The sequence below is a fragment of the Hyperoodon ampullatus genome (genome assembly GCF_949752795.1).
Source record: "Hyperoodon ampullatus genome assembly, chromosome: 6".
Lineage (NCBI taxonomy): Eukaryota > Metazoa > Chordata > Mammalia > Artiodactyla > Ziphiidae > Hyperoodon > Hyperoodon ampullatus.
The window spans coordinates 85,545,369-85,617,457 of record NC_136919.1 but is presented as its reverse complement, the minus strand read 5'-3'; positions in this window follow the sequence as shown (position 1 = coordinate 85,617,457).

Here is a 72,089-nt window from a genome sequence, read left to right as displayed (position 1 = left end):
GCAAACTTCAGCTCTCCACCTTACAATGACATAAGAGATGCACTCATTCAGCCAAGAAAATTTGGGAAATACAGTAAAATTATAACATCCTTTGTCACTGGGAAGCTCTTACCACTGGGAAAACAAATTGGTTTTGCCACTAGGTTTGGCCTGGAAAAGGAAAAGAAAGACTCCTGGACTTCCCCTCCCTGACTGTTCACGCCTCCTGTCAGAGAACACTAAATGTTTTCATTCCATAACTCAGTGGCCAAGGCATTCGTGGTGCCTGTCTCACTTATATTCTCTGATCTTGATGGCCACTTTCACAGTCTGAAAGACTGAAGACTGAGAAGGTAATCAGGAGATGCGACACCACCAGACAAGGATAGTACGCTGGCAGGGCGAAGCCCCATCAAGTCACATAATCCCTCCCTTGTTTAGGAGGCAATTACTGCTCATGGTTTCCCAAATCCAGGCTTGCTCCCTTTGTGGGGAGGCCAGCATGCCTCATGTTTTCTGTCCAGGTCTTCTGAGTACCAGAAACTTTTCTATCATTAATGCACACACACGTTTTCAGTGTATCAAAGGGGGCCATAATTATCTGACCAGGATCTGTCCCATTTGGGGACTCTACCAGCCCTTTTTGAAGGCTCTGAACTTGTTTCTAAGTCTTCTTTGCCTTTCCATAAACTTCTGTTCTTGGTTAAATATCCAGATTTCACCCATCTAGCAAATGTGCACTGAACTCCTACTACGTATAAGTCATATGCCAGTTATTATATATTCTTCATTGGACCCTGCAATTAGCGACAGCCGCACTAGCACAGCTGCCCGCTCCACCCTGCCACGGTCAACAACAAAGGCTTAAATACATAAAGAAAATTTCTGAAACTCTGTCCTGAAGCCTAGTTTTTAATTTTCTGCAAGCACTACAGAGAAAATTGAATTGAGCTGTTAAATCACATTTCTATATCCAGCCATTCACTTCCTAGAACCTCCTTTTTCTCCCAAAGACACAACTGACAATCAGAAATGAAAACACCATTTCTGCCCCCAAGCTGGTCAGTGTTCTTCCTTGAACTTCAGCAACAAGAGATCCATTTGCATCCAGAATGGGAGTATCTTTCATTCTCCCATTAATCGGGACTGAGCCATTCCAAAGGCTGCTTAAACCTTGGCAGATTTCCCACACAGCAGCCCTGGGGATCTGTGTAAAGTGTAAATTACAAGATCATGTCACTGGTCCCTCTCTCTTAGAAAAAATCCATATTTCTTACGTGGAATGATAAAGCCTTTACCCTCTCGAAAACTACCTCTCCTATTTAGTCTCATCCACATCTCTATCACATAGTTTTCTACCACTATCACTATCTGAAGTGACTTTATTAATTTGTGTAATTGGCTCCCCTTAGGATGGGCAAGCTCCTTGAGGGCAGTGAGCACGTCTGCCTCATTGTCATTTGTTTAATGCCTAGCAGAGCGCCAGGCTCACGGTAGGCACTCAGTAAGTACTCTTTATGAGTTACTTTATTAAAGAACAGATGCCTGGCTCTCCTTCATGTTTTATCCACACACTTGGGGGAGGGAGACAGCATCCTCCATTTCAGGGATTCCTGTTCTTTCCATTGGCGAGGCCCCAATAACCACTTTCTTGGTCACCCTCCTGGAACTGGTCATGGCCATCATTATCCCTGTATGTCCTTTTAGAAACCAACGTGCTCATCGAACTCGTGTGCATCAAAGAGCTTTGTGAATCACCACAAAAGTGTGGCCAGGTTCGACCCAAGTTATGGCTGCTGCAATATATCTGGTTTACTGTGTGGGGTTTTTTTTCCTTTCAAGACACAAGATCCTCCATCTAAATACAAGCCAAGAAAACACCTCCACCTTCCTTTTCTCCAATAACCACAAAATACAGAACTGAACTTTTATGGATTTTTTTTAATGTCACCAGATCTGAGGTCTTTCCCAGTTCTTACCTAATAGCTCAATGTGTGACCAATAACTAAGAATTCTTTAATGCATTCTTTTCATCTATGAATTCCTTAAGGATTAACTTGTAACTATGGTTTAATTAACTTTAAAGTCAAAAGAACTTATTTTCTGGGGAAAGAGCAGAGTTAAATTTCCCAGGTAGGCTTGCCTGAAAGATGGGGTCAAAAAGGCGACATAAAGAATGAACTAGAGTGAGGGGTGGTAGCAGCTGTCATTACAGTCCGAGTTGCTCCTCTAAGTGTGGGGCAGCTTGGCATCCCGTTCTTCCAATCAAGAGTGACAAACAGATGGGGACACAACGACTCATAGTACCCGCAAATGTACAAGCCCTAAGACATTAGCTTGTCCACACCTCCACTATAAACTGGCCTGAAATTTTTTGGCCAGGGAGGAAAATGCCCTTGGAAGGGGAAGTAACCGCAAAAAGACAGATTTCTCTTGTCACTGCCCCTGTCACGGCTGGACCTGGCAGTCTGCTTCATTTCACGGAACTGCCGAGGACTCACAGACTCTCAAAGACATGTTTGCTCTTGTTCCGTTCACTAGAAGTCATGGTGAGGTCTCAATCCAGCAAATAAACAGAAGTACAAATCCAGTTTGTCACGGGGGATGGGAGGGCATGAGTGTGAGATAAAAGCTCTGGAATCTGTCACTGAGATGAGGAAAAAAAAAACAATGGCAGCTGTAGAACACATGTGCCGATCCAGATCCATGTTTTCTTCTTACTGATACCCCAGGATGTTCAATTCATTACCATTGTGAACTAAAGGGCAAGGCGAACTGGCTGAAAACACCAGTACATCTTGTGCCCGGGAGAAGACACAGGCAGTGCGATTTCAGCGCCTTTTCAGAGGCACGGATGGAATATTTCAGAAGGCTGTGTTGCCTTTGTTATTAAGAAGCTGTAGACCATCAAAGGAGGCAGTGAAAGGCTGTATTCCCGCAGGGTCTCACCCTCCTTTCTATGCAATGCCTCAACAGGCTCGTTTATTCCCATCTTCTTCATTTCCCTCTAGCTGATACCAAGGACCCCAAAATGTTCGGCTCCCAAGTTAATACACATTTACAGCCAGGGAGTATCTTCCTTGCACTGAATTGGGAATGAGGAGTGGGGAGAGAGGAAGGAGGTGATTTAAGTTGCTCTTTTGCTGGGAGGGAGGGAGGGGAGTAATTCTTGCTTCTGTCAGCAGCTTGCTGAGTCCCACCATCATTCCTACCCCCCTTTATTTTATTTATTTCTTTACGGCCTATCTGATAATGCTATAACCATTTCCTGTTGTATCCTGGCTGAGGACGCTTTCTCCAGGCCCAAGAGCAAATCAATAAAAGTAAGCCATAGCGATTCATAAAAATAAAATTGTCATCATTATTGTTCAATTATTGCTGTGTCTGTGGAAAGAATCTCAAGAACTGAAGGTTTCTCGGCTAATATTTATAATCTGCGATGAATGGTGCTAATGAATGAGTGGGTGTGCATCAGACTGAAATGCAATGGTGTTTGATTTATACCGAGTCCAGGTCTGATTGCTAATGTTAAATCCATTAAAGTGTCTCTTAGATCTGCCTTAATGTACTCCCCTGCATATAATAGAGCTTAAACATACCCGTTTACTTAGCTTTTCATTATTGGTTGAATATTTGTCTTTATTACATTATCCCCATGATAAATTTGACTTATGGTAGTTTAAAAAACAGCACTTCGGCAAAGCTGGGCTTTTAAGAAGCTACAGAAGTAACTCCAGATTCCCCAGCCTTCCCACAGATAAAAAAGCAGAATATCCCGAAACAATTATTTTTAAACGTTCAAACTGTGAAATCCGAGCATGTCCCAGATCACAAAATCCAGACACTCGCGGGGTGGCGGGCGGTGGTGGGGCGGGGGGGAGAAGAAATATTTTATCCTGGAAAGAAAATAACAAACAGAGGCATGAAAGCTATCTGCCTAAGCTGCCACCTTTGGAGGGTCTCCGGGGTGCAAAGCTTTTTGTATTTCTTTAAAACGCCTCTCCCCGAAGGAATCCATAAAGCATGAGTGTGAATAGGAGCAACAGGTTGAAAACACTTAGGCATAATCATCAAGAGTCCTCTCTAAGGTCAACCATTTCACAAGGATTCTGTAAAGGACGGTGAGGATGAAATACATCTGCTGCCTACACCCCCCTGCTTTCATCTACAAGAGTTTTCCATTCACAGCCAAGGCAGTCCCAGGTGGCAAGCGCCAAGTCAATTTGGGGTGTATTTCTGATGCCTCCTCCCCATTCAGTGGTTTACTGGCTTTATTTGAAAAGCTTGGCTTCCTGCTGAGTCTGTGTTTGGTGATGTGTGTCTGGATTAGGACGAGGCACAGACTTCCTGTTTATTTCTGACAACGCTGCCGCTACATCCACCCTCAGTACTCTAATCCACCCTCTTACAGCAGACCCAAGACAGAGGTGGGACACACGGCATGGAGAACAAACCCTGAGGCTCTGGATTAGATGAGGCAAATAAATAGGTGAAATAAATAAATCCCATCAATAAAGCAGCTAAACATGAACTGCAAAGTAATAGGAAGATGATTCCCTAAACACCTCCATGGTTATTTAGTTCCCACCCAGGGTGTGGACAAGATGCACCAAACAACAGGTACTGAGTACACTCATGCTGGGCAGAATGGGAAATATAGACAATAGGCCATATAGCTCCTTCCCTCAGACAGTTTATAGTTCTGTTTTACTTTGTTGAAGAAAATGAAAAACATATTTACTAACTTGAATGACCAGGAAAAAATAAGCAATATAAAATCTCAACTACTGCAATCCTTGTGCAATGGCTGGGTATACAACTGGCTGGTCCTTGCAGGGGTCTTTAGAGAGCAAGATGGACTCAAAACGGACTGTGAGGGAGAGGCTTTGTGGGAGACGTAGTGAGTGAGCTATAGCGTAGAGAGACATGTGCACGGGAGCAGCAAAGCATAACATATTTCCACCTAAATTAGGCAGAATCATATTTTAAAACTGAAACACAAATAGATGCATGGACAAATGAAATTACTAAAATCCAAGTATTTATCACACATTTTCATTGAACCTGTACCTTTAGTACCACTAATTCTAAATACTGACATATTTTGGGTTTACATAAACAAACCTAATCCTGGCTTGGATCTACAGTCATCTCTATTTTTGATGGCTTCAGATTTCATGATGAAATTTTTATACTACTTACTCTAAGACAAATGCTAAAATTAAGCTTTATTAAAGTGCAAAGGTAGGATTTATAGAGATGTAGATATAAATTTAAGGTCCCTAGCTTCATTTGTTTAGCATTGTTTCATGAGGTACTAGGTAAGAACAGAAAAAGAGTAACTTGAAGCTTACAATATGTGTTGCCAAGGAGTTGCCACGTTATCTATCTGGCAGCTGAAACTCAAGAAAGAAACACTTTCCCCATCATAAAACTTAGCTATAGAACAGAAAGGTCCTTCTTAGAAGGAGGTATAGCCAAAAGGATTGTTTTAAAAACTTTGCACTGTCATCTGAAATAATGCTACGGACCCTCTTCCCATAGAAGATCCATGTGGAGGGTTCTCCTCAGTAACAGGAATAAATTCATTTGATGCTTCCACCACCTTTCATTCCCATTTTTCTTGGGTCTAATGGCGGCAAAGATTTGGAAGTCGATTGACTGGATTAATGATGCAATGAATGTCCAAACAAATACAGGACAAAGTATACACAAAACAAGTACACATCTTGAATTAGAAATGCACACAGGCAGAAAAGGAAGCAAGCAACAATGGTCTGACTTACAGTCAAAACTTTTACCAATGAAACAGATCCCTGAGCTTAAAGGACTATTGGACATAATGACCCTAGCATTCCCTCCAATCTCTGAGGTCCTGTGATTCTCTGACTACTGGGATAAGGAAGGACAGGGATTCTTGGCAAGGTCAGGAAAACAGAGGGAATGGTAGACAGGGACTAATATTCATTAAGCACCTACTATTTATCAGAGAAGATGGTAAGCATTTACACACAATAACTAATTGCATCTTTCCAACATTCCTATTATGCCCATTTTACTGATGAGTAAAACAAGGCTCAGAGAGGTTACCTAACAAACATGTGGTTACACAGCTAAGAGGTGGCCAAGCAAGGATTTTAGCCTAGGTCAGTATAACCAGTGTTGATATGCACAATATTTACCAGTCAGTATGGCATGGATGTGGGTGAATCAGAGCAGATGCAGCAACCAGTCAGAAGAGATGCCATTTATGAACAACCAGCACAGGACCCGCAGGAATCAACACAGGTTTAACTCCGCACCCAGGTTCTTCCTCTTAAACAAAGACAAACTTGAATTCAGTCCTGAAACTGTTGTTTGCCTCTAAATGAGTCTTCTCATTTATTTATTCAGGTATGTTTTTGGTAATTTAAACACTTTAGGCAGACATCCATCAATCCACTTAAGTACCTCTTATTTTAAGAGAAGGTGGTTTTCCTCTTAATACAGTAAAGCAAAAAAAAAAAAAGTCCCTATAACATTTTATCTGCACTGGAGTACACAGGATATGTTTCAGTTATCACTGGCAAATAGTCAAATCATCATTCATTTTCTCCCAGCGCTAATACAATCCGAAAAACATCTAAATAAATGATTTGTTTTAAAATGTAGGGTATGTATATGCCTTGCAAAAGTGAAACCTGCATTTTCCTCTAAATTATAAGGTAATATCAAATCAAGATAAATCTACTAAGTTAGTTTAAACTTATCTCAATGGAATGTGATACTGAAAATATTACTTACCACTCAAAAATACAGCAACATGGAGAGAACCTACAGAGACTGGCCTTTTCAGAGTCAGAATTCACCTATAACGTCAAAGATATTAATAGACACATGATAGATAGACAGAAAAACATTTTATTTATCATGTGAAGACATCATTGCTATCACCAGACCTTTCCAAAAACTATACAGTGAACTTGCATTCACTATGTAACTCAAGTTAATCCTTGACATTGAAATTTACCACCTCAGAATGGATGTTGGCATGGAACGTAGCTGTGGAAAAATAAATAAATAAAAGTTTTCTTTTCAGAAGATGCATGCCTTAGGACATAAATGCTTTGTAGGGAGGAAATGAAAAACTGGCAGACAAAACCATTTTTTTTTTTAAATTATAGCAATTGCAATAACCCCTGTGTTCTCCAGCAAAATCTGAAAAAGAGATTCTTCTTAATCAAGAGTTCTGGACTTCCTATGTAATCTACATCATTCTCCAAAGATAAATGGATTCTTGACTGAATAGGCCATAAACAAATCCTCTAGAGAAGTGTTCAGTATTCCAGAAGTTTCTTCAAAGGGCATTATTACAAATGTCCTGTCCTTCATGCCAGTGGGCTTCAGTGGCCATATGAGTTTGGTCAAGACACTTCCTGTGTGTCTCAATTTTCATCTAAAACAGGAGTGTTATCTCCTGCTACCAGTATCTAGTGCTCACTGTAAGGATGAAAGGAACACATTTGTTTACCTATCTCCAGCTGTGATGCTCAAAATATTTAGCATCTGGTGTGACTTGGGCACTGAATACCAACGCTACTTATCCTCTACCTCACTCAAGGCAATTGACAAAAGAAACACAATGCTCTCCCCCCAAAAAGTCATTTGTGAGTTAAAGAATTTAGGGCAAAGAGAACGTAAAGGTCAACCCTAAAATGAAGAGCACCAAATCTGGGGAGACGCTGCACACAACAGCCCTAACAAGGGGGCCTCTGAGAGACAGTAAGTTGACCCTCAACACAGTAGATTCTCGATTTCTCAGTTATACAATCTGTCAGCCTCTACTACTGTGATATTTGGGTTTTTCTCCAAGTATTTTGTGAGTCTCTGTGAGAAGGAAGAAAAGTAAAGAAACATTTATGTCTACGGTTCCCAGTACAACCATCATCCCTATATAAACGTTATCTCATATAATCCTCCCCCCAATGCCAATGTAGATGAATCATTATCTGCATTTTACAGATCACCAGAAACAGAGGTTCCACGGGGATAATTCTTAGAGCAACCCAAGTTGAAGCCTCAAAGGTTTATCTGGTTTACTGCCATAGCCACGAATTCAGATGAATGAAATGGGAACAAATACCCTTAAATTATTATTTAACAAAGAAGCCTGGACCCTGCTACAGAAATACGTCAGTGTCCCCAGCAGACACAGATGTGGGGGGCCATCTTTATGGTGATAATACAGTAAGCCATCAAAGAAAGCTGGATATGGACACAAGAGATATTTCTACTGTAAAAGCTGTATTATTGACCCCAGAGAAATATTTTCAATTAAAAAAATTGTCAGATATTTTAATTCATTTAAAATTCATGTTATACCTTGCACCATACAATAGTTCATTCACCACAAGTTTATGGAATGCTGATAATGCATTGAGCATCATGAGAGATATTGAGAAATATAAAGGCAAACAAAATGTAGTCTCTACCCTGAAGGACCCTGCATCGTTTTAATAATTATATATCTAGGTCTAACAGATAATATGTTAATCGCTATATTTTTAGTTTGCATTTGGGCCATGATTTGTAATTAAAAATAGGCTTTTGATTAGTCTATAAAGACTGTAGAATCAGGTCTCTGAAAAACATGAGAAATAGATATTTGCTGAAAACTATTACATTCCTAGCCCTGGGTTAGGCATTATGGAGCTTATAAACCACTGAACAAATGCAGAATATAAGCCTCCCACCATCTCCCTTTATAATTAGGCTGAGTCAGCTACTAGGACAGTTGAGTTAGCTACACTAAACTACTTGGCACCGACACGCAAATCGGAACACCATGGGTGGTTATATTTTGACATCACAGCTAACTCTATCTAACCAACAGAGCCACTCCCCGACTACAGACAAAACCTCTCAGTCTGACTCCCATAGAGCTTCCCTCCTCAACTCTCCCTCTGTCCATTCCTAAGCCTCAGCATCCTCCCGACTATCCTGTTACCTCCAACTTGACTCAACAACCTCTCCTTTTTGAAAATTCATGGCATCCACCCATTCTACCACCCCCTTCCTTTTTACAGTTAGTTGCTTCCTGCTTCCTGGCCATCCTTCCTTCCCCACATCAGCATCTGGATCAGAGTTTGGTTTGTGTCTCACTCCATCTCCTGCCATCATCATGATCAAATTCATCATCTAAGTTCAAGCTACTTTGTCACTCCATAGTAGCCACACTTACCCTTGACCCTTGACCATCCTGCCTTTCTTCTTCTTCTCTCTGTAATCTCCTCCTAGGAACTCATTCATTTCCATGGCTTCGCTTATTACAACTAAAGATACCCAAATCTCTACCTTTACCCTCAGATAGTCCCCAGAGCCCTAGATACACATTTCCATCTGTTGGACAGGTATGTTGGTAGATGACTTGCTATGTGCAAGTTAGTTCATCATCCTTCCTCAACAAACACCCCAGCACAGTTCTTTCCCACCTTCTATCTCTCACAGCCCCAGTATTCTCTCCTTCTCAGGAGTTCAGATGACTGGCTTCACTTCAGCTCCTTGTGCCCTGTCACATCCAGTATGTTTCCAGGTCCTACAGACTCACCCCCAAGAAATGTTTGTCTTTACTTCCTTGCTGCTGTCATTCATTGATGTCTTCTTAACAGCAGTGATAATATCATGTCATCTTTGTGTTTGTCTCAAGACATAAAACACTGCGGATGATTAACATCCATCATTTAAATTCAATTCTACAATACACTTTTTCACTTATTGTCAGGTATGGACCCAAGTTCAGGGTCTTGATGCTTACAAAATTGAAAGAAAATTCTTTTAATATTATGGGTACAAATTTAGATACAGCAGGACCTTGGAAGGAGCCTATACAATGAAGGACCCTGAACATTAAGATTCACTGGCTTCCCTGTAATGCATACTTTACTTTGTAAATACAGATACAACTTCTAATGGAGGCATATTGTGATTTTTAACTCTAAAATTTTCTATTAAAGTGATATATTGTGTAATCAATGGCATTTTAGAATCAAATTTTCTATCTCTTGCTGGGCTTTTGTAATAGTCTTCTAAAGCTTTAATCTCATACTGCTCCAAACTTAACTCCATACAACTTTGGGGCTTACCTTCCTAGTTCAGAGCTTCTAGCATGTCACGCTCCATTCAAAAACTTCCCACAACCTATGGATCTGACTACAAATCTCACCATCTGGCCTTCAAAGCCCATTATTATTAAAAACCGGAAGGATGGTAGTTTTGAGATGTTAGCTTTGAGATGTTAGCTTTGAGATGTTTCCTCTCTCCCTCTCTCCCGTGAGTCAAATCAATGTTTATTACTTTAGGAGAAGATGTGGCAGATATAAAGCAGAAAGAGCATAACAGTACACTCCTGGCCATACCTTCCAAAAGCTTGAGTTCTCAGACAAATGCGGAGGATTCTGGGTGTAGTAAAAATATTGGGAAGAAATAGAATTTGAAAAGAGAAGTCTTTCCCCAGCTTTGAGGAAAATAGAGGAGAAAGAGATTTGGGTGCTAGAGAGAAATATTCTGAGTTCTGTTTTCCATACAGAGAGACCTCCACATCTCCAAAAACGTTTGAGAGGCCCAAGAACAGAGAGGATCTGCACTCTATCTCAGAACCCTAAGGAAAGAGGAAAATCGCAAAAACGTCCTGCTAAACTGAGACATGCAGCAGCCTTGTTGAGATCCCCATGGCGTGCAGAGGCACAGAAGTAGCAAGTGGACCACGGGCTCTAAAGCAACAGCCTGTATGAATGGCTAATGGAAGACCAAGATGGGCCCTGCAAAGTCTTAACCACAACCAACCTCTGGGGCTTTGCCACAATTCTGGGCAAAAGTGGTGGGGGGCTGGGAGGACACTGGGAATTGACTGAGATAAGTTTTTTGCCATGCCAGAGTAATACCAATTACATTGAACTTCAGAAAAATGAAGAACTGTATGTTTCTTACACTTGAGTATGCACTGAGATTCATAGCCATTCAAGTACTGATCCAGCCCTAAGATTCTAGCTACTCCTTTGCTGGAATTAAGGCCTTAATTCCAGCAAAGTCATTTCAGAGCTGGCCTCCCTAGATGCCTCCATGTTCAACCTGCACAGGCACCCAGTTGCTTTCCTTTCAAAATACCTACATCTGAAAACACGGTCTGGTTAGCCTCTCTTTACTGGGAGGATGTACATCAGAGCAGTCCAGCACCTTGCCAAGAGGGCTCTTCTTTGCAAAATTCAGAGATTTGTGGGTCTCTCCCCCTAAACCACAAATCTGAAAAGCAGGAAAGGCTGACCAGCAAATAATTCCGCTAAGAAAACAGCAGCCCATTCTAGGTCAGATTTAGGTGACAGATGTGCTTACTTTCATTGCATAACCACCAATAAATAATCCTTGTGGTAATGCCCAGAAATGACTACCTTGTATAAATGTCACCCTCCTAGATTTGTGTGGCACAAAAGGGGAGATCCATTAATAAGGGCAAATTAGACACAGAGGACAACCCAACAGAGAGAGATAAATGAGATAGCAATGCCATCCGATCTACCGCACATAAGTTACAAAGAAGCATAGGCACTTGGTTTTGAAAATATAATTTCCCTACTTATTTTTTCTCTGTTTTACAAAATGTACCAAAGCACACTTCAGCCATATTCCCATGTCACTAACAGAAGAAAGAAGAATATACGAAAGTGATAATAATCAGGCCGGACTTTGCTTTTATCTTCATGCCTTTCATCTAAGGATCTTTCTGCCCTTAAATAATAATTGATTAAATTTCACAACATCCCTACTGAAGGTATCTTATGATGGGCCAAGATAGAAGCAGAGAGAAGTGGAGTGGATCGGATCACCCAGGGTCAGGCCACGGGGCTCTAACAGAGTCAGAAAAAAACCAAGAGAATCATCTCCCCCATCACCACTTATCATCACCGGGAAATAGCCTGTCTCCTTATGATTTTTGGCCAGCTGACCCCCATTTTTGGAGTTAGCTATGTTTTTCATTTAATTATCCTCAGGACATCCGCCTTTGACAGCTGTTCTTCTGAGGTGGTGACTAGAGAACTGTCAAAACGCTTGCCTGTGGCCTCCAAAGCGTGTCACCTCCTGGGATCACTGTGGAGAGCCTCCAGGTAGAACATATCAAGTACAGTTTAGTAAACAGGGGGCTGCTGCCGAAGTACCTTCATGCTGACTAATTAATCTCTAATAATTAGCACTCAGATGTAACAAGTGTAGCATTTAAGGGCCATACCAAGGGAAAGAAAATCTGCTCTTCAGAAATGTGCTCAAGAGTTTGACTGCCTTTTTGAAGATAAATAATGGCACCCATCCATCCAGGCACAAAAACTGGAGTAAGTAATTTACTTCACAGGCCCATGCTAAGCATTGCGCAAACATCCCTCAAATAATACCAGTAGGTCTAATTTCTTTAAAACCACTGAAAAGTCATAGAATCCTAAACTTATTAGAACTGGAGGCTCACTCCCTCTTGCGAGAGCACCAGAATCACAACTAACTGCTAAACAACCATCTACAGGAAGACACTGGAACTCACCAAAAAAGATACCCACATCCAAAGAAGAAGCCACAATGAGACGGTAGTAGGGGTGCAATCACAATAAAATCAAATCCCATAACTGCTGGGTGGGTGACTCATGAAATGGAGAACACTTATACCACAGAAGTCCACCCACTGGAGTGAAGGTTCTGAGCCCCATGTCAAGCTTCCCAACCTGGGGGTCTGGCAATGGGAGAAGGAATTCCTAGAGAATCAGATTTTGAAGGCTAGCAGGATTTGATTGCAGGACTTCGACAGGACTGGGGGAAACAGAGACTCTACTCTTCTAGTGCACAAAGTAGTGTACGCATCGGGACCCAGGGGAAGGAGCACTGACCCCATAGGAGACTGAACCAGAACTACCTGCTAGTGTTGGAGGGTCACCTGCAGAGGCAGGAGGTGGCTCTGTCTCACCATGAGGACAAGGACACTGGCAGCAGAAGTTCGAGGAAGTACTCCTTGGCCTGAGCCCTCCCAGAGTCCGCCATCAGCCCCACCAAAGAGCCTGTAGCCTCCAGTGTTGGGTCGCCTCAGGCCAAACAAACAACAGGGAGGGAACCCAGCCCCATCCATCAGCAGACAAGTGGATTAAAGCTTTACTGAGCTCTGCCCACCAGAACAACACCCAGCTCTACCCACCACCAGGCCCTCCCATCAGGAAACTTGCACAAGCCTCTTAGATAGCCTCATCCACCAGAAGGCAGACAGCAGAAGCAAGAAGAACTACAATCCTGCAGCCTGTGAAACAAAAACCACATTCACAGAAAGACAGACAAGATGAAAAGGCAGACGGCTATGTACCAGATGAAGGAACAAGATAAAACCCCAGAAAAACAACTAAATATAGCAGAGATAGTCAACCTTCAGAAAAAGAATTCAGAATAATGATAGTGAAGATGATCCAGGACCTTGGAAAAAGAATGGAGGCAAAGATTGAGAATATGCAAGAAATGTTTAACAAAGACCTAGAAGAATTAAAGAACAAACACCTAGAAGAATTAAAGAACAAACAGAGATGAACAATACAATAAGTGAAATGAAAAATACACTAGAAGGAATCAATAGCAGAATAACTGAGGCAGAAGTTATTCCAGGTCACGGATAAGTGACCTGGAAGACAGAATGGTGGAATTCACTGCTGCGGAACAGAATAAAGAAAAAAGAATGACAAGAAATGAAGACACACTAAGAGACCTCTGGGACAACATTAAACACAACAACATTCACATTATAGGGGTCCCACAAGGAGAAGAGAGAGAGAGAAAGGACCCAAGAAAATATTTGAAGAGATTATGGTCGAAAACTTACCTAACTTGGGAAAGGAAATGGCCACCCAAGTCCAGGAGGCACAGAGAGTCCCAGGCAGGATAAACCCAAGGAGGAACATGCCAAGACACATAGTAATCAAACTGACAAAAATTAAAGACAAAGAAAAATTATTGAAAGCAACAAGGGGAAAATGACAAATAACATACAAGGGAACTCCCATAAGATTAACAGCTGATTTTTCAGCAGAAACTCTACAAGCCAGAAGGGAGTGGTATGATATATTTAAAGTGATGAAAGGGAAGAACCTACAACCAAGATTACTCTATCTGGCAAAGATCTCATTCAGATTCGATGGAGAAATCAAAAGCTTTACAGACAAGCAAAAGCTAAGAGAATTTAGCACCAACAAACCAGCTCTACAACAAATGCTAAAGGAACTTCTCTAAGTGGGAAACACAAGAGAAGAAAAGGACCTACAAAAGCAAACCTGTAACAATTTAAAAAATGGTAACAGGAACATACATATCGATAATTACCTTAAACATGAATGGATTAAATGCTCCAACCAAAAGACACAGGCTCGCTGAATGGCTACAAAAACAAGGTCCATATATATGCTGTCTACAAGAGACCCACTTCAGACCTAGGGACACATACAGACTGGAAGTCAGGGTATGGAAAAAGATATTCCATGCAAATGGAAATCAAAAGAAAGCTGGAGTAGCAATACTCATATTAGAGAAAATAGACTTTAAAATAAAGAATGTTACAAGAGACAAGGAAGGACACTCCATAATGATCAATGGATCAATCCAAGAAGAAGATATAATAATTATAAATATATATGCACCCAACATAGGAGCACCTCAATACATAAGGCAACTGCTAACAGCTCTAAAAGAGGAAATTGACAGTAACACAATAATAGTGGGGGACTTTAACACCTCACTTACACCAATGGACAGGTCATCCAAACAAAAAATTAATAAGGAAACAGAAGCTTTAAATGACACAATAGACCAGATAGATTTAATTGATATTTATAGGACATTCCAACCAAAACAGCAGATTACACTTTCTTCTCAAGTGCACATGGAACACTCTCCAGGACAGATCACATCTTGAGTCACAAATCAAGCCTCAGTAAATTTAAGAAAACTGAAACCATATCAAGCACCTTTTCTGACTGCAACACTATGAGATTAGAAATCAATTACAGGGAAAAAAACATAAAAAACACAAACACATGGAGGCTAAAAAATACGTTACTAAATAACCAAGAGATCACTGAGGAAATCAAAAAATACCTAGAGACAAATTACAACGAAAACACGATGATTCATAACCTACGGGATGCAGCAAAAGCAGTTCTAAGAGGGAAGTTTATAGCTATACAATCTTATCTCAGGAAACAAGAAAAATCTCAATCTAAACTTATACCCAAAGAACCGAGAGAAAGAAGAACAAAGAAAACCCAAAGTTAGCAGAAGGAAAGAGATCATAAAGATCAGAGCAGAAATAAATGCAATAGAAACAAAGAAAACAATAGCAAAGATCAATAAAACTAAATGCTGGTTCTTTGAGAAGATAAACAAAATTGATAAACCATTAGCCAGACTCATCAAGAGGGAGAGGGCTCAAATCAATAAAATTAGAAATGAAAAAGAAGTTACAACAGACAGCGCAGAAATACAAAGCATTCTAAGAGACGACTACAAGCAACTCTATGCCAATAAAATGGACAACCTGGAAGAAATGGACAAATTCTTAGAAAGGTATAACCTTCCAAGACTGAACCACGAAGAAATAGAAAATATGAACAGACCAATCACAAGCACTGCAATTGAAACTGTGATTAAAAATCTTCCAAGACACAAAAGTCCAGGACCAGATGGCTTCACAGGCAAATTCTATCAAACATTTAAAGAAGAGCTAACACCCATCCTTCTCAAACTTTTTCAAAAAATTGCAGAGGAAGGAACACTCCCAAACTCATTCTATGAGGCCACCATCACCCTGATACCTAAACCAGACAGAGATACTACAAAAAAAGAAAATTATAGAGCAATATCACTGATGAATATAGATGCAAAAACCCTCAACAAAATACTAGCAAACAGAATCCAACAACACGTTAAAAGGATCATACACCATGATCAAGATACACCATATTAACAAACTGTAGAACAAAAACCATACGATCATCTCAATAGATGCAGAAAAAGCTTTCAACAAAATTCAAAACCCATTTGTGATAAAAACTCTCCAGAAAGTGGGCATAGAGGGAAACTACCTCAACATAATAAAGGCCATATACAACAAACTCACAGCAAACATCATTCTCAATGTGAAAAACTAAAAGCACTTCCTCTAAGATCAGGAAAAAGACAAGGATGTCCACTCTCACCACTATTATTCAACATAGTTTTGGAAGTCCTAGCCATGGCAATCAGAGAAGAAAAAGAAATAAAAGAATACAAACTGGAAAAGAAGAAATAAAACTGTCACTGTTTGCAGATGACATGATACTATACATAAAGAATCCTAAAGATGGCACCAGAAAACTATTAGAGCTAATCAATGAATGTGGTAAAGTAGCAGGATACAAAATTAATGCATAGAAATCTCTTGCATTCCTATAAACTAATGATGAAGAATCTGAAAGAGAAATTAAGAAAACACTCCCATTTACCACTGCAACAAAAAGAATAAAATATCTAGGAATAAACCTACCTAAGGAGACAAAAGACTTGTATGCAGAAAACTATGACACTGATGAAAGAAATTAAAGATGATACCAACAGATGGAGAGACATACCATGTTCTTGGATTGGAAGACTCAATATTGTGAAAATGACTATACTACCCAAAGCAATCTACAGATTCAGTGCAATCCCTATCAAATTACCAATAGCATTTTTTTTTTTTTTTACAGAACTAGAACAAAAAATCTTAAAATTTGTATGGAGACACAAAAGCCCCCCAATAGCCAAAGCAGTCTTGAGGGGAAAAAAAACGGAGCTGAAGGAATCAGGCTCCCAGACTTCAGACTATACTACAAAGCTACAGTAATCAAGACAATTTGGTACTGGCACAAAAACAGAAATACAGATCAATGGAACAAGGTAGAAAGCCCCGAGATAAACCCATGCACCTATGGTCAACTAATCTATGACAAAGGAGGCAAGGATATACAATGGAGAAAAGACAGTCTCTTCAGTAAGTGGTGCTGGGAAAACTGGACAGCTACATGTAAAAGAATGAAATTAGAACACTCCCTAACACCATACACAAAAATAAACTCAAAATGGATTAGAGACCTAAATGTAAGACTGGACACTCTAAAACTCTTAGAGGAAAACATAGGAAGAACACTCTTTGACATAAATCACAGCAAGATCTTTTTGATCCACCTCCTAGAGTAATGGAAATAAAAACAAAAATAAACAAAGGGGACCTAATGAAACTTAAAAGCTTTTGCACAGCAAATGAAACCACCAAGAAGATGAAAAGACAACCCTCAGAATGGGCAAAAATATTTGCAAATGAATTAATGGACAAAGGATTAATCTCCAAAATATATAAACAGCTCATGCAGCTCAATATTAAAAAAACAAACAACCCAATCCAAAAATGGGCAGAAGACCTAAATAGACATTTCTCCGAAGAAGACATACAGATGGCCAAGAAGTACATGAAAAGCTGCTCAACATCACTAATTATTAGAGAAATACAAATCAAAACTACATTGGGGTATCACCTCACACCAGTTAGAACGGGCTTCATCAGAAAATCTGCAAACAACAAATGCTAGAGAGGGTGTGTGGAGAAAAGGGAATCCTCTTGCACTGTTGGTGGGAATGTAAATTGATACAGCCACTATGGAGAACAGTATGAAGGTCCCTTAAAAAACTAAAAATAGGGGCTTCCCTGGTGGCGCAGTGGTTGAGAGTCCGCCTGCCGATGCAGGGGACACGGGTACGTGCCCTGCTCTGGGAAGATCCCACACGCCGCGGAGCGGCTGGGCCCGTGAGCCATGGCCGCTGAGCCTGCGCGTCCGGAGCCTGTGCTCCACAGCGGGAGAGGCCACAACAGTGAGAGGCCCGCGTACTGCAAAAAAAAAAAAAAAAAAAAAAAACTAAAAATAGAATTACCATATGACCCAGCAATCCCACTACTGGGCATATACCCAGAGAAAACCATAATTCAAAAAGACACATGGACCCCAGTGTTCACTGCAGCACTATTTACAATAGCCAGGTCATGGAAGCAACCTACATGCCCATCGACAGACGAATGGATTAAGAAGATGTGGTACATATATACAATGGAACATTACTCAGCCATAAAAAGGAACGTAATTGGGTCATTCGTAGAGATGTGGATGGATCTAGAGACTGTCATACAGAGTGAAGTCAGAAAAACAAATATCGTATATTAACATATATATGTGGAACCTAGAAAAATGGTACAGATGAACCAGTTTGCAGGGCAGAAATAGAGACACAGATGTAGAGAACAAACATATGGACACCAAGGGGAGAAAGTGGTGGGGTGGGGTGGGGGGATGAATTGGGAGATTGGGATTGACATGTATACACTAATACGTATAAAATGGATAACTAATAAAAACCTGCTGTATAAAAAATAAATAAAATAAAATTCAAAAATTCAAAAAAAATAATGTATAATCCCACCATCAGTCCAAAAAAAGAACTGGAAAGAACTTTAGAAATCATCTAGCCCAACTTTTTCTTCCTACAGATAAGGAAATTGAGGCCCAGAGAGGTGAAGTGACCTGCCCAGGACCCTGCAGCTAGTTGGGAAAAAGCTGGGAATAGAAAGTGGGTTCATCACTGAGCCTCGTGTTTCGCCTTGTGTTTCACCATGTCCCCTGTTTTCTTACACGAACAGGTTTGGACCCTGCCTGTCATTGGGCATCCTCAAGAACAGCCTGTGAAAAGCAGCCCCAGCAGTAGAGTTGGGGGCCGGATGCCATGAGACAGGGATGCAGTCTTTCTTTGGTGCCTCCTTCATCTCCCTCACATTGAACCACCATCTTTGCCTTGCTGTGCTTCCACTCTCACCATCAAGCTCTTACCCTATGTCTCGTTCCTGGAGAACCCACTCCCAGATTGAAGGGTTATGTGATCCCCGCAATTAAAAGGCACACCCAGCTCAGGGCTATGTGTTTTCTTCTATAGAGCCCTGAGTCCAGAGGTTTTTACCTGCCAAAGGGACAGAGCTATGTTACACACACGTGCACATGCGGGGAGAGAGAAGGAGAGAGGGCGTGCACTTCCTCTGAATATCCGTACAACCATTCTAGACGGAGACAAAGATCTCTCTCCTATTAACCTCGGGAAATGATGGCGCCCACGGTGAATCATCTCCATTTATGCCTGCCACTCCCTCTCCCTTTGCTCCTTTGTCCATGCCTCTGCGTTCTTTTCCCCTCCCCGGCCCCAGATCTGATTCTCTTCCATCTCCTCATCTGAGCCAAATGATAAACCAAAGGCAGGCACTAGTCAATGAAGTTTCTCTGAAAGGGAGAACACTAGGGGCCCTGGTGTCTTCTTGCCATGGAAAGCCTTGCCCTACCCAGTATTTGAGAATGAGGAAAGGGAGTAGACAGGATTTTGACCTCTCACAGCCTCACCTCTGAGTGGTGCTGTGCTAACTGTCCATCAACTAGGGAAATTCAACCCCTCCTGGGCTGGCGTCGGGCAGGAAGGCTTACCACCAGTACATTGTTGTCCTTTATTTCTTTGTTTTGCTTTAGCTTTTCCTTTCTGTGAGTAGAAGGGGTGAAGGCAAATAATAAACCCTTCCAGAGCTTTCCCCTCCTGTTCTCATGTCTTGCAGCCAGCTCTGCAGAAGCCAGCCCCAGCCCTGGAGACAACAGCATGCATTGGCTGAAGCCCTGGATGGGTCCAAAAGGAGTACACCACTTCAACAACTCTTAATTCTATTTGCCTCAGACTCCATCTGCATAATACAGGGCTTAGATTAGATGTTCTCAAAGGTTTCTTTCTGCTCTAAAATTATAGTCCTGCATTTTTTTTCAGCTAGTATTTATTGAGCACCTACTTATGAAAATCACTGTCCAAAATGCTGGAGATACCGAGGTCAGTTAAGCCTCAGTCCCTGCCCTCAAGGGTCTCGTATCAAGTGGCCACATGATTTGAAAAATACGATGATAGAACCATATCCAAGTGCTCTGGGCAATGGCAGTGAGGTTGTGGGTGAGGATGGGGGAGAGAACTTGGAAGCCTTCATGGAAGAGGGGACGATGGTATTGGTCATGAAAGATGAGTTGGAGTTTCCAGGTGAACAAGGCCTGTGGGGGGCAGGGGACGGAGGACGTTCCAGGGTAAAAGAAACTTCATACACAAAGGCCAAGGTTAGGGAATGTCAGATAGCATGGCACAGCTAGGGAGAGAATAATGGCATACGTGAAGGCTGCATCATACTGAAGAGTTTAGACTTTGTATGTGACATGAGTTTATAAAATTGCTAATGTGTCAGCAACACCTATGAGACTAAGTCTGGTTTTTCTCATCACCAAAGTGCTGCATGGGAGTGTAAGGGGAAACTCATAAAATCTTAACATCTGACCTTACTTCAACATGATATTTCTTCCTTTCTTGTGGGAAACAGGAAGCTAATAGACTAGGCCCATGGTTTTTAAGCAAGTTCCAACAAGATGCCCAAGATCCTTTCCCAAAAAGTAAGCTGCCTATGGAAATAATGATGGGGAACAAGTAATGACTGCAAACTTTCTGGGTAAAATTCCTCCTCATCTAAAGACCACGCTTCTCTGCTTTCTGTTTCTATTATAGAAGAAAGAAATGAGCTCCCAGCATCCTGAGAGTGGTGAGAGGTAGGCTCACGATTCCTGCCCCAGGTACCACCTGCCCTTTTTTCAAATCTTTCCTTTTTGCGGGGGGCGGAGGTAGGTGCTGCACCAAGTGGCTTGCAGGGATCTTAGTTCCCTGACCGGGGGTTGAACCTGGGCCCTCAGTAGTGAACTTGCGGAGTCCTAACCACTGGACAGCTGGGGAATTCCCTGACCACCTGCCCCTTAACAATCTCCCTGAAAAACTCACAGAGGTTGGCTGTGGCTTGAGGGCTCCCCACTCCTTGGTCTGCCTCTCTGTTCTTTAAATCATGCCAGCTTAGCAGTCCACGACTACTTGAACACATAAAGAAACACCACCTTTGGCCAAGGACTGAAAGCAGTGCAGCTAGGCATTGAGTTTCTTAAAAAATGAAAGAGCAACAAATCCCCTGTGATTGGACAAGAACTTTTGATGTCCTGGAAACTACTGCCCCATCACAGAAGGAAGATTTAAGCTGGAAGTAGCCCAGAGAGAGACAGCATCCTCAAAACCCAGGCAGATTCTGAAAATGTCTATCACGTTGTCTCGTAAAAACCTAAAGACTAAAAGAATAAGAAGTATCCCTTTGGGCTTCCCTGGTGGCACAGTGGTTGAGAGTCCGCCTGCCGATGCAGGGGACACGGGTTTGGGCCCGGTCCGGGAAGATTCCACATGCCGCGGAGCGGCTGGGCCCGTGAGCCATGGCCGCTGAGCCTGCACATCCGGAGCCTATGCTCCGCAACGGGAGAGGCCACAACAGTGAGAGGCCCGCGTACCGAAAAAAAAAAAAAAGTACCCCTTCAACCCTCGTCACTGGTCCCAATCCCCACCCGTTTTTGTCCACAGCTTGTAGTGTCTCCTTCAAGACCATTTTCCCCATCCCCACAAGAACTCATTTCTCCTAAGTGAAGCAAATCTTAGACTGGCTTAATAAATTTAAAACTGCAGGTCCGGTTCCAGGGCAGGGAACCAATGCATTTCTCTGAAAGGGCCTGATAGTATATATTTTTGGCTTTATGGGCCATACAGTCTGTCGGAACCATTGACTCTGCTGTTGCAGCATGAAAGTAGCTTTGGACAATTCATAAACAAGGGAACATGGCTGTGGTTCCAGCAGAGCTTTATTTACAAAAACAGGCCACGGCAGGATCTGGCCCACAGATTGCTCATCCGTGACCCAAACCACGAACCCTGTGGGCACTTACATTTTGTTTTAAAGTAGAAGAGAGGTTCTCGTGCTTGTAAAGATCCAGACGTGAGCGGAGTTTAATTATCTGAAATAATCACAGACAACACAAGACAACACAGGTATGACCTTGGGCACAGGGATTTCAATACCCGTTCAAGTTCAGACACTGGAACCTCACTGCGTCGGGGCTGGTGAAGGAGACTGACCTCGATCCTTCCGGGGACACACTTCCAGTCCTCTTAATTAAGGCCATTCACAAATGGCTTGGAAAATGTTTAGGGACTGAAGCAGTTTGGGAAACGGAAACCTATGAAATGGAACATCAGTTATTAGTGTCTGCCCCCCACCCCCCAAGCGAACACACTGGAAAAGAAGAGCTCGCACAGGCGTATTTTCAATGATTAATCTCACTGTTTCACTTTGAAACCTAAAAGGGGGAAAGAAATGGAAGCATTCCCATTTCCCATTGAAAGTAATCACAGCTTTATATCCCTCGGTGTTTACATTAAGAGAGCTGTTTATTTAGAATCCTTGCTGATAAAAACACCACACGTTCATAACTTATCATATATTCCCTTTCCATTTTTTCTCTTTTTTGGAGGGGGGGCGAATTATGTATATTTTATGATAACCCAAAATGACTTATACATAAAAAATACAGACTTTAAAGATAAAAAGGATTAGTCGCAGGTAATGCATTTTCCATGAGTGGCTATAGGGCTCTCGGTTCCAAGAGGTACCGGCTGCATACAAATGAATTGATAAAAGTCTAACGCCGTGGATGGGTAGCAAGGCTCATGCTTTGCTGGAGATGATTCTTAAAGTTACAATAAATCAGACAGACAGTGTCGGCCTTTGAGGATAAACCTGTGATGGCTTGTTGTGCCTCTCTGAATCGCCTCAGAGGCCGAGGGACTCAAAAGTGCCTAGATGTCACATTAAATCTACCGGGAGGATGGAGCACTTCAAAGACGAACGCAATCAGATCTGATGGAAAATACATTTTCTGAAAGCTACTGACAAAAAAGTAATCTTTGATGTGGATGTTGAATAACAATTGATATTGTCTTCCCTGACATTTTTCATTATTGCCGTCTTATACAGCCTACTTCATGTATTAAAGCAATATTAACTGTTTGACAGGGACAAATCCTCCAACTATCACATAAGCAATTGTTTCTGAATTGTCCTAGCCCACTGCCTGTAAAACCTGTCCTGGTAACTGCTTTTAAATACGACGGTAGACTCTTTCTCCCGACTAGCTAGACGGTGTCTGAGCTCCGGCGCAGCTCAGTGGAGTCTGGGGAATATTAAAAATGGTTAGGTGGTTGTAAGGGAGGAGGGAGAGTGCTTTTTGAAGGTGAGTTTTAATGAGAGAGGTCTATAAAAGTTAGTCCTTATTACTCCCCATCTTCGGTACACGTTTATACTGAGTAGATGTCCGCAAGTGTCAGATCTGCTGCAATTCTTGCCATTCAAAGGGGGAAATAAAGGAACGTACAGAAGAACTTTGTTATTTATGCAGTGAAATAAAGCAATCTCTGGCTGTGGAAGAACCTATAAAATATACTGGAATTAAGTCCCTCAATATGCTTCTGGAAAGAAATCCAAGCAGATCTGAGAGGCATACGTGTCACTTTCAAAACCCAGGCTACCTCCTGAGGTTTGATCTCTTAACCTTCAACTGTAAATACATGTGCTTTCACTGTAGGTATTTGTAAAGCTTAAAATCTCCAATTTTCTGATGATCTTGAGCTTCTTGAGAAATGGACAGGAGAAGTTCTACAAAAGAGCTAGAATTTTTTTTCATGAAACAGGGTTAAGTGCACCCCAGAGTAAAAGACAGAAAAACCCCACAATTCAAAATCACAAAACCACAACAACCTGTGCTGTAAACTCTCAAAAGTTATCATTTGTGGCTAAGATACCTAGGGGATGTGATGTATATTCTTCACTTACATTATTATTATTTCCTCACCTACCCTGGAGTTTCCAGCTTTCACACGCCTTGACAATACTGTAGCTCACCTGTATTTTTATGGTGCAGAAGTTTTTCTCAAAGTCTACTTGTCACTGGGATTGGGGGTACAGGGGGCTCAGTCTCCTTTACAATATTTGAAATAAGGCAGGTGATGGTGGGAAAAATGAACAAACCATTCCCCAAAAGTGGAGAATTATAAGATAAAGCATTGCCCCTTGGGAATTTTTTGTGACTTTAGGCAAGTCATTCACCCCTCTTTGCTCTCCATCAGGGGTCAGTAAGCTTTATCTTAAAGGACCAGCTAGAAAACAGTTGACACTTCAAGGGCCACACTGTCTCTGTTAACAAATACTCAATTCTGCTCTTATAGCACAAAAGCCGCCACTGCCAATACATAAATGAGTGGCATGGCTATGTCCAGATAAAACTTTAAAAAACAGGCTGGTGAGCCATATTTGGCCCACAGACCAGATCTGGCCAGCCCCTGCTCTGGACCCCCTTTCTACAAAATGGGTACTAACAGAAAAACAGATCTAACGCTTTTTACTGCTGAACAGATTAAACTAGTTCACAAATAAAACAGTGTTTCTACCTCTGAGAGGAAAAGGCAACACGAGGGCTTCCCTGGTGGCACAGTGGTTAAGAATCTGCCTGCCAATGCAGGGGACATGGGTTCGAGCCCTGGTCTGGGAAGATTCCCACATGTCACGGAGCAACTAAGCCCGTGCGCCACAACTACTGAGCCTGAGCTCTAGACCCCATGAGCCACAACTACTGAGCCCACGCACCACAACTACTGAAGCCCGCATGCCTAGAGCCCGTGCTCCACAACAAGAGAAGCCACTGCAATGAGAATCCCGCACACCACAACGAAGAGTAGCCCCGCTTGCCACAACTAGAGAAAGCCCGTGTGCAGCAACAAAGACCCAATGCAGCAAAAAATAAAAATAAATAAAATAAATAAATTTTTTTAAAAAGGCAACATGAGAAAGTCCACAACACAATAATTATCTTCCCAGAGTCATTTGATGAATATATTTACCCTAATAAAATGAAAAAGCTGTATCATTGCCTATTAACCCATTTGGTCAATTTTTATGACTGTATATTTTAAGATTTAGCACAGCTGTGTTCTCTTGAAGTCCTTTACAAACTTGCAAAATACATTATGTAGTTTCTCACATGGTCACAAGGCATGGGAGGCTGGTAAAGTGTATCGAAATTGTTTAAGAAGAGAAGCTTCCAGGTAGACACAGAAAGTTGCCCTCAGCCAGGCCTTTTCTGAATGCTTAAGTAGCCTTTCCTAATAACACAAATATAAGATAAGTAAGTATGCACTGCTTATTAAGGTGCAGCAAGAACTGGAAAGGCTAGTGCCTCCCATACCATGACATAAGGACCAAATCAATCAGCACCAGTAAGGCTATGCTGCAATAACAAATAACCAGAATTTCTCCAAGGCTTAAAAAGCAACAAAGGTTATTTTTGTTCAGTGCTGCATTTCTATCTTGGGTCAGCAAGATGGCTTTGCTCATTTTAGGCACTCAGGAGCCCAGCCTGACAGACAATCTGATGCAGGCTTCCATGATCAAGAAGGTAAAGGAAAAGTAAGTGTGCAGAACTTCACCCGAGCTCTTAAAAGTGGTGCACATTGAACTTCCACTCACATTTCATTGGCCAAAGCAACTCACAAGGCCAAGCCTAACCTCAAAATGGTAAGGAAGTAAAATCCTTCACTTGTATACAACAGTGGTGTCTACCGTAGGGACCATGGTGTTTTCTTCGTGGAGAGAATGAAGGCCCTGACTTAACCTGCTTCTGATGCGTAACTTCATTGGAAACTCTCTGCTGAACTGGGAAGACACTGAGCTGGGAAGGGCACAGGAGGCCTCAAAGAGAGGCTCACCACGGAGAAAGGAAAGGCAGATGGTGCTGGCTGGGGCTCCATTCCAGGACTGAGAGGCTCACGGTAAAGTGCTGGCTCTGACACAATGCGGGGCTAGAAGGCCCTCCAGGCTCAGCCCCACATGTATGTATCAGCTAAAGAAAGCTGCAACCTGATGGCCCTGAGACCTCAACAGGAATCTGCACTGTGCCACCTTCGTGGACAAACAGAGCTGTCCGGGTGGGCCCAATTCAAGAGTAACATTCCATAAAAGGGATAGGACATCAGAGATAAGACCCTGGGTCTGCTGGCGGCACCATCAGATTCTCAACCCCACTGTCTCTGTCTAGAATGTGGAAGCATGACCCACTCATCTGGCCTGAGTCAACTCCTAGAACTTGGGGCTGGCGGTCCAGTGGTTAAGACTCCGCGCTTCCACTGCAAGGGTTCGATCCCTGGTCAGGGAACTAAGTTCCGGCATGCCGCAGCCAAAAAATATATATAAATAAAAAATTTTAAATAGTGTAAACTGTGAAAATCCAAACATTAAAAAAACGTGTTTCTAGAAAAAAAAGTGAGATTGGCTCGGGTAGCATGACCTCACTACGTAGTCTGAGGCTGGGGAAAGGGTCTTACAGTTACACAAGGAAGAAGGTCTAATTCTCTTTTTTCTTTTGTTTGCTCATCAGTGTCATGGTGTGAGCCAGCCTGAAGAAGTTCCTCCCTTCTGCTGAATCTGTGCTATCAGGCTTTCACCCACCCCTAAGTGAGGATTTAATGAACTGTTATGCAGCTGGCTGGGAGATGAGTTTTGCTGCTTAAGTACTAACGTATAGAACAAAGGCTTTGGGAAACAATAAGAGGAGAGAGAGACCTCAAAAGCTTCCCAACAAGGGTAACAGGCTGTGACTCCTTGTGCAGCTGGAGGCCCTCCTTCTCTGGCCCATGAGAGCCACACTTACACCCTCGTATTCCACCTGGCAGCCACCTGCAGCTGACCCCAGCTCACTTAACAGATTCAAATCAGACTGAAGCACATACTCAGTGCCAAGGCTGGGAGCACACCTTTCTTCCCAGCAATGCTGCTTTGCTCACTCTGACAGCTCATCTGCCCTCCCAGGGTGAGCCATCACCAACAACCATGGGGCGTGCTTCCCCCAGAGCGGTGAGGCTTACACTTAAGAATCTCTAAGGTCTGAATACAACTTCTATGCTACAAGCTGTGTGGCTTTCAGAAAATTGCTCAACCTTTCTATGCCTCAGTATTCACAGAGATAGGAGATAATAATAATCCTTGCCTCACATGGCATTCAGGGGAGCGTCTAACACCTAGTAACTGCTATAGCATTAGCCATCACTATCATTTGCATCTAAACACTCCTTCACATTCGCAATTCTCATGCCACTCCTCTCTCTAGCCTGCCTGAGACGAGGAAGATGATGGAATTACTCTTTATTGAGCAACTATTATATACAAATAAATTAGTATATTTAATCTCACATACTCATGAATTTCATTTCATTTCATGTTCACAAGAGCCTACACACGTTTGTGCCCATCTTACAGATGACGAAACTGAGGCTTGGGTTAGGAAACGTGTCCAAATCCACAACTAGGAGATTTTGAAGCAACTCTGAAATGCCTGTGAAGTGCTGCTTCTTCCCTTCCCTCCCTGAGCCAAACAGAGCAAGAGGAGGGGTGTGGGCGGGAGAGAAGGAACCTTGTTGACTGATGAACCCTTCTATAGAAGTAAAACAGCAGGGAGGAGGGCACCCCAAAACAGACTGTGGGGCAGCAGTGCCATCTCAAGCCCTCAAAAAGGTGACTGTCTCGGGCTTCCCTGGTGGCGCAGTGGTTGAGAGTCCGCCTGCCGATGCAGGGGACACGGGTTCGTGCTCCGGTCCGGGAAGATCCCACATGCCGCGGAGCGGCTGGGCCCGTGAGCCATGGCCGTTGAGCCTGCGCGTCCGGAGCCTGTGCTCCGCAATGCGAGAGGCCACAACAGTGAGAGGCCCACATACCTCAAAAAAAAAAAAAAAAAAAAAAAAGGTGACTGTCTCATCTCTTAACTCCCCAAGGATCTGTAGCTGTATTATTTCACAGCCAGGAAAGGACAAGCATAACCCTGTGAACATCTGTCTCAAGTCCACCTCTGCCCTCTCCACACTCCAGCCACTGGGTACACATTCCCAGAGACCCTCAAAGAATCTTCTGCCCCTTCCGACCTTCCTCCCCCAAGAGACACACACCCCCTCTGGATTTAACAGACATCCTTGAGTTTCAAAAGAAAGCAACTCAACCAACTGGAACCTTTGTGAAATGTCCCCGGGGAGGTGTGTGCTGCCAGGCTCGACCAAGTCTCCAGCAGGAGGAGGTCTGGATTCTGGTCCTAACTGTCACAGGCTCACTGGGGCAAGAATCCCCCCACCTCCAGCTTGAGGAGTCCCCTCCTCACTGTGCTCAGACGCCCTGTCAGGAGAAGAGGAGATGACCTAACGGTTCCTCCAACTCTAAACAGCAAGTTCCAAATCTAACCCCTTCCTTGATTAGCTGTCCCAAACATACCTCTTTAAGTTCTGGGAAATTCCCAAATGGAATCCAGCACTGTCACTATCAATGCCCTCACTTTTTCCATGTCAGTTACATGGACCAAATTTGACAGAGTAAAAAATGACCAACTTTAACACAAGAGAGAAATGGTTTGTCAGTTGATCTCGAATATTAAAATAATTAAAACTGAAAAAATGTCACTGAGATATGGAACGAGAGCAACCAAATGCTTCACTATATATAACAATACAAAGCAAAAGCTCTTGTCCTGAGAGTACAATATGCAGTAAGCCAATAGAAGGGAGATTTTGTGCCAAATAGGAAGTGAGATGTTTGTGAAAATGCTTGAAAACCACCAAGTGTATACAAACGATCACCTAATGCGCCGTGATAATGGGAACAGCTGTAGTGCTGGCAATACTTGTCCTCAGGCTGTGATGATCATTTTTCTTAAGTTATGTAGGAGAGGCGTTAACCCAAATATTCTCTCTCTCAGAAGGGGAAAGAGAAGAGAGAAGATGTCTGTGGGGCACCTGCTCTACACCAGGCCCTGTGACAGGTGCTTACATACTTTCCCTCTCTCCCACTCTATGGGCAAAGTACCTCTGCTATAGATTTAATGTTTGCCTCCCCCAAAATTCATATGTTGAAATCCTAATCCCCAAGGTGATGGTATCAGGAGGTGGGGCATTTGGGAGGTGATGAGGTCATGAGGGTAGAGCCCTCATGAACAAAATTAGCCCCCTCATAAAAGAGACCCCACAGAGGTCCCTCGACTTTTCTGCCATGGGAGGTTACAGAGAAAACACGCCAACTGTGATCCAGGAAGAGGATACTCACCAGACACTGAATCTGCTGGCACCCTGATCTTAAGATTTCCAGCCTCCAGAACTATGAGAAATAAATTTCTGTTGTTCATAAGCTACCCAGACTCTGGTATTTTGCTACAGCAGCCCAAATGGATTAAGATAACCTCTGTCCTTAGTTTTCAGACCTAGAAACTCAACTTTGTAGAGGTTACGAGGACCCTAAAGCCACTCAACCAGGCAGAGGCAGATTTGAAATTGAAGTCTCCAATTCCACATGAAAGTCTATCAGACCTTGTCTCCAGACATGATGTCATGAACAAGAGCTAATGCAGCAGAACAAAGAGTTTACATGCAGCAAAACAATTAGCAAACAGAGTGAGAATATAGTAGACCGACTGTTTTTGTCACCCAATAGCCATTCACCACTCTTCCACTTGAACAGAAGCCAGGCCCCGTGGGCACATTCAGCCCTGCTGTTTTCACTTCCCAGATTTGAGGGGTAGAAAATTATCATCCCTCCTGGCCATCAGCACCCTGACCTCCACCACCCACCGGGCCAGCTTCAAGAACAGCTGGATCCACCTGTTCAAATGAAACAGGTCTGCTCTCCGCGGTGTTGGCTTCTAATTCAAGCAGCTGTCCGCACATGATAGCAAAGCTGGCTCCCAGCAGTCGCAAGCATGAATCCTACCAGCCTAGCAGTCCCAACAGATACCTTTTAAGTATTTTTTCCCCAAAGCTCTAGTTAGAAGTCCTAGGCTGATTCCAATTTGACCTGCTCTGGACAAACATTCTCTTTAGAACCAAGAAGGCTGCCAGACAAAATACAGGATGCCTGCCTCGTTAAAGGTGAACTTCAGATAAACAATTTTTTTTTAGTAGAAGTATGTTGCATGCAATACTGAAGACACCCTAAAAAGTCGTGGTTTTCATCTGAGGTTCAGCTTTTTTTTTTTAAACATCTTTATTGGAATATAATTGCTTTACAATGGCGTGTTAGTTTCTGCGGTATAACAAAGTGAATCAGCTATACATATACATATAGCCCTATATCTCCTCCCTCTTGCGTCTCCCTCCCACCCTCCCTATCCCACCCTCTAGGTGGTCACAAACCACCGAGCTGATCTCCCTGTGCTATGCGGCTGCTTCCCACTAGCTATCTATTTTCCGTTTGAGGTTCAGCTTTAATTGGGCGCCCCGTGTGGGCTTTGCCGGCTGTGGTCGCTCTGTTGACTCTGGCAACCTAACAGCCAGTCGTGGGCGCCGAGCGGGGTCGGGGGGGACGGTGGGGGACGGTGGGGGACTGTGGCCCGAGCCGGGTTGCACACCCAGCCCACAGCGTGCAAGGAGAGAGGAGCAGCCTCCTCTCCACTGCAGGAGCTGAGACGGGGAGAAGAGGAGCGCCCCAAAAGGAAACCAGCTGCCCCTCCCAGGAGAGAGGAGATGGCTGTTCAGCAGCCAGAAACAGCAGAGGAGCCCGAGCACCGAAGCGGCAGCCTCTGAGGACGCGGCGCACATGTTTCTGGTGGGCGAGGGGCTCGCGGGCCGGTCCGTGGGAAAGAGAGGAGCCCGCGCCGGCCCCTCCGCCTCCCGAGCCTGTGCGTTTCCCTAAAAAAGCAGCAGCTGTGCAAACTGACGGTTCACAGTTGTGATAAAGCTCCTTAGGAAAGCACTTCGATTAAAGTCACATCTAACTAGAACGCAAGAAGTCATCCCTGAACAAATCAATCGCGACTGGAATTTGCGGAGCCTTCGAGGGGCAGCTCAGGGCGCGCACCCACCCCGCTGCTGTTTTGCTTTCCCCGCAGGACGAGGGCCGCTCACTGGGTGACGGGGACAGCACGTTGTCTCAGCTGGGGAAGAGGCGCTTCCTCAGGACACATGCGAAACCCAAAATGTGAAATGAGGCCTTTATTCCATTTCTTTGGGGGATTTCTTAATGACGTAAAGCCCAACTTGGTTTCAGATCTGCCTGTCATTTCCATGCCAGAACCTTCCTGGGGGGTCCACCCAGCAGCGGGGTGGCCGGCGCCACAGGGCTGTGCTCTCCTTCCCAAGCCAGTTCATCTCCATCTGTAGCATTTTCAGAGAAACTCACAGATAGGTTTTCTCCAACAGATTCCTTTTCCTTCCTTTTCCTTCAGTTTAGAAAGTCATTCGCCTGCACAAAATGAACGGCCTGAAGACATCACTGAGCCTCTTTTTCTCCCAGGGTCAGGCCCAGCCCGGCCTCCAGACCACAGGGGCCCAGGGCCTCACAATGGGCTTCAGGCCTTCCCCTCCCCTCCCGCCTCTCCCACCCCGCCCTACCCCTCCCCTCCTCCTACAGAAATCACATCCCTTTCTCCAGACTCCCCACTTCAGCTTGATTTCCAGCAGATCTTTACCCTGCCAGTTAGTGATTCAGGACTAATTAGGTGATTGCTTTCATTTATGATAGCAGTTGTGTGTGGGGGGTGAAATGGCTTTGCCCCTATTCTTGTTGGAAAAATAAATTACACCCATTGTCACGTGAGACCTTATTTTTCCCCCCAATCAAGCAAATTAGCAGCGTGGTTCATTTTCCCAGCATTCACTCCTGAACAGACAGCAGTGCCCTGGAATGTGGCTTAGAGCTGTGTGGTCAGTGCAATTGTTTGGGGCTGTCTGTGCCGACAATGAGAGGAGACGGCTGTCTCCCGAAAGAAGAGTGGCACTTGCCTTGCTTAGGCCAACGAGCTGCCGTGAGCTCTGCCTGCCTGACTTCTGAGGAAGATGTACACCGCCATCTAGTGGAGATGGGGGCTCACTGCAGTGTGCTCGTTCTCCCGCTTTTCCTTCTGGCCGGAAAGGACAAGCAATAATGTTTCTTGTAAGTTCCTAAAAATAGGGAGGTCTCTTTATATCACCAGGAGTGAAATGTTGGCCTCAATGTCTGTAATGGAAGTGCAACCCCATGCTTGCACAACGTCTGTCTTGTCAGTAGCCCTCTTTCATACCGATGTTTGGGTCCAAGACAGGATTGTCATTGTCTGAGCAATGGGTATCTCTGTGAAGCTGGGTAGTTCTCCCCTGTCCCAAGTAGCATGGGAGGAGAGAGTCAGCACCTGCACAGGCGCCTTCATCTCTGAAGCCTCGCCATCACTCCTCATCTCGCCCACAGCAAGCCCGATTCCAAAGTGCACAGGGTAGAGGCGTTCGAAAGTTGGCTTGTTCAACCAGGGGCATTGCCACTTCCCAGCGGGAGCCAGAAACACACCCACATTCTAAGACTCTTTTCAGTCTTGGCGTTGAGGGGGTTCCCACTCTGTCTCCTGCCTACACACAAGTCAGTGTCTTTTTCCTTTCCGCTCATTCTACCTACATGAAGAGCACCTTGATCTCCCCAGTTTTAATACAGGAACCATGATTTTCTTGGGTTTTGTGTACAGGGGGGAGAGAATGGGAGAGAGAGCAAGTACATCCCAACATGGAAGGGTCTGGGGCCGTGGTTCTCAACCTGGGGCCATTTTACACCCAGGAGACATTTAAAAGTGTCTTGGGACACTTTGGATGGTCACAGCTTAGGGGAGGCTAAAAATCCTTCCATGCACAGGACAGGCCCTCACAACAAAGAAGTATCCAGCCCCAAACAGCAGGAGTGCTGAGGCTGAGAAAGCTCACAGATATCGCCCTCCAGGAAGCCGGTGAGAACACTGATTGTCCTCAAATGAGCCACACTGCAGAGGCTGTGGATAGATAATTCATCCTCTCCCAAGTCAGTATTTACCACCGTTTTTCTTCTTTTTAGACTCTTTCATTTTAAACATAATTTAGCTGTCTCTTTTTTTCCCCTCTGCTCTGCTGGGAAGAGAAAGGATTGGAAAAGGGGAGGGGAAGGCGACAGAAAAGGAGGATTAGAGGCCTGACCTGTTTCTCCTGGAGAAGCTGGGCACATTCCTCTCTCAGATGTGCTTTGTGACCGAGCAGGGTACAATTAAAAGCACAATAATTTGCTTGTTATTCAAGTCAGGCATTAGTCCGGGTAATGGCGTGCTTGGTGGAGAGATGGATTTCCTTGTTAGGAGCTAAGCACAGGATTAGCTGAATTCTCCATGGAGAAATCTTGATTTGTTCAAGGTCTTTCATGTTTTCTACAGAGAAGGGATTATGTCTTCTTAAAGAGGGGCCTTGCTTAAAAAGCTACAAAGTATAAGAAAAGGATTTAGGGCAGAGGGGCCTGTGGTTAAGTAGCCCAGGGGTACAGGGAATTTCAGAGCAAAGGATTATTTAAAGCCATAAAGTTCAAAAAATAATTGGTTTAGCACTACTGGGTCAGTGCTGGCGAGTACTCTGTAAAGGCAATTAAGCATGAGCTAATATTCATTTTACTTTGGCTAATTATTGCATGGATCCAGGAGAGGGAGGGGAAAGAAAACATGCCCCCACCCTGGCAATCAGGGAGGACGTTGGCTTTGGTTTCTCTGCCTTATAGGCACGCTTATTAGTTGGGGTGCCCAGCGTCCAGCCATCACAAGGGCCTTACTAGTTAAAACACAGGAAAATTGTTCTCTCAAGGCAGAACAGTGAATGCTCTGCTATCTCAGGGACCAAGCAGAAGCCACTATTAGTTTTAACTCCCTCGATTATCGTTAGCCAGAGAGGACATGACATACACAGTCCTGACTTCACCCATGTGCCTGCTGAGCCTGGGTCAAGGGCTCTCAACTGAGAGTAACTCCGCACCCCTCCCCTCAGCTCCCCGCCCCCGGGACAACTGACAATTTCTGCTTGTCACAGCTGGGGAAGGACTACTGGCGTCTACTGGGCAGAGGCCAGGGATCCTGTAGGAGTATCCTACAATGCCCAGGACAGCCCCACAGCGAAGAATTATCGGACACAAAATGTCACCAGTGGCAAAGGTAAGAGGTCCTGGTCTAGACAGAGGCAATTTCCTCTCCTTGAGTAGGTGAAGGTCTTCAGAACCTCTGCTTCCTCAAATACATAATGCACAAGTCATCAGATGACCATATTTCATGCTAACTAACTAACACGCTTTTCTTCCCCCCTTTTCTACACTGGGTATTCATTCTCCCAATTCAGGAAATCGAGTGACGCTAAGAAAAACTTGCCCTGGGAGAATGGTCCATGGGGGCGAACCGAGACCCAAGTCGGTGCCTGCCCTCTCCTTCCACGATTCACACACACGCAACCCAAGAGAGAAGACAGCGAGCTTCTCTGCAATCCCCTGGTTCGGAGTTTTGAGAAGTTTTATTCCCTTTTCTGAGATTACCCACTCCTCCCTGCATGGAGCATGGTCAGCGAAGTCATTTGTCCTGCTGCTTTACAGGAGTTAAGAGCCCGCAGCAGCGAGATATCCATTTCCTCCCGGAGAATGAGGACTCCCCCTGAGGGAGGTTAATGCTCAGGACAGGAGCATCCGTGGAGCTGGTGACAGCCAAGGGGCTGTGACTCAGGACTGTCCCAGGCAGGCCATCAGCTCTCTGGGAGAGCCTCAAGGATGCACTTAGCCTCCGTTTACAGGAGGTGAGGAGGGCTGAGTGCTGCAGACGGGGAGCGGGGCGGCCACACCCAGACTAAACCCTACCCGGCACCCTGCAGGAGACAGAAAACCTCTCCCCTCAGGTCCCACCAGCCCTGCTCTCCCCTTCTGCGCACCCTCTCCAAATGCGTTTTTCTGCTTTGCCCCCTCCCATTCAATCCATTCTAGGTACAGCGGTCACAGTGATCCTGGTAAGTCCCAAGTCAGATCGTGTCACTCAGAGCTCAAAACCCTTCAGAGGCTCCCATCTGGATTCGAATAAAAGCAGTCTTCTCCCCCTTCCCCTCCCCCTCCCTCTCTCTGTGTCTCTCTGTCTCTCTCTGTGTCTCTCTTACACACACACACACACACACACACACACACACACACACACACACACACTGGCCCTCCCCTTCCCTCAAGCCCTTCCAGACACACTGGCGCGCTGTCCCTGGCTGTTCCTGGCAGCTCCCTCCCCACAGCCTCCCGCACTTACCATTCTCTCTGCCTAGAATATTCTTTCTCTCCATGTCTACAGGGGCTGCTCCCCCCGGTCTGTCCACATGTCCCCTTCTAATTAGGGTAGCCCTCTTTCCCTTTGATGCTTTATTGTTCCCATAACCTTCATCATCTGGTAACATGCTAAAAACTTCCATGCTTTTATTTGGGGGTCCTTCCCTACCTGCACCTCTCACTCCCAGATTGCAAGGATCTTTGTATAATTTTTTCACAGCTATCTATCTCGAGGACCAAGTACAGTGCCTGGCTTCAGCAAGCACTCAGATATTCGGTGAAGAAATTAGGAAATGAACCAGGCTACTTAGCTTCAGAAGCTCTTTCATGGAAGTTCCCATCCCCTCCGTACCAATTCTCAGCTAGTTGACTGAAGATTAGCACCCTGACAATGAGGCAGCTCTAGACTGTGAACGACAAAAATATTTACTGTGTCTCCCAGGGGCACTTGTGTTGTGTTTGGGTTTTTTAAAATAATTTTTTAAATTAATTTTTAAATTTATTTATTTATTTATTTTTGGCTGCACTGGGTCTTCGTTGCTGCGAGTGGGCTTTCTCTATAGTTGCGGCGAGCAGGGGCTACTCCTCGTTGCGGTGCGTGGGCTTCTCATTGCGGTGGCTTCTCTTGTTGCGGAGCACAGGCTCTAGGTGCATGGACTTAAGTAGTTGTGGCACATGGGCTCAGTAGTTGTGGCTTGTGGGTTCTAGAGTGCAGGCTCAATAGTTGTGGCGCATGGGCTTAGTTGCTCCGCGACATGTGGGATCTTCCCAGACCAGGGATTGAATCAGTGTCCCCTGCATTGGCAGGCGGATTCTTAACCACTGTGCCACCAGGGAAGTCCATGTTTGGGTTTTAATTGTAGTGAAATGCACATAACATAAAATTTTATCATCGTATCATTTATGAGTGTAGAGTTTAGAAATGTTAAGGACATTCACGTTGTTGGGCAACCAACCACCAGAACTCTTTTCTTCTGGAAAAACTGGAACACTGTGCCCTTTCAGCAGCCCCCTACTCCCAGCCCCTGGCGCCCACCATTCTACTTTCTGTCTGTATGAACTTGACCACTCTAGGTGCCTCATACAAGTGGAATTGACAGCATTTGTCTTTTTGTGACTGGTTAGTTAGCATAATGGCCTCAACGTTCACGCATGTTGTAGCCTGTGTCAGAACTTCTTCTTTAACGCTGAATAATATTCTGTTGTGTATACACCCCATTTTGCTTATCTATTCATCTGTCAATGGGCAGCTGGGTTGCTTCCACATTTTAGTTATGGTGAACAATGCTGCTGTGAACATAGGTATACAAAATATCTTGGAAAACCTGCTTTCAATTATGTTGGGTATATACCCAGAAGTGGAATTGGATCATATGGTAATCCTACTTTTAATTTTGAGGAACCACCATAATATTTTGCACAATGGCTGTACCATTTTACGTTCTCACCAGTAGTGCACAGGGTTCCAATTTCCTACATCCTCATCAATCCTGGTTATTTTTTGTTGTCATAGTAGCCACCCTAATGTGTGTAAGATGGTATCTCACTGTAGTCTTCATTTGCATTTTCCTAATGATCAGTGATACTGAGCATCTTTTGATGTGTTGATGGGCCATTTATGTATCCTCTTAGCAGAAATGTCTAATCAAGTCCTTTGCCCATTTTTTAACCGGGTTGTTTGCTTTGTGGTTGAGTTTTAGGAGTTCTCTGTACACTTCAGATATTAATCCCTGATCAGATATATGATTTCCAAACATCTTCTTTCTCTGATTGCCCTTTTCCTCTGTTGATAGTGTCCTGATGCACAAATTTTAAAAAATTTTCATGAAATCCAATTTCTCTATTTTCCTTTTGTTGCCTATGCCTTCAGTGTCATATTCAAGAAATCATTGCTGGGCTTCCCTGGTGGCACAGTGGTTAAGAATCCACCTGCCAATGCAGGGGACACTGATTCGATCCCTGGTCCAGGAAGATCCCACATGTCACGGAGCAACTAAGCCCGTGTGCCACAACTACTGAGGCTGCACTCTAGAGCCCACAAGCCACAACTACTGAGCCCGTGTGCCACAACTACTGAAGCCCACGCACCTAGAGCCTGTGCTCCACAACAAGAAGCCACCGCAATGAGAAGCCCGTGCACCGCAATGAAGAGTAGCCCCCGCTCGCCGCAACTAGAGAAAGCCCGCACACAGCACAAGACCCAATGCAACCAAAAATAATTAATTAATTATTTTTTTTTTTTTTTAAAAAGAAATCATTGCCAAAATCTAATGCCATTAAACTTTGGGGCACTTGTGTTTTTTAAAAGGACTTTTTAATGACAAGTTCCCCAGTTTGGGGAGTTCAGAGCCCTGAAACCTAACTATAAGTGTTCCCAATGCAGAAAGTACATAAGAACCAGAGTGCTTAATCAACATTTCTGTTGGCAAGCAAGGTCCCAAGGAACGTGTGGAAGCACAGTGGAAGTAACATGGAGGACGTTTAGGAATGCTCTCTGCCACCTTTGTTTCCTCCTTCTTTTTCCATATATCCCTCCCATTTTTCCTTCCTTCCTTCCTTCCTTTCAGATAACATGTCTGGGGCAGGATATGGTGAGGAAAATGCTTTTACCTCACTCCCCTATAACAACACTGACTGCCCCATGAGTCTTGGAGAAACAATTTACCTAACTGGGAGAGAAAAACTCCATTCAAGCCCTGCTGGGATTCAAGTTCAAATCTGCATGACCACAAAACCCACATTCATGGACCCACTTGCCTCTATTGCTTTTTTAAGCTATAGGAATGCTGGATGAGGAATGTTGTCTGTTATTAACTAGAACAACACGATCCCCCTTTGAGCCTTCATGTCATTATCTGTAAGATGAAAATGGACAAGCACAGCACGTTTCCAGTGTTAGTTTTGAAATTTTCAGTGCGATCTTAGATGAAAATAACATTAAGACACAGAAGCAAACCTGCCTGATTCCCCCTTATGCCTTGACTTCTTGGCCTGCAAAGAGGTCCCCAAGACCCTCCTTGGACGATCCAGGGTTCAGCCCAGCACTGAGCTAGATGACCACGGGCTCCCTTCCAGCCCAGTGAGTCTTTGCATGACTGTTTAGGGGTTTTTTTCTAGACTCCCATTTCTTAAAAGTTTGAGAGTAGAGCCAATCACAGATCTCCATTTCACCCGAGGGCTGGCATGCCACCAGGTCACCAATATTTGTTTTATGTACTGCTAAGAGATTAAGTGGCAGTATAATTTAAGAGAAAAGCTAGATTCCCTGGAAGTCAGGAACCCCAGCATCCTGCCCTTAAACACTCAAATGACCTTGAGCAATGAAAGGTCCCCAGACCTTCATTTCTCATCTTCAAATGAGAAGACGAATTGGACTACATCACTGTTTCCTAAAGTGTGGTGTGCACACCACTGGGGAAATTAAGCAATAGGTAGAAAAAAGTTAGGTGCTTTTACCTTATGTATATATCTACCAAGCCTGGAAATAAATCCTTAAATATCCTCTCAGCTCTACAGTATCTTAGCTATTATTGCTTCAGCAAGGCTAAAGTCAGTGACACACACACAAGCAAGACCCAGTGCTAGTACATGCGGTGAAGGTATCACACCTTCAGGAATTGTCCTTTCCACCCTAACTGTCCAGAAGTATTGACACCAATGAAATGGATAGCTAGTGTGGATCCTCATATACCAAATTCCCATGAGCTTTGCTGAGAAGACCTCAGCAGTGCATCAAAGCATCCCTTCGATGCAATGTGAATAAGGTTTAAAAAAGGGATTAATGTGGTAACTAACTGCAGTTTGGGCAATCCCACACTTGATTTCTTGGTTTCATCCACTTCTAGCTGTCTCTGACGTGTGACGTGCTTAGATGCAAGTCAGTGTGCTCTCTTCTTGTCTGTCTTCATCTATAACCTGTGTTATACATGTGCCTCATCAAGGACGAATTTCTAGTTCCAGATGGGGAATGTGGAGCAGGCTCTTCTTTCTCCAAACGAATGGGCCTCTACTCCAAGAACACAGACTTCACATATATGGGTATAAACACATACTTACACCAAAGTCAAGTCACATTCTATCCCTCTATTCTCAGTTTAGGCCCTGAAGGTATTGTTTACAGCCCGACACTTGGCCTGCAGGGAAGATTCTCATCTACCTGAGACCTTAGGCACAGTGCCCTCAATCCCCTCCTCTCTTTCTGTTAAATTCTGCAAAGGCAGGAAGTATCAGAGTGATGCAGAGTTTGGCTGGAAAATTGAGAAGAGGCCCCAAAGATGTAAGCCTTAGGATGACCCTAAAGAACAGATGGGGTTTGGACAGTCGCCATGGAAGCTAGAGAAAATTCCAACTGGGCAAGGAAGGAGTGGGCACTATAAATGGGGGGCAGGGAAAAGACTGGTTTGGACCGGGAAGCAGAGAGAGAAGATGCTATAAGGCAGGTTCAAGGGATGGTGAGAGAGAGCATGATGGCCCGCTCAATTTTTAAGCTCCACTCTGTGCCACTCACGTGTTACAAAAGGATTTATTTCGGTGTGAGGTAAGATGTAAGTGCTGCTTTAAGAATTTAACTGAACCAGAATGACCTGGGGACCAGGATGCTAGTCTACTATTATAGGTACTGTTCTCCTGGGGAAAAAAACTAACATAAAATGGTGCATTAGTCTGCTTGGGCTGCCATAATAGAATACTAGAGATTGGAGGCTTAAACAACAGAAATTTACTTTCTAGCAGTTCTGGAATTCTGCAGTCTAAAATCAAGGTGCCAACAACTCCTACAGAGCACCTACTGTACGCTGGCAGAAGACCTCAGACCTCCCAAAAGGCAAGAAACTCCCCACGTACCTGGGTAGGGCAAAGCGGAGAGATTCCCGCACAGAGGATCGGTGCCAACCAGCACTCACCAGCCCGAGAGGCTGGTCTGCTCGCCCGCCAGGGCGGGCGGCGCTGGGAGCTGAGGCTCGGGCTTCAGTCGGAGCGCAGGGAGAGGACTGGGGTTGGCGGCGTGAACACAGCCTGAAGGGGCTAATGAGCCACAGCTAGCCGGGAGGGAGTCCGGGAAAAAGTTTGGACCTGCCGAAGAGGCAAGAGACTTTTTCTTCCCTCTGTTTCCTGGTGCGCGAGGAGAGGGGATTAAGAGCGCTGCTTGGAGGAGCTCCAGAGACGGGCGCGAGCCGCGGCTGAAAGCACGGACCCCAGAGACGGGCGTGGGACGCTGGGGCTGTTGCCGCCGCCGCGAGGCCTGTGTGCGAGCGCAAGTCACTGTCCACGCCCCCCTTCCGGGGAGCCTGTGCAGCCCGTCACTGCCGGGGTCCCGGGACCCAGGGACGGCTTCCCTGGGAGAACGCACGGCGCGCCTCGGGCTGGTGCAACGTCACGCCGGCCTCTGCCGCTGCAGGCTTCACCCGCACTCCATGCCCCTCCCTGCCCCCCGGCCTGAGTGAGCCAGAGTCCCCGAAGCGGCTGCTCCTTTAACCCTGTCCTGTCTGAGCGAAGAACAGACGCCCTCTGGCGACCTACACGGAGAGGTGGGGCCAAATCCAAAGCTGAGACATGGGAGCTGTGAGAACAAAGAAGAGAAAGGGAAATCTCTCCCAGCAGCCTCAGAAGCAGCAGATTAAAGCTCCACAATCAACTTGATGTACCCTGCATCTGTGGAATACATGAATAGACAACGAATCATCCCAAATTGAGGAGCCAGGAGTCAGTGCTGTGCCTCTGAGTTCGGAGAGCCAACTTCAGGACACTGGTCCACAAGAGACCTCCCAGCTCCACATAATATCAAACGGCGAAAATCTTCCAGAGATCTCCATCTCAACACCAGCACCCAGCTTCACTCAACGACCAGCAAGCTACAGTGCTGGACACCCTATGCCAAACAACTAGCAAGACAGGAACACAACGCCACCCATTAGCAGAGAGGCTGCCTAAAATCATAAAAAGTCCACAGACACCCCAAAATACACCACCAGACGTGGACCTGTCCACCAGAAAGACAAGATCCAGCCTCATCCACCAGAACACAGGCACTAGTCCCCTCCACCAGGAAGCCTACACAACCCACTGAACCAACCTTAGCCACTGGGGAGAGACACCAAAAACAACGGGAACTACAAACCTGCAGCCTGCAAAAAGGAGACCCCAAACACAGTAACATAAGCAAAATGAGAAGACAGAAAAACACACAGCAGGAGAAGGAGCAAGATAAAAACCCACCAGACCTAACAAATGAAGAGGAAATAGGCAGTCTACCTGAAAAAGAATTCAGAATAATGATGGTAAAGATGATCCAAGATTCTATTTCCCAGATGCAAAATCTTGGAAATAGAATAGACAAAATGCAAGAAACAGTTAACAAGGACCTAGAAGAACTAAAGATGAATCAAGCATCGATTAAAAACACAATAAATGAAATGAAAAATACTCTACATGGGATCAATAGCAGAATAACTGAGGCAGAAGAACGGATAAGTGAGGTGGAAGATAAAATAGTAGAAATAACTGATGCAGAGCAAAATAAAGAAAAAAGAATGAAAAGAACAGAGGACAGTCTCAGAGACCTCTGGGACAACATTAAATGCACCAACATTCGAATTATAGGGGTTCCAGAAGAAGAAGAGAAAAAGAAAGGGACTGAGAAAATATATGAAGAGATTATAGTTGAAAACTTCCCTAATATAGGAAAGGAAATAGTTAATCAAGTCCAGGAGGCAAAAAGAGTCCCATACAGAATAAATCCAAGGAGAAATACGCCAACACACATATTAATCAAACTGTCAAAAATTAAACACAAAGAAATCATATTAAAAGCAGCAAGGGAAAAACAACAAATAACACACAAGGGAATCCCCATCAGGTTAAGAGCTGATCTCTCAGCAGAAACTTTACAAGCCAGAAGGGAGTGGCAGGACATAATTAAAGTGATGAAGGAGAAAAACCTGCAACCAAGACTACTCTACCCAGCAAGGATCTCATTCAGATTTGATGGAGAAATTAAAACCTTTACAGACAAGCAAAAGCTGAGAGAGTTCAGCACCACCAAACCAGCTTTACAACAAATGCTAAAGGAACTTCTCTAGGCAAGAAACACAACAGAAGGAAAAGACCTACAATAACGAACCCAAAACAATTAAGGAAATGGGAATAGGAACATACATATCAATAATTACCTTAAATGTAAATGGACTAAATGCTCCCACCAAAAGACACAGATTGGCTGAATAGATACAAAAACAAGACCCATATATATGCTGTCTACAAGAGACCCACTTCAGACCTAGAGACACATACAGATTGAAAGTAAGGGGATGGAAAAAGATATTCCGTGCAAATGGAAATCAAAAGAAAGCTGGAGTAGCAATTCTTATATCAGACAAAATAGACTTCAAAATAAAGACTAGGGCTTCCCTGGTGGCGCAGTGGTTGAGAGTCCACCTGCCGATGCAGGGGACACGGGTTCGTGCCCCAGTCCGGGAAGATCCCACATGCTGCGGAGCAGCTGGGCCCGTGAGCCATGGCCGCTGAGCCTGCGCATCCGGAGCCTGTGCTCCGCAACGGGAGAGGCCACAACAGTGAGAGGCCCGCGTACCGCAAAAAAAATAAATAAATAAAATAAAGACTATTACAAGAGACAAAGAAGGACACTATATAATGATAAAGGGATCCATCCAAGAAGAAGATAGAACAATTGTAAATATTTATGCACCCAACATAGGAGCACCTCAATACATAAGGCAAATACTAACAGCCATAAAAGGGGAAATCGACAGTAACACACTCATAGTAGGGGCCTTTAACACCCCACTTTCACCAATGGACAGATCATCCAAAATGAAAATAAATAAGGAAACACAAGCTTTAAATGATACATTAAACAAGATGGACTTAATTGATATTTATAGGACATTCCATCCAAAAACAACAGAATACACATTTTTCTCAAGTGCTCATGGAACATTCTCCAAGATAGATCATATCTTGGGTCACAAATCAAGCCTTGGTAAATTTAAGAAAATTGAAATTGTATCAAGTATCTTTTCCGACCACAATGCTATGAGACTAGACATCAATTACAGGAAAAGATCTGTAAAAAATACAAACACATGGAGGCTAAACAATACACTACTCAATAACGAAGTGATCACTGAAAAAATCAAAGAGGACATTAAAAAATACCTAGAAACAAATGACAATGGAGACACGACGACCCAAAACCTATGGGACGCAGCAAAAGCAGTTCTAATGGGGAAGTTTATAGCAATACAATCCCACCTTAAGAAACAGGAAACATCTCGAGTAAACAACCTGACCCTGCACCTAAAGCAATTAGAGAAAGAAGAACAAAAAACCCCCAACGTTAGCAGAAGGAAAGAAATCATAAAGATCAGATCAGAAATAAATGAAAAAGAAATGAAGGAAATGATAGCAAAGATCAATAAAACTAAAAGCTGATTCTTTGAGAAGATAAACAAAATTGATAACCATTAGCCAGACTCATCAAGAAAAAAAGGAAGAAGACTCAAATCAATAGAATTAGAAATGGAAAAGGAGAAGTAACAACTGACACTGCAGAAATACAAAAGATCATGAGAGATTACTACAAGCAACTCTATGCCAATAAAATGGACAACCTGGAAGAAATGGACAAATTCTTAGAAATGCACAACCTGCCAAGACTGAATCAGGAAGAAATAGAAAATATGAATAGACCAATCACAAGCACTGAAATTGAAACTGTGATTAAAAATCTTCCAACAAACAAAAGCCCAGGACCAGATGGCTTCACAGGAGAATTCTATCAAACATTTAGAGGAGAGCTAACACCTATCCTTCTCAAACTCTTCCGAAATATAGCAGAGGGAGGAACAGTCCCTAACTCATTCTACGAGGCCACCATCACCTTGATACCAAAACCAGGCAAGGATGTGACAAAGAAAGAAAACTACAGGCCAATATCACTGATGAACATAGATGCAAAAATCCTCAACAAAATACTAGCAAACAGAATCCAACAGCACATTAAAAGGATCATACACCATGATCAAGTGGGGTTTATTCCAGGAATGCAAGGATTCTTCAATATACGCAAATCAATCAATGTGATACACTATATTAACAAATTGAAGAAGAAAAACCATATGATCATCTCAATAGATGCAGAGAAAACTTTCGACAAAATTCAACACCCATTTATGATAAAAACCCTGCAGAAAGTAGGCATAGAGGGAACTTTCCCCAACATAATAAAGGCCATATATGACAAACCCACAGCCAACATCATCCTCAATGGTGAAAAACTGAAACCATTTCCACTAAGATCAGGAACAAGACAAGGCTGCCCACTCTCACCACTCTTATTCAGCTTAGTTTTGGAAGTTTTAGCCACAGCAATCAGAGAAGAAAAGGAAATAAAAGGAATCCAAATTGGAAAAGAAGAAGTAAAACTGTCACTGTTTGCAGATGACATGATACTATACATAGAGAATCCTAAAGATGCTACCAGAAAACTACTAGAGCTAATCAATGAATTTGGTAAAGTAGCAGGATACAAAATTAATGCACAGAAATCTCTGGCATTCCTGTACACTAGTGATGAAAAATCTGAAAGTGAAATTAAGAAAACACTCCCATTTACCATTGCAACAAAAAGAATAAAATATCTAGGAATAAACCAACCTAAGGAGACAAAAGACCTGTATGCAGAAAATTATAAGACACTGATGAAAGAAATTAAAGATGATACAAATAGATGGAGAGATATACCATGCTCCTGGATTGGAAGAATCAATATTGTGAAAATGACTCTACTACCGAAAGCAATCTACAGATTCAATGCAATCCCTATCAAACTACCACCGGCATTTTTCACAGAACTAGAACAAAAAATTTCAAAATTTGTTTGGAAAAACAAAAGACCCCGAATAGCCAAAGCAATCTTGAGAACGAAAAACGGAGCTGGAGGAATCAGGCTCCCTGACTTCAGACTATACTACAAAGCTACAGTAATCAAGACAGTGTGCTACTGGCACAAAAACAGAAAGATAGATCAATGGAACAGGATAGAAAGCCCAGAGATAAACCCACGCACATATGGTCAACTTATCTTTGATAAAGGAGGCAGGAATATACAGTGGAGAAAGGACAGCCTCTTCAATAAGTGGTGCTGGGAAAACTTGACAGGGACATGTAAAAGTATGAGATTAGATAATTCCCTAACACCATACACAAAAATAAGCTCAAAATGGATTAAAGACCTAAATGTAAGGCCAGAAACTATCAAACTCTTAGAGGAAAACATAGGCAGAACACTCTATGACATAAATCACAGCAAGATCCTTTTGGACCCACCTCCTAGAGAAATGGAAATAAAAACAAAGATAAACAAATGGGGCCTAATGAAACTTCAAAGCTTTTGCACAGCAAAGGAAACCATAAACAAGACCAAAAGACAACCCTCAGAATGGGAGAAAATATTTGCAAATGAAGCAACTGACAAAGGATTAATCTCCAAAATTTATAAACAGCTCATGCAGCTCAATAGCAAAAAAACAAACAACCCAATCCAAAAATGGGCAGAAGACTTAAATAGGCATTTCTCCAAAGAAGATATACAGACTGCCAACAAACACATGAAAGAATGCTCAACATCATTAATCATTAGAGAAATGCAAATCAAAATTACAATGAGATATCATCTCACACCAGTCAGAATGGCCATCATCAAGAAATCTAGAAACAATAAATGCTGGAGAGGGTGTGGAGAAAAGGGAACACTCTTGCACTGCTGGTGGGAATGTGAATTGGTACAGCCACTATGGAGAACAGTATGGAGGTTCCTTAAAAAACTAAAAATAGAACTACCATATGACCCAGCAATCCCACTACTAGGCATATACCCTGAGAAAACCATAATTCAAAAAGAGACACGTACCAAAGTGTTCATTGCAGCTCTATTCACAATAGCCCAGAGATGGAAACAACCTAAGCGTCCATCATCGGATGAATGGATAAAGAAGATGTGGCACATATATACAATGGAATATTACTCAGCCATAAAAAGAAACGAAACTGAGCTATTTGTAATGACGTGGATAGACCTAGAGTCTGTCATACAGAGTGAAGTAAGTCAGAAAGAGAAAAGACAAATACCGTACGCTAACACATATATATGGACTTTAAGGAAAAAAATGTCATGAAGAACCTAGGGGTAAAACAGGAATAAAGACACAGACCTACTTGAGAATGGACTTGAGGATATGGGGAGGGGGAAGGGTAAGCTGTGACAAAGCGAGAGAGAGAGGCATGGACATATATACACTACCAAACGTAAGGTAGATAGATAGTGGGAAGCAGCCGCATAGCACAGGGAGATCAGCCGGTGCTTGGTGACCGCCTGGAGGGGTGGGATAGGGAGGGTGGGAGGGAGGGAGACGCAAGAGGGAAGGGATGTGGGAACAGATGTATATGTATGACTGATTCACTTTGTTATAAAGCAGAAGCTAATAATAAAAAAAAAAAACAATAAAATCAAGGTGCCAGCAGAGTTGCTCTCTTCTGAGGCCTCTCTTCCTGGCTTGCAGACAGCTGTCTTCTCACTGAGTCCTCACATGGTCTTACCCGTGTGTGTGCATGGACAGAGAGAGGCCGCTGATGTCTCTATCTTCTTATAAGGACACTAGTCCAGTCTGATTAGGGCCTCACCATTATGACCTTATTTAACCTTAATTACCTCCTTAAAGGCCCTATTTCCTAATACAGTCACATTAGAGGTGAGGGATTTAACACAGGAATTGGCGGGGGCAGGGGGATACAATTCAGTTCCCAATAAATGGTGTGAACTTGGACCAAAGCACGTGATCACAGTGGAAATGCAAGGACAGGACAAGAGGGACTTTGGAAGGATGAACAGAAGATCTTGTGAAGGGTAGAGAGGAATCAAGACAGCACTAATGTTACAACCCAAGCACATGGGGGCTGGAGACGCCTTCCGGAAGAGCCCCTCGCAGGGCTTTATATGCCACTATCCCCCTCCCCATCACTCTCTCCTGCAGGGTGACTCATGCATTTTCCAATGTAAGAGCAGCCTGTCTTGTATCAAACGAGAATCGTTGGGACGAAGTATGAAGAGTTTTTAGGATGGTACAATAGACTATAACTAAGGAAAATGGGATGGTATTAAATGAAGGGGATTTAGACTTCAGCCAAAAAAAAAAAAAAGACCATAATATTGAGCTCTGTTAGACAGGATAATATTCAGTTTCCCAAAGGAAGAGCTGACACATTCATTCAGCGATCCAAAGCCAGTTTCAAAATTGCATTCAAGTGTGTTCGGCAAACCACTGTCAGAAGCTGTGACGCCTCTTCCTTTTTTCATCTAACTCCCAACGTACCTGAGATCCAATGTCACCGGCCAGACCATCGTAACGTCCCACCTGACTAGCAGTCGTGCTAGCCCTTAATCATTTACATTAAACGTTTGTGCCGTCAGAAACCTGAATATCGTTCACAAGCTGGCTTTGATTGCATTCCCCAGAAGCAGACCCTAAGATGAGGATTCGTGCACGTGTTCCCAGGGAGACTGGCAAGGGGACAGACGAGAGGAAGCCACGCAAAGACACACGCCCAGCAGGTCCTGCAGAGGGTAGTTACACCCAAGTCCCTCAGGGTACTCTGAAGTGCAAGTTGTGCCTCAGAGCTGGGCCCAAGGAGCTGGGCTTTCCTACTCCCGTATCTACCCGTCACTGGCTAACGGCTACACCAGAGTGATTTCCAGGCACCACGGTCAACCTTCAGGCACTTCGGTTTCTCCAGGTGTTCTGACAAACTCCAGTAGCCCAAGTGCAGTTTTCCCAAAAAGAGTCCCAGGTACCCACTGTGGCAGTGAAAGCACATCAAAGCCAGTAGGAACACAAAAACTGTAAAAAGGAATTCAAGGGCATCTGGCCAAACACACACACCCTAATTTCACAATTCTACTAAAATATAGGCAAAGGAAAAAGTCATGGATGGGCACAAAGATTTAACTGGGTATGTTTGTTGCAGGGCTGTTTTAAATGGATGTGTCACCTAGGATGCTTTTGGTTTCAAGTAACAGGAACCTCAGCTCAAACTGGGCTCAGTAATACAGGGAGTCTGCCGGTTCACGCACTGAAAGGTTCAGTAGTAGTTCGAGTTTCCACCATGGTTCTACCTGGGCTTCTCTGCCAGTTCTCCCAGCTCTGCCTTCCTCCATGTGCAGACTTTGTTCTCAAATTGGCTTCCACGTACCTCTTTTTTTTTTAAGGGCTGCAGCTGTTAGAGGAGAGGAATTTTCTCCCCTTTTCCTAGCCACAGAACACATAGAACATAGTACTGAGCTTCATTCCAGTGGAATTAACTGAGATTCTGTGCTTGCTCCTGAGCCAGTCCCTGTGGCAAAAGGGCATGGGGCCACCTTGGGTTAGTTTACACCAAGCAGGGCTGATTTGGGGCTGGGAGGGAGAAGGGAAATCCTACCCTGACCACATAGCTGACAGGCAGAGGACAAGGGGAAGTTCTAAATAGCCACTAGAGCCAGGCAAACTGAAGATAACCTAAAATATCTGTAAATCGGACACTGGTTTTACGATTTATCTTCATTCAGTGGAATACCACACATCCTCTTAAAACACGTAACGAAATAAAAAGATATTCAAAATGTACTTCATATAGAAAGAGTAGACTATAAAATTCTTGGAAAGACATACACCCATTCATTCATTAACAGCCATTATCTCTATCTGGTGTCATTTTGTTTGGTTTTAAGATTTTCATGTTAAATTTTTACTTACCCGTATTCATATTTTCCAAAATTTTATAATAGAATATTTTTCTTTGTAATAAGAAAAATATCCATTCCACTACCTTCATGCTTTTTAAGGGGCTGCATTCTTCTCATCTGCTTTTCCCATTAAACTTCTAAAGTAGGTAGTGTAGCATTATTCTTTTTTTTTTTTTTTTTTTTTGCGGTACGCGGGCCTCTCATTGTTGTGGCCTCTCCTGTTGCGGAGCACAGGCTCCGGATGCGCAGGCTCAGCAGCCATGGCTCACGGGCCCAGCCGCTCCACGGCATGTGGGATCTTCCCGGACCGGGGCACGAACCCGCGTCCCCTGCATCGGCAGGCGGACTCTCAACCACTGCGCCACCAGGGAAGCCCGCATTATTCTTTTTTTAATAAAAGAAATAGGTCCAACAAAATTGCGTGACATCCCCAAGTTCTCAGAGCAAGTTATTATAGGAGTTGATGTTAAAAATCAAGGAATCTCGGTTTCTATGGCAATTCTGTTCCAGTTCTCCATGTTCAGTGATTCCTTTCCCTGAGCTGATAAGGAATATTCACACTCTTGACACCTTTGCTCCAAACAAAATCAGCGCTGACAAAGGGACTTCTCCACTCAGCACCAAAAAGGTTCAACATTTCCAAGAAATGCCAGTTCTTTTCGTGTCACCCCAAAAGCAGTCTAGTGGACCCAGCCCTGATGAACAGGATTATTAGTGACACACAGTGAATGAGGTTCTCCGGCCAGCCCCCATTAGTGGCGCATGGCTAACTGCTGACTGCTGGAGCCAGTCCGGTTGGAATGGGAAACCTGACTCTACGTCCATGGCTTATTTTGTACTTTGTTTAACTGTCAGTGCTGGTGTGACAGAGAACTGATCCAACCATCGGGGCGCAGGGACTTCTCCCAGTTCACAGGCCCAAAGATGCATTGGGCTGTCTTTCCAACCTCTCCATCACTAGCAGTGCCAAGCCCTCCCTTGGGAAAGTAACGCTAAGGGAAAGATCAAAATACCAGATCTATGTCCTTAGTGAACCACACCACGTGGGATGTAGATAAATAATCATCACACCCGCACCCTCGTTACCAGCACCAGATTTCTCAGAACTACTACAAATCATCTCGTTTTATCCTTCATGTATTTTCTATGAAATATCAGCCTTATTCTAAATTTGGGCCTTATTTTATACTACCCAGGCCATACGGAACCCTCAATTATGAGGACTAATGAAAAACATAAGGTCTCTTTAAGGCCTAATGTAAAACTTCAAACTTCTGTGGTTCCAACATCAGCCAGCTTCCCGGAGGACATTCACCTGGTATACGGCTGCATTGTGTACTGCGACATTTTCTTTATCTATGGAGACATCGAGTGTGGGGCTCATCCCCTTCTGGGCACATGGAAAGGTTTCATCTTTGCTTCTTTTACCTTTGGGTCCTGTGACTAGTTCTGGCCAATTGGTTCTATGGGGCAGTGATATGTGTCATTTCTAGGCCAAAGCACTTGACAGACAGCGAGACCCTCCACTCGCCTCCACCTACATCATCGATCACGGAAGTCTGTGTTGAGATGGAGGGGCCACGAGATTGAAGCAGCCTTTACCATTGAGCCAACCCTTGGAAGAGTCTCCCAGACCCACAGCCAACCTTATGGGAATGAAAAATAAATGTGTGTGTTTTAAAGATACTTAAATCCTGTGTTGATTGTTACAATAACACAACTAGCCTACCTTGGCTAATACACATGCTTACTATGGGCTCAATCACAGTGCTGGGCACTCCACATGCATTATCTCACTTACTCTTCAAAAGTAAGACTGATTCTATTATGATTCCACTTCACTGATGGAGAAACAGAAAGGTTAAGTAACTTATCCAAGATCACACAGCAACTAAGTGATGGAACTGGATTAGACTCCTGAATGTACATTCATAACCACCACATTGCTAAAGGAGCCAAAGGTGAGCTCATAATAATGAGCTGAGTCAAAAGAAGGAGAGAAGCAGGGAGCAAGAGAGCCTTAATGGCTAGGATTGAGAAAAATTTGAGGATTAGGAGAAAAGTAGGCACCTTAGAAAAAGGCCTAAGGCATCAACTCCCAAAATAATGTTTGGCAATTTAACTACATCAGAATTATTACAGGTTAAAAACTACAAATATATAAATAAACTAACAGTTAACTGAACTACATTTGTGTAAATGGAACATGTCACAATCAAGATGAGTATAGAAAAGTTTCACCTATTTTAAATGCTGAGAACAATTGCCTGTTTTCCTATCAGGTGGAACACTGAGCCATTTTTCCTCACAAAAATACTTTACTTCCAATGACTACTCAGATGCCAGTCTTCATATAAACCCAACAAATATTTTAGGAGAATAAATTCTATTGACCATTCATTTGTTTAGAATGTAACCAGACTTGGCATTCCATTGGACAGTAAATCAAAGAACCCAAAGCAATAACACTGAACCAGAGTCATTGTGGCGTGCCTTAGATGCAGACACATATATTGCCACTTTTAAGAAAATTTTCAAGCTGTGATTATAAATAGACATCTCCAGAAGTTAGTAAAAAAAATCTAAATTCAAAATTTCAAGCAATAAGCATGAAAGATGATTCTTCAGTAAATTAAAATTCATTTTCTAACAATGTTGGAAAACATCTACTTATATATATATATATATACACATTTATGCATATAACATTTTATTATGCTTTAAGGAAAGCCAACTGGAAGAATCAATGTAAATGTATCATGTCTTAATATTCCCAAAGTTTAACTCCACCTAAATACTGACAATGAAAATATCAAAATTTAACCCATAACTATAGGTTTGCTTTAGAATCTATGGAACTGTTTTAATTTCTTAACTTGTCAGAATCCACCTGCCCTGCACTCTTGCATTCAGTTCCTGGTTTCAGCTTCCATCCTTTTCTGCCCTGTCTTCATGTTTTTTCAGTTAGACTCTGGACTAAGAGATACAGGAAAGAATAGCTACCCATCACCCTGCTGTCCCACCTCTCCCACACACACAATTGCCCCTCCAGTTTGACTTCTCAGGGATCCCAGCACACAGCACTCCAGCACTTATTCTCACCCTTTGGTAAATGCCCTTCCCAGATTCTTTTTCCTACCAGAACCTGCATATCCATCCTTCAGAGCCCAGTTCAAGTGCCACTCCACCATGAAGCCCCCATGGAAGTTCAACCCACTGGGATCTTTTCTAAATTTCTACTGTTCCAATCTTCTTTTATCACACACTCAGGATGCGGTTGTTTTTGTCAACATTTCCAAGTGATTAGTCTTGTTCCCCCACCTAGACAATAGCGTTCACACACTTTTATTCCCCAGAGTATCTAGCATGACATTGATCATATAGCAGAGGCTGAGTTTCAATGTGTTGTTTAGATAACTACGTATAATAATGAAATATTGAAAATGGGATAACAAAAAGTCAGACTTAAGGATTACAATCCAGTTTCCTCAGTATAAGTAAACATCAGTCTTAATTGTGGCAAACCCAACGCCAGTGACCTAATTCATCATTTAAGGACCCATAAATAATTAATTTTTAAATATCCTTTGTTTCTAGGAGGGAACAAAAGGTTACAGCCTTGAGCTTTGACAATAACCCACTAACATATTCTGTAGAACAATGTGACTTGAGAAAGGCAGCTGAAAAATCATGCCGCAACTGAATTTCATTATGGCGAGACTAGATGGAAGGCAAGGGCTCCACAGTTGTAGTAATATTGATTTTTTGGAAAACTTGGTTTCAGTAGTACTAGCTTTCGTCCATTAAGCAGCAACCACTGCTGAGCATGTCAGACAAAACTTCTGAGAACCTAACATTAATGCTCTTTCATGTGAAATTTTGAAATTCAATTTAGTTATGTTATAGAACAGGAATCACTGAAAACAAGCTGACTCTCCAAAAATAGGGGAACAGATGAGTTAAATGTAGGGTATGCTGCTGACGCCTCCCTTCCCACCTTGAGTGGCAGCCATGCTACTTGGGCAGAACTTCCCCCACCCCCAATACAAGCCAGTGCAAATCATCTCATCCTCCCACACTTTGCTACAATGATTCTATCAGTTGTGGGCAAAAGCCCAGGTAATCAGTTTGTGGCATTCCCTGGCTACAATGACTGGTTTCGTCTAGTCCTATCAAAGTGAAGACAGAGCTTTTGTTTGACAGCTGGGGGAAAAGATCTGTCTGGCAAGTCCAGTGCTATGGACTGAACAGCATCCCCCACCCCCAAATTCATATGAAGCCCTATCCTCCAATGGGATTACATTGGAAGATATGGCCTTCAGTTGGTAATTAGGTTTACAGGAGTTCATGAGGGTGGGGGTGCCCTTAATGGGATTAGTGCCCTTATAAGAACAGACACCAAAGAGCTTGCTTCCTCTCTCTCTCCACCCACAGGCAGCAAGAAAAGGCCATGTGAGGACAAAGAGAAGGCAGCAATCTGCACCCAAGGAGAGAGCCCTCACCAGATATTGACTCTACTGGCACTTTGATCTTGGACTTGCAGTCTCTAGAATGGTGAGAAGTAAATTCCTGTGGTTGTGGTATTTGGTTCTGGCAGCCAAAGCTGACCAGGACACTCGGTATGTAGGTGTGAAGCCTGAAACAGGAGGGGCCTTTTATATCCTCTGAAGAAAGCCAGCCTGAGGATGGAGCCTTCTGAAGAAGGACAGACCTCTTGAGACAAAGAAATGCAAACAATGTCCTGATGACATCACTCCTAATGTCACCTGAAGTTTGGGCTTCTTTCACTTGCTAATAAAAGCCTCCTAACACGCACAAATTATATAGGCACAAGAACAAGGTTTAAAAGAGAATAAGGAAACATGAAAACATTGAATTTTCAGGGCAGGGAGGTTGGCAGTTTCTCTTTTATTCCAAATCAGTTCACCTTCGTTAAGAGCTTACAAAGGGTCAGATATATGCATTATGTCATTTAATCCCCATTTTACAAGGAGGTAACTGTAAGTGAAATATTAATGTTTGTTCCATAAATTAAAACTTGCACATTAATAACTGAACTGTTAAAAGATTACTCTATGTGCTCCTAGAAACCATTCTCCTATAGAATAATAACAGTATAGAGGTTGGTTGATACAGAAGAATCACTTTACATAATACACGAAGGGCAGATGGGCAATCTCTTACCCAAACAAGTTTACAAAGGAAAGAGAGCGCCAGTTGAACCTCACATAAATATCATTTAATCCTGCCCTTTATTACAGTGATACCAATTTGGTTCATAGACAAGATGACCACAACACTAGGGACATGGTAAGGAGTCAATAAATATTTGTTGAATTTTATAAACAACCATGCAGTTAACCCTCTGTCATGTATTTCATTCCTTTAATAGTGTTTATTCAAATGCTTCTGTTGAGATAGCATTTCCATACTAGTCTGTTCAAACTAAAACTAAGAATTACACTCACCTGAATCCACATCAAACTGGCATCTCATTACTTTATCTGGAAGTCCTTGATATTTTAAAATGCTGTGCTCGATAGCTTCCATACACCTCTCCAGACACCCTCTCCACCCTTTCCACCTTGTGACCCATATGATCTATATTGACAAGCTTCCAGTTGGGTTTGGCCAATGGAGCAAACAGATAGTAGACAGGAGAATGAGGCTGGAATAATTATCCCTCTGGCTTTCCTTCTGCAGGGCCACCACAGGCTGGCAGTCTCCTGTCATTAGCCACTTCCATACAACCTGGCTCCACAAGTTGGTATCTCCATTGAGGATAGTGCTAACAGACCCCCACAAACAACCCACTGTTTCTAGCCCCAGCATATGGCACAACTGCCTGTGATTCTGCTCCACACAAATAATCCCTTTATCAAACTCACTACAAATTATCCAATTAGGGTATGACATTTGATTTCTCCAGGACCCTGACTGATACGTAGTGCCCAGGCAACTTTGTAATACAACTTGAAATCACAAAGGATACAGATGCTCTCTTAGCAAAATAAGACCTACAGGTTATGCAGATGTGGCAGATGTGTCTCATATGTTGACTCAGTAGCCAAGTTTTAAATATTACAGTTAGAGATACCTAAATTTTTTTCAGATCTCCATAGAAACTAAAAGAGGGGGAAAAAAATTTTAAGCCACCACCTGGTGTCAAGGCCACCATGACTTCCTTTCCTTCCTCTACTATTCTTGGCATTCTAAGTCTCACCCCGACCCAAAAGTGAAAATAGGTAGGAGGAAGGTCACAGCTGTGATTTATACCCAACTTTGTAGGTCAAAGTATGGAGGAATCTGGGGAAAGCCACAGCTTAGGAAGAGAAGGGAGGTAGGAAGTTCAGGAGAAGGGAAAGCATTAAAAGGACCTAGCCCCAAGGTTAGGGGCCATAGCGTATGGGAAAGAGGAAGTATGTCCATGATAGAACACCCAACACTGGCAGAAGGAACCTCTGCGATACTAAACCAACATGGATGGTTGTGCAGTTGCGTGCTTCCCACCACACAACTCCAAGGAACACCATATACTGTGTTACTCAACAGAAAGGCCATATAAGCAGCAGTCCTGCTGAACCTCACTCAGATCCCAAGTTCCCACACGGTACCTTGGAGGGATTAGCTAGACCAGATGTCATGCCCTACTTTTTAACCTCAAGCTTCTATCATTTGGATTCCATCACAATAAACATGAAGAACAGACGGAACCTTTGGGGCGTTCTGCGTGTGTGCAACCTCAGCTTACTTCCAATCATCCAAAAGCTCACAAGATTCTTTCACATGAGCAATAAACATGGAAAGGGGGCTACTCTAGGACTGGTCAGCAGTGTACCCTCAAAAGCACTTAAGGTATGTGTACATATATAATCTGAGTTGTCCGCCATCATGAAAACCTGGAACTCCAGTTGCTGTTGGAAAAATTCAAAATATCTGGCAACGCTGGGTTCACATTCCCAAAAAGCCACCATCACTGGGGCTGAATAACAGCCATGCCCTTAAACCAGGCCTTCCACCATCTGCCTTACTGACTTATGTTAAATCCTGGCTTCTGGAACCATCCAAGTGGGCCAAGCCTGAAAACTCAGACAAGGAGTTCCTGACCTCCCCTTCTCCGGGGAGATACAAGACACTGGTTGTCACCAGCAACCAGTACAGCTCACTCTAACGAGGAGTCGAAATGCTTGAACCCTTGTGACTGAGGAAGACAATCTCCTTCATCATAAGAAGTGGCATCAGCTTTACTGTCGTTGATCAACAAAGAGTACCTACCCCAGATTATAGAAAGACTTCTAAGGACAACTGCACTTTCAGTTCCATAGTCTCTCTCCATCTAGAGACATTTATGAGAACTCCTTCACTTTTCAAGCAGCATGCTGTTTTAGGTTTTACTCTGTACTGGGTCAGGGACTGGGTCTCTGGCTATGCCACCCACCCCAATCCCATCCTGGTGAGATGGTGAGAACATGTACCCTCGCCTGCAGTTCAGCCCCTTTGCTTTGGGAGGTGCAGGTTTGCCCCGACATTCGCCTGTCTTTGGAGCTTTACATCACACTCCACCGGGCCTCTGATGAGAACAGAGGAGGAAAATACAAGAGCGTTTCATAAAACAAATGGGGAGCCACTCCTTTTTCATCTCTCAGTCGTGCCACCGTGACCATGAGGAACAGAAACAAGTGCAGCCCTGAGGAAGCCTCGGCTAACTTAGCCCACAGCCTGTGGAAGCAGGGAGGAAGTCTCCTGCCCTCAACACTACCAGCCCTCCATATCTAATGCACCTAAAACAGTCGGCACTTATCCCACCACGTCAGACTGCTGCGGGCAGAGCCACAAGCCCTTTTAGAGCTGGGACGTCAGTGGTCTCCCAAGTCACCTCGGAAAAGTTCTCTAAACATAGCACATGATTTTCAGGGTGGCTGCCACTTCCAAGGTTTCAAGGATTAAAGGGTGAGTGTTAACTTGGAAACCATAGGATTCCATAGCCCTGAAATGGCATAGGATGAACGAGCAAGGAAAGCCCTCTGTGTGGATACGCAGGGCCTCATAACAAAACCTTTGTCCCTCAGCTGGACAATGACGTGCCACGTGGTCTGCACAGCAGGGTCCTGGCAGATACCTTGGTCTAGTGGGGATGCCACGGGCAGGGACTCAGAAAACAATGTAACTGAATTAGGTCTTCATTCATATGACAAATAGAGTATTGCTTTTTATTCAAAAGATAATAACCGAGTTTTACTTCAATAACAAGTATGCTTTCTTTGTTGTTGTTTACTTCTCTCCTATTAGAATCTTTGTGTACATGAGGTCTGGCGTTCATCATGGGCTTGTTCAGACCTATCTAGGATCTCCTGTGAATAGAAAAAAAAGCTAAGTGTGGGCCCTAACAAACCAGAGGGTAATATGTTAACCAGATACCACTCTCAAAGGGTCATTCCAAAGGTAAATGCATTTTTGTGCACAAGGTTCTTTGAGGTCCCAAGAAAAGAGATATGCTGTGCATCTGGTCCTGTTGATAACTTCTTTGGTTTTCATTTGTGCTCGTACCTGCAGTAACACAAGCAGCTATGTAGCCTGCTTCATTCATTCATGCATGCACTTTATGTACGAAAGTAAACGCTGGACCCTCCCACTTTTTTCAAAGTCTACATTTAAATAGAAAGTGTGGTCCAGGGGGATAAATAAAACCTCTTTTCCATCCTTGTTTAAATCTAAGTCTGTAACTCCCTGTAATTAGTCTTTTTCCGGGGATCTAAGGTACAGCATGGTGACTATAGTTAATACTGTGTTATATATTTGAAATGTGTAAAAAGAGTAGATCTTATGTGTTCTCACCACAAAAAAGGTAACTATGTGAGGTGACAGATGTTAATTAGCTTGACTGTGGTAGTCATTTCATAATATATACATATAGCCAATTACCATGGTATACATCTTCAATATATACAATTGTTATATGTCAGTTCTACCTCAATAAAGTTAGGGGAAGGGGGAAGGCAAATCTTCCAGCAGGAAGCTTGCTCTGTCCTAGAGGCACCATCAGTCGCTGGTACCTGTCCCTCAAGCCCACTGCCCGCGCAAAGAACTCTACAAAGTCCAGACCCAAGTTATTAAATTACCCAGCCCTCTCAAGTCCTGAAAGATAGGCAAGGAAAAGTGAGGGAAGGTGAGAGACTATGGTGGTAAGAACAGTGCTAAAGCAGAGACACAAAGCAACAAGTACAATGAAGTTCAGCGTCAAGGCCACCACGGAGTCTTAAAGCAGGCCCGCTGTGTTTCACTCCTTGGAGGCACATCTGGCCTTCCGTTAGTGGGTCTCCGAGCAGTGGGCAACGTTATCACACCATATGTGCTGAGCGCAACAACGGGACAGATTTACGTTAGTGAGCGCAAGGGTTTGCCTTTGTATTTCATCTCCTTGTTGTTTCAAGAGAAATATAAGGATAGATTTTTTCTGCCACTACTGAGAAGCTTCCTAGAGTCTGTTTGTTTAAAGTTGATAGTTTCCAGGAGGGTGAAGCAGATCTGTTTCCTTCAAAAAGTTGGTGAAAGCTAGGATTTCCTTCTCTTCCTCTTCCCCTGAAATGAAAGCAGATTTATCCTCATCCCCAACCCCCCTCAAAGCTCATTCTAGAATCATGGAGAAAGAACAAAGTCAAAGAATATTGTAGAGAATCATCACTCCATACTCTTAATGCTTATGTGTGGCCTCCCCTGTTTTTTTCTACTTCTTTCCACACCCCGAGGGTTGACTCTGATCAGTGGTGAATGACTTCACAAGGCTAATCAGGGAAATCCCAAGGATGTCAAATAATTAGATAGAAATTTTCGAGACAACAGGCCAGCTTGCTCCCTTCATCTCCCTTGAAAAACATGGTGTAGTCGAAGTGGGTGAAAAGGAAGATGAAAGCAGGGTTTCCAATACCGGCACACGGAGAGAGGGTATTATTGCTTGTGGGATGTGCAAACAAGATGTCAGAGCTATCACCATATGCCCCATAGGATCCAGTCCCCTCTGGTCCTCTGAGCTAGAAAACCATTTACCTTGGGTGTCTCTAAATCCTCTCTCCCACTAGGCATCACCCCCATTTCTGAACCCAAACCAGACAGCACCCTAGAGTTATGTGACAGTCCCACAACAGCCTAAAACATCACCTCCCCTCCCAATGCAGGTCCCCCAAATCCTCTTTCATCAGATCTCCCATTTCCTCTAATCAACAGAGACCAAATAGGTGGAAAGCATTCTGAAGCTTAAACTAATTGACCTGAGGCGTGAGTGGCTGATAGCCATCCTAGAGCTAGTCTAGCTAGAGTTAGTCTCTGCTTCCAGGTGAACTGTAGGTAATAGGAATGAATTTCTAGCTGGTAGAAATGCAGAATATGAGACAAAAGGGGAGAGAATCTTCTTAAGCATTGTGGGGAAGAGGCACACTTTTAGCCTGAACTCTCAACTTTATCAGACTACATCTACCTCCTACATGCACCCCATTCATCTCTTTCTTCCTCACTACTTTTTCCTAGTAGATCAAGAATAAGATAGAGCTCTGAGTTAGCAAAAAAGTCAAGGGCAAGAACCCAGCATTTGGAGGAATCCTTATTCTTTAGCTAACACACATCCTTGCCTTACGACAGGAAATTCTCTTTCCCTCATCTACTTCTTTCAAATTGAGAAGGTGATTTAAAGAATCAAATCCTGTTATATAACAAGTATCCTGAAAAGCAAAGTAAGATATTTGAAAACATGTGTGTTGTAAAGTGGTAACAAGTACAGCTTTAGACTCAGGCTGACTTAAGTGCAGTCTGGGGCTTTGTCATGTACTACCTGCATGATTTAGGGTAATTACAACTCCTCTAGATTTCAGTTCTCTCACCTGTAAAATGGGGTGATTCATACCTACGTCATGAAGTGTTGAGAGGACTGAATGAGATGAAGTCTGGAGACACTTAGCAAAGTGCCCGGCATATTGTGAGTGCTCAGTAGCAACTGGTTTTTTGTTGGGGAAGGGGTCATGGTTATTGAGAGACCCCATTCTCACCACACTGAACACTAGCTGAGAGGCACCGTGTCCTCTGACCCTCACCACAGTACCATCCACAGAGTGCAGACGCCATCAACACTTGCTGAACCGAATAGAAAGCACAGTGAGGACAGTAATCAAGTCATTGAACAACTGTCTGTTAGGCACTTACTGTCTTCCACAGAACACCTTAAACTCTGGAGATAAAGCTGTGAAGGCAAACAGGAAAACTCCCTGTCTTCATAGAGTTTACATTATAGTGGTAGAAGGCAGATAATCAACAAGTAAACAAATTATGTAATTTCCGATGATGATAGAGCAGTATGAACTATGAAACATTAAAGAGAATGATGGAGTGGAGAATAACTTGAAGCAGGGGACAACTCTGTACAGGTACATTAATGAAATCATCTTTGAAGAAGTGGTATTAACTCTGAGAACTGAATGGTAAAGAGCTAACCACGAGAAGATCTAGAGGCAGAGGATTTCTGGGAAGCAAATATAAAAACCCAAAGTCAGGTACAAGCTTTTAGTATTTGAACAACAGAAAAGCAGCCTGCATGGTGAGCGTGTGAGTGTTTGGCGTGGGGTGGGGGACAGCAGAGCCAAGGACCTCACTACGGACAGCGAGGGTAGTTTGAACTGTTTTCTAATTATGATAGGAAGGAAGGCATCAGAAGTTTTCAGTATTTTCTCAGAAAAGATGCCTGCTTGGTACATGATTATGTGATGAAGCAAATGACGTTGTTCTGGTTCCTGCATAATTATTTCATGCTAATACAGCAGGCAAGATTGTCAAAGCAGGTACTGCTGTGGTTGGTATTCAGAGTTGTTGTATCCAAGGAATGTATTTCCTCAGAAAAATAAAATCAAATCAGGACTTGCTTTTAACTTCAGAGAAGAGACAATTAGATCAAACCTATCAATTCATTCAATGTCAGAAGGCTATAAAGATTTATAGGCACGGGGAGATCAGCTCGGTGCTTTGTGACCACCTAGAGGGGTGGGATAGGGAGGGTGGGAGGGAGACGCATATGGGGATATATGTATACGTATAGCTGATTCACTTTCTTATACAGCAGAAACTAATACAACATTGTAAAGCAATTATACTCCAATAAAGATGTTAAAAAAAGATTTATGGAAGTGAGGTAGGGGAATCTTGCTTTGAAGCCCTTCTCAATCAGAAAAGTTTTTAAAATCTTACCTCTGCAAGAGACCATTTTTCTCTGTATTTTGGAGTTCAAACACCCCATTTACTAGGATTCACACCCTAATCTCCAGGAAGTAAAATTTTATAGTGATTAATCTAAACCTCAATAACCCAGAAAAATGAAAAATTCCTGGGAATGGGATTGTGCCATACTAGTGCTGTACCATTCCATGTCTCATCAGGAAAACGGAAACCACTATAGTTATTGCAGACAGGAAATTTAGTACAGGAAGCAAAAATCTGGAAAGAGCTGACAGAGAGAAAAGAGAACAGGTGAACTTAGCCACAGGCCAATAATTGCAAGAAGCTGTTCCCATCCTAGGACTGGAGGAACAAAAGGAAAATGTTACTCAGCATCCACGAGCCCTACACCATTGCCAGAACATTCCATGCTGGTGTTGCTGGGACAACAGCCAGGGTTTCTTTGCAGAAAGTTGAGTCTAAAATTGTCCACAGCAGTCATGGTTGCTACTGGAACCAGAGTCCACAGGTGCTTTGTTGCTGGAATACCCACTGCCTGGGCAGGATGCCTCGAGTCTAGACTTGTCTACCACCACTACCATCTCTGCTGCACTGGAGAAGCACATAAAATATTGTTTCCTTCCTCATGCCTCCCAATCTCCCACCAGTGCCTCCAATTTGCAGAAAGTAGCTAGAAACCATTGGGCAGGGGGATTTTAGAAATGCAGTTGTCAGACTTCTAGCCCGTCACGATACACAGGAGAGCATGGAAGAGTGGAAATGGAGCCTGAAGCCAAGAGACAACAGGTACGTACCACTTCTCCTCTTGAGTTTCACTGTTAGAAGTCCTAGTAAACTAAGGCAAATAAAGGTTGCCTGGAGATGTTCTGAGAATTGTTTGCGACTATAAAGAAGAAAAGTGAGAATCTGAAAATCTAGAGAACGGAAGAGGATAAGCTTGCAAGACAAGCAAGAACTGTAGTGCTTCCTTTGCATCCTGTCTCTTTCTTAAGCTACTTTCCTTTACCAATCAATCTATTCAAGAAACCAACCAAGCCTCATTCACTCTAAAGTGTAAATGACTGATAAGAGTTTCAAGAACAGCCAGTAGAGTAGGCAGGAAAAACTTAGAAATATCCAGGAATAGTAGCACAATGAAAACTGACCTAAAACAGTTTCTCAACCTCAGCACTACTGACATTTTAGGCCAGGGAATTCTTTGTTGTGGGGAGCTGTCTTTTATATTATAGAACATTTAGCAGCAGCCCTGATTGATATCATGCCCAACTTGTGACAATTAAGAATTTCTCTAGACATTGCCAAATGTTTTCAGGGAGCAAGATCTAAAATATCTTATAGAAACTTACGTGGAGAATGAGAGTTATCTGTAGGAATTGCCTAATGAGAGAGGAAGGGAGGGATTTCAGACAGGAAGAAAACATAAAACAGGAATGAGGCTGAAGCATAGAGTATAAGGAAGGGAATGGAGGGATGAAGCTGCGTGGCAGAAAGTGTTTACTATGCCAGGCTACAAGTTTGAGCTTTAATTTCTAGACAATGGGGAGCCATTGAAGGATCAGGAGCAGGGCAATGATTTATTCAAATTTGCGACTGGAAGCACGTCTTTGGTGGCTGTGTGGATAACAGAATAACGGTAGAGGAGATGAAGAGAAAGGAAGCCAGTTGCCTATTTGGCATCATCCTGACCAGATAATAAGGATCGATATGAAGGCAAGATGAGTGATACTTAGGAGAGAGGGAATCAATACAATTTAGTGATTAAGTGAATGCGAAAAGCAAGGAAAAGGAGTACAAGAATTGCAGGTTGAAGGCACAAAACAGGAAAATGAAGCAGGCTAAGAAATTGGTCTGTCGTTTAGGTTGCGTTTTTAGTTGACAGGTCCTACTTTGGATATGTGAAGTTTGAGTTGTCTGTGGGACATCCAGGCCAAGATGTCTAGTGGGTAATTCTATATATGTAAGCCTGTTGCTCAGGAAAGGGATCTGGGCTAGATCTGTTTGAGGGTCTTCAGACTAGACAGCAATTGACAGGACCACAAATTGCACCATGGAGGGAAAGCAGGCAGCATGAGCAAAGACCCGAGGACAGACTTCAGGGGAATATTAACATTTGAGAAAGGGAGAAGTCAAGGAAAAAAAAAAAAACGTAAGATGAGTCTGAAACCAGCAAAAGTTTGAGAGGAGGGAGTTCCCTGGCCGTCCAGTGGTTCGGACTCAGTGCTTCCACTGCAGGGGGCACAGGTTTGATCCCTGGTCAGGGAACTAAGATCCCGCATGCTGCACCTAACCCTCCGGTGACAATGGGTCTGGTATGCCTGTCCCAGAGGCCGCTGAGGAAGGTTACGTAAGAGCAGAAGTAAAAGCCACTGGATGGCCACTGACTGGAGCCCAGCACCCTGCACGCTCCCCCTTTCTCTCTTGCCCACCCACTCCTATTATTGGGACACCCCTCTTGCTCTTTCCCAAGGAGACTGGCTTGGGAGGGAGGGCTCGGGCTGGACTTGGGCTCAAGCTCAGAGTGACAGTCCGGTGGGCAGGCAGGGTCATGACTCAGTTTTGTCTACTAGTGACAGACCAATGTGTCTAGGCCTGTTGGCCCCGCTCCCCCAACTGATTTGGGGTGGGGGGAAGCGTCAACCTTATCGAGGCATAATTTACATACAATAAACGGCATCCATCAAAGCAGACAACGGGATGAGTTTTGACAGATACCTACACTCATGAAAAACCACCACCACAATCAAAACACACAATATTCCCACCCCAGCCCCCAAATTTCCTTGTGCTCCTTTGCAGTCTCTCCCTCCCTCCACCCCAGGCCACCAGTGATCTGCTTTTTGTGCCTAAGGATTCCGCAAGCTGCATGGCGCGGCCAAAAATGAAGTTTGAGAGGAAAGGAGTGGTGAGCTGTGCAGAGAAACCAAGGGAGGTAAGTACTAAAAATTAGCTCCACCATTGGATACCGCGATCAGGAGCCCCTGGTAACCTCTGTCAGGAAGATCCAAGGATTTCATTGCAATGAGCAAGGAAGCAGATGAGAAAAAAAATAGCAAGTGAGGCCAAGTTCTATACATACAGACAACTCTTTCAAAAAAGATAGCACTAGTATTTCAATGACAAGATTGAGCACGTTTTTAGGCTGAGAGAAGGGACCCAGAGAAGGAATGATTAATATTGGTCAGACCTTGAGGAAAAGTGTGGAAATGAAGGATGCAAATAGTATAGGGCCAATCTGAAAGGAGGGCAGGACATCTCTGAGACAGGGGTTTGAAGATGACGTGTTCAAGTGACAGAGAATGTTCATACCTCTGAGAAACAGAAGGCAAGGCCACCTGCTAAGAATTAGATCAAATGAGGTCCTTCAAGAGGAAGAGCTACACTGGGCATTCCAGGAGCCGGTAAACGTTTCTTTTAACTATCACAGGAAGGGAGAGAAATCAAACACAAGAGAAGGCTGACCAGGAAGCTTTGATGACCCAACTGAGATCTGAACCCACTTGCTTTCAGAGGCGCCACTTTGTAGGGATGTGCAATTTTCTGGGATGCACTCAACAGCTCAAGTGAGGAGTAGACCGAGTTTGGGTAGACCCTGACTGCACTGTCCAACAGAATATGGTAGAAATGATGCTATGTGAACTTGTAGGTCAGGCCTTTAGACACTGGCAGCTTCTACTTCTGGTCTGTGGAACACTCTCTTGGAGCCTTGGCAACAGTAGAAGAAGTTCAACTACCTTGCTCGAGGGACCACGTGGTGAGGCAGAGACCACACAGAGAGAGCAGAGCGCCAGCTGAGCCCTGCATCCAATTAGCCCCTTCCGTCAAGGGGCCAGGCATGCGAGCAAAACCTACCAGGACCCTCCAGACCAGCTGAGCACTGAATGACCCAGTCCGTGCAACACGCTGGGTCCTGCCCACATTCCAGACTCACAAAACTATGACGGGAAATGATGAGAAGCTGTAGTCTCAGTGGAGCTGAAGACTTCAGAAGTAGGGCTGTCCCAAGTTTGGAGTGGGCTGGGGTCTCACCCTGGGAGCGATTTGGTGAGGCCAGGTGGTGATAAGATCCTGGTAGTATTATAAACGTGGGGGAGAAAAATTGCTGACAGGCTGGGGAAAGGCGGAAAAGCTTACCAGGTTCAAATTATTGCTAATCATTCCTAGCAGTTCTTACTTTAAAAAACAGGATTCAAGGAGGGAAATTGTTCACCAGCAGTCACCTCAGCTGCCACTGTGATGCCTGGTGACACATAATTAGAAAACAAATGACAGATTAGTTTAATAATATTCATTAGCAACTAATGAAACTGACAGTGTTTCCTACTGAAAGCAGTTTGGGCTGTTAGTTGATTTCAAGCAATCTGCTCCTCCCCCCGCCCCTCCCCCCCGCCCCTCCCCCTCCCCCCGCCCCCCCGCCCCTCCCCCGCCCCCCGCCCCCCGCCCCTCCTCCCGCCCCTCCCCCTCCCCCCGCCCCCCCGCCCCTCCCCCCCCCCCCGCCTTTCAGCTAGAGGCGTGGGGGGCGGAGGGTGGCTTGAAGGGGAAGGGCTGCAAATGGGTCATAAAACACAGCACAGAGGGGGAGACGGTTGAGGGAACAAAAAGAACAAGAGGAGACAAACTCAGAGTGGGAGAGAGGAGATTCCTGGGGGTCCTGGGAGGAGAGATGAAGCAAGGAGGTGAGTGTGAACCCACCCTCCCAGCTGTCTTCAGACATCTAACTGCTGTCAAAAACAACATTTCCATTTGCCTCGGGGAGGAAATGGTTACGGGGGTGGGAATCAGTTCTTGCTTTCAGGCACTGTTTTCTTTCTCCTTAAAAAAAAATTTTATCCTAAGTAAGAATTTTAACGACATGCAGAAATCATAGCCGTCTCGCGGAATCGCTGTAGGACTGACCCCCCCTTGACAGTTCTCAAATTATTCAGCTATCAAGGGCCTGCTAAACGTTAAATTAAGCATCCTCTCTCGCCTGTCCTGAACCATTAAGTTATGCAAATGCACAGATAATGGGGCATACGACAGCTGGAGGCATTAATCACGCAGCCCTGTCTCTGGGCTGTTGTTATGTAGAAACTGCATCTGCCAACAGGCCGAGCAGCCACAATTAGATCTCCCTTGATGGAGTGAGAGGCACTGCCTAGCCCTCCGCGCTCGCGTTCGGTTGTAGACCTGGGAGTGAATAAGGCACTTGGGAGATGCGCTGGCTCTCGTCCTCCCTCTCCTCCCTCACCCCCCCCCCCCCCTTTTTAATACCAGCTCCTCCAATTGAAATGAAAAATTACCTGTGATTGTTATCATTTGCAAACAAAACCGGTCAGAAGACAAACCTGCTGTTTACAATGGATGTTTTTGTTGTTCCTCCGGTAGGGCTCTTTTGGGAATTTCCCTGATTTGTTTTTGGTTTGTTTTTTTTTTTTTTTTAACGAATTCTCAGTCTATGGGGGGAGGCTGGGGCTTGGACGAAGGAAGAAGCAAACAGACTTTTTTTTAACATCTTTATTGGAGTATAATTGCTTTACAATGGTGTGTTAGTTTCTGCTGTATAACAAGGTGAATCAGCTATACATATACATATGTCCCCATATCCCCTCCCTCTCGCGTCTCCCTCCCACCCTCCCTATCCCACCCCTCTAGGTGGTCACAAAGCACCGAGCTGATTTCCCTGTGCTATGCAGCTGCTTCCCACTAGCTATCTATTTTACATTTGGGAGTGTATATATGTCAGTGCCACTCTCTCACTTCATCACAGTTTACCCTTCCCCCTCCCCGTGTCTTCAAATCCATTCTCTATGTCTGCATCTTTATTCCTGTCCTGCCCCTAGGTTCTTCAGAATTTTTTTTTTTTTTTTTAGAGTCCATATATGTATGTGTTAGCATATTCCGTCGCAGCCTCCAGATTGCCGCCTGGGAGGCCAGACTGACTCGCCCCGCAAGGCTGTTTGCTGGAAAACTCGCCAGCTTACCTGTGCTCTCCTGCGGCTGCCTTGCTCCCGCCAGCACCTAATCATACAGGAAAAAAGGTGGGCAGAGACTAAACCGGGGTCTCTCCCCTCCCCACAGTGAGGGGTGAATGAAATGGGCTGGGAGACATCCCACCGTCTTCTCAAGAACTTTCACTGTGCTTCCTCATGATTTAACACTTAATTTACAGCTTATGTCTTTTTTAAAATCCACGTTGTTAAGCATTCACATAGCGGTCAATTGTTTTGTCTTGTCTGTTTGGGGTGTTTTTTTTTTTTTTAGTTTTACTCAGTGTGTGAGGATAACATTGATGGCTTTGTAGGAATATGTATATATGCTTATATGCATACATGGAACTCTATATAGGAGTTGAGTTGACCTATCTTCTTTTTTTTTTTTTTTTTTTTTTTTTTTTTTGCGGTACGCGGGCCTCCCACCGCTGTGGCCTCTCCCATCGCGGAGCACAGGCTCCAGACGCGCAGGCTCAGCGGCCATGGCTCACGGGCCCAGCCGCTCCACGGCACGTGGGATCCTCCCGGACCGGGGCACGAACCCGCGTCCCCTGCATCGGCAGGCGGACTCTCAACCACTGCACCACCAGGGAAGCCCGGCCTATCTTCTTTTTATACCAAAACACTGATTTCCAACTGGTGTCTCAAGAACCCTGTGGTTCTACAGTCCTTCTGGGTAAGTAGGAGGCCCACTGCGGGGGAGTTTCATGATCACCACCCTCGCCAACCCCCAAAAGCAGCAGGAGCACCGCTTAACACAGCAGCTCAGTATGTGAAACGGTTGTTTTTTTTTTTTTTTTTAAGTTTTTCTGTTTAAAAAAGAGTTTGGGAAACCACTGTTCTAAAATGAAGTCATGGAGACATTTAGACTTGGTCCCTGCCAACAGGCATTCCATCTCAGATCTGTTCTCCCTGTCTGCTAAATACAGGATCACTAAATTGGAAACAGTCAATGGCACTGTTTTTTCTCCTTCCCTCGAAAGTTCTGCAACACTTTGAGGAAGTCTGCGTGTGTTTACGAGCAAGAAACTCAGAGAGGAGGAGGAGCGATGATCTGTCAATCATTGAAGCGGGCTGCCCTCCCCTGCTGTCTCCACCAACCCCCATATCAGGCCAACTAGCTCTGAGCTGGGTCAGCGCACCCCTGACCTCCACATGCAAAGGCAGCAGATCTGCAGAGGGAGGGAGCCGGCCAGCTGGGGGGAAATCCGGAACCCGGGAACCTCCCAGGTTTTCTGGTAAGGCTGAGTCCAGTCAGCTCAAGCATCGAGAGGGCACACCGTGCTCTTTCCAAGCTTTCAGGCCTGCCTGCTCCGTGCTGTCTTCTCCTAGACTTTAAGCAGTTCTTCCTCCCAAGGCCTCCCAAGCCGGGGTGAACCCGACCACCAGGATTCAGGTCCTTCTTGCCTCATCTGGAACACTGACCTCCTGAGCTCTGCCTCACCCTCCCCCACTCCGTCTTCCCACAAACCCCAGTAGTGCCTCCAACGCCCATCTGTGTGGCCTTTCCCCGTTTACAAGTCATGTATGCATCTGACCAGTCCTTCCCCGCCAAGCTTTGGTGTCATCACTCTGGGGAGCCTTCCCTGACCTTCCTCCCCTCCCCACTCCACCGGTGCCAGGTAAGCATAACTCACACCCTCTTCGGCACTCACAGCCCCTTGTTACTTGCTTGTAGCTTTCACACTATGAAGTCAAGTATTTGCATGTCTGTCTGTCTCCATCAACAAACTCAAGATCTAGTTGCAGGCAGGTTCCAGCGCTGCTCATTCCTAACTCTGTTGCCTAAGCCAGTGCTTCTCCAATGTTAAGGATCCTCCAAACCATGAGTCTTAGGGATCTTGCTTAAAAATCAGACTGATTCAGCAGGTCTGGGGTGGGGCCTGAGAGCCTGCATTTCTAACAGGCTCCCTGGGATGCCGAAGCTGCCCGCCAGTGGACCACGCTCCCTGTAGCCAGGCCCTAAATGACCTTCAAACCCAAACCCAGCCTCTACGTCATATTGCCAGTACTTAGTACACAATACAAGGTTTGAATGACTACCTCCGCCGACCAGTTGTTAAATGACTAAGTCTGCCTACCAATTCTCTAATAATAAGCCCACGGTAAGACCTCAGTCACTTAGGCTACTTGTCACTAGAAACAATTCAGGTGCACAGACAAATGGATCATTAGCCCTTCTCATGTGAAGGCTCCCCTGGCTCACCTCTAGAGGCAGCGGTGTCCTCCCTCCTCGCTCCCCGACATCCGTCAGCCCTGTCTCTCCCAACAGGTCCAGCACACTTCGTTTTCTCTGTAGCACTACTACTGCACTAAATTTAAAAAACCAGAGATCCACGTATCTCTTCCCTTACTCATTGACCACTTCCCGCTGGAGGGCAAGGTCATGAAGGCATGTCTGTCTCTCGCTCTATCACCTCATCAGTGCAGAACACAGTGCCTTGCATTTAGGCATCAGAAGTGCTGCCCGAACCACTGGGGCTCTTCTTCCTGTTATCAACACTGAAATGACTCCAAGAGCCAAAAAGGCAGAGACCCCCATGGAAGACACCCTGTTTTCACCCGGGAGCAGAAGCAGGGGTTTATCTGGAGAGCACTCTGTCATTTTTTTAACCTCAGTTGGTTTTTTAAATGTTGAAGTCCTCTGGAAATGCTGATTTGCATGAAAAGCAAACAAGTACCCTTCTTTTGTGATGATCTTTATTTCTGAGGACCCTAGTACCTCCTGTGCTGTTAACATGTGCTCTGAGGCTGAGGAGAGCTTCCCATTTTCCTCCCAGTGCTTCAATCTTCTAAGGAAAACTGTTGAACAAAAAGCCCACCCACGAAGCTTGGCTGGAGGGGAATAAAGCTGGAACATGATTTCAGTAAGACAGCTTTGAAATTGAGAACAATACTTAACATTGCAGCCGAGGAGATTTGCATTTTCTGCCACTAAGAACTGGGTCTGGGTAAGAACACTGAAGGTTTTACTATTTTCCTTAAAAATTCAGCTACACAAATTTCAGAAATTGTTTAGTTGGAGAAAATTGAGAAACAGGGTAGGAGGGACAAATATAGGCCTGTCCACCCTCCACTCTGAATTTCTAGCACTCTATTTTGTTCAGAAGTGTTTTAGGAGTAACTGACAGGAACCCAATTCATACCAGCTTAAGCTGAAACATAGAAGGAATTGATTGGCTCATGTAATTGTCAAATTCACAGAAATATCTAGCATCAGGCTTAACTGGACCCAGGATCTCGACAAAGGTCAGGTGTTAGAAGATCTGTAATTTTCAAATGCTTCAGCACAGACATATGAAATCATGTCTATGTTGGTTAAGCTTCAACTCTAGGGACAATCTGTAGCCCTAACAGAAACATTATACAAAAAAAAGGGAACCTACAAGAGACAACTACACACAGTTCTATTATCCAAACCTCTATCAACACCGAGGCTTTGCCAATTAATAGTGAGACTAAGAAGATAGCGGCTAATTAACATGATGAATGTTAGGATTAAGTTCTTAACGGCCAAGTTAAAGATATTCAAGATATGTGGACTGGCAAATCTTTGAGACGTTCTTCCCCTTGCAAGAATAATGTTTGCTTATCATTTCTGCAAGACCTCTGGCTTTTACCCCTGGCGATCCCCTCCCAGGGCTTCACCCCTAACCAGGCATGTGCCAAGCCACGGGTTTGGAAGATTTCTAGTTACTTATGCTGATCTTAACGGAAAAGAATCTTGCCTCTGGGATACCATCATCTCTGCCTCAAGCGAATCTTCCACGCAAAGACTTTGATGTGGCCACTGTGCAGACACAGGAGGGACTCCTGTGCTTTTCAGAAATTGTTGGAGAAAATTGAGAAACAGGGTAGGAGGGACAAATATAGGCCTGTCCACCCTCCACTCTGAATTTCTAGCACTCTATTTTGTTCAGAAGTGTTTTAGGGGTAACTGACAGGAACCCAATTCATACCAGCTGAATTTCTAGCACTTTAGAAATTCAGAGTGGAATTCTGGGTTCGGAGGTCAAGACTGAAAAAAAGGAGACTGGCCCGCGTTCTTACTGTGATTAGGAGGTGGGGATAGGGAGAGAGTTTGCACAAGGAAAGGGGTGCGTGGTTTGAATCCCACCCCCTCACCAAAGGAAGGAGCACCCAGGCTTTCTGACCTGCTTACCCACACGTGGGACAGGAGGGGAAGAGGAAGGAAAGAGGTTTAAAAGTTGGCAGCAAACATCAAAAAAGGAAGTCAGACTCTTTACTGCAGACCTAAACAATAAGGAGTTTTAAATTCATAAAGCTAATAGAATAAATCAAACTACGTGGCTCCTGGTCACACTTAAATGTACTTATTAGCTGTCTGTATACGTGATAGAATTTGCGTGAGGCCAGTTTTCCTTATCATCAGGAAGCAGGTTAGAGAGCAGTCAGCCCTACCCACCTTAAACATTCTGATGGCTAACATTACCAGTCAAACACCACCTAAGGGTTTCACAGGACCCACTTGTTTCAGGTAGGGTTACAAGACCCCTGCTTTCCTTTATGTCACACCCACGCTCAGGCAGATTCTCTGCAAGTGCTGACGAAGGTTAGCACACTGTCCTGCAGCGACCCCAGCCAAGGGACAGGCCTCTGTTCCAACCAATCCAGATGCAGCTTGGGTCACATACCTGAACTGGATCCAAGCTTCTGATGGACCAGGCCTGGTTCCCCTGCCCTGGCCTGAGGATCAGCTTTTATACGGCCTCTGAGCAAGGAACAGAGGGGCAGAAACGATAGCTGTCCTCCACCTCACACCCTTCCCCAGTCGCAGAGAAGACAGGGTCCTCTCCGGCTACCATCTTTCTTTCCCAAATGGCAAATGCAAGATGGTGTACCCAACAATGCAACGTTATTCAGCCATAAAAGGAATGAAGTACTGATACATATTTTTAACACAGTTAAACCCTGAAACATTTGGCTAATCAAAAGAAGCCAGGCATCAGAAGACCACACGTGATTCCAT